A 69763-nucleotide genomic window follows, 5' to 3' on the forward strand; every position below is an offset into this window, starting at 1 on the left:
ATGCAACCATTCCATCGCATTGCAGACAGTCAATCTCCTGTATCGTCTTTCAATATTGATTTGATACATTAATGAAAAAGCAATAGTCTACATTTGACCAGTGATCTGTTTGTCATTTTCAGTTATTTATCAGTGGGCTGGAAGATGTACATAATTCAGCTCTGCAATTCTTCACAGGTTCACAGTGAGACCAGAATGTATGAGTACACAGATAACAGCTCATCCACTGATTTTTTTTTCAGCTTATTGAAAAAGAATTTTTATTTATTTTCTGTTCCATCGAATGTTGCATAGGTAATGACGTCTTTTCTGTTGCACTAAGTGATAATTATGTCTTCAAAGGTTAAAGTAGCCCTCTGGGTTGTGAGGTCACACTATCCTTGGTGTATCCATTTAAAATTAACACGGAGTGTGTGTGTGTGTGTGTGTGTGTGTGTGTGTGTGTGTGTGTGTGCGTGCGTGCGTGTGTGTGTGTGTGCATGTGTGACTGTTTTATTTTCATTATTTCATTGTCAACCCTGTGAACATACTGCATTAACATAATGAACCCAAACAAATGCCCGGTTAGAGTCCATTTCAGCCTGACCTCAGACCTGAGAGGCTCAAAGGCATTTTTATTTCACAAAACAATACCTGGAATGACACTGTAGTGCTGTAAATGGCCAATCAGCTAGTCAGCTTTTCACACATGAGCAGCAGGCGTAACGAAAAAACATTGTTTGGGAAATAGAATAATCAAATTCGAAATTTATTTGCTTTCACTTTGCTGCAGTTTATATAGTAGTCTCAAACTTTAGCATGTTAGATGTTTGTACCTGAGAAGAAAATGCTCTCTTACTGTGACTAACTCACATACCGCTGCAAATTGCTTCTGAGCAAATCAACAAACATGGTCCACTGAAGCCAGAAGGACAATGTCTTGTTGCACTTCAATGCCTTTATGCTCAACACGGACTGACAGGCTGTTGGCAGCACGTGCAGTAATATCACCGACATGAACAGGATTGTGACACAACCTGGCTAGAGTTGTATATCTATATAGTCAATGTATTTCATTAAATGCTAACAAGGCTAATTCAGCTGTCTTAATGCCTGTAGCAGGTCGATCAGGAAAGAACACACAGTCATAAAACTAACATATAGGATTTTCAAAATCCAGTGCAAGTCCAATTAACTGCTAAATTATTTGTCCTGATTATGAGCACTAAAACATGAGCATCTGTCATTTTTAATCCGTTCCTTCAGTGAAACCTACTCTTATTTCAGAACCTCCAGCATATTTCTATTATCATGACTGAGACCCTGTCTACAAAACCAAGAATTCAATGTTCACAATAATTGAACAACAAGTCTTCCTGCTAGACCCCCTGCCTAATAAAACTTCCCTCTCACTCTCCTTTACCAGATGATGAATAGTAATAGACACCATCTAGACCAGCTCAGACGGTTTTGTACTCTACCTTATCCATGCCAGCTGGTACTTACACAATTATGTTCTATATGTATATATAATTTTGCTTTCTTCCATGGTTTGGATAACATGGCATGTGGAATGGTTCTTTTCTGGTATATCTTGACCTTTTGCAGAGCTGGAAATGGTTGAATTCACACACACACACACAGACACACACACACACACACACACACACACACACACACACACACACACACACACACACACACACACACACACACACACACACACACACACACACACACACACACATACACACACACACACACACATACACACACACACACACACACACACACACACACACACACAAGTCATTCTATGTACAGCACTCATATTGTTTATGGTCATATAAAGCATTCCTGGAGACGTTTTCATTATCCCAGTGCCTATGAGCTCCATCGCTGTCCTTTTTTTCTGCAGCACATGTGAGATATCTGCCTTCTTTTTTGTTTTATTTCAGTTGTATCCAGCTGAGTTATCAAAGTTGACTAGTCCAAATCTCTATCCCTTAGTAATACAGTTGTCCCTTGTGTTAACTGCATTAAGAACAGGCCTCATCATAAACCATTAAAAAGATCATTAAAAAACAACAGCAGCAACGACAATTCAGCAGCTTTATGTGCTGATACATAAACTACTCTGAGTCCAGCTGTGAATGGATAAACACGGACAAAGAGCAGTGAGTGCTTCCGAACGTGTCGGCATCTGACAGAGTGTTTGTGTGTGTTTGTGCGTGTGAATGTGTTGCCTTGGGGATACCACTGGTGGTAGACATGCCGGACTACGTGTGTGGGAGTATTTGTGTATGTGTGAGTGACATGCTGAGGGAGGGAGGGAGGAGAGGGGTGTTACCAGGTCACCAAACAGCTGTCTGGGAGGCAGAATGTCTGGCAGGGTAGTGGAACACACACACACACACACACACACACACACACACAGATGCACAAACGCACACACGTACGCACAGGGAGAGATGCTTGGAAAGTCAACCAGAAATATGAAACAGACAAACAGGGAAACAGATGCTGCAGCGTCAAGCATCCCAATCAGAAGCACTCACACACACCATTACAATAGAACACACAGAGATCAATTAGTTTCTTTTATAGTTCCTCATCTTTTTTATTGGAAGCATAATTCAGCGCTTCCTGCGGATTTTAGATGCATGAGTCTAAGAGCAATTCCTCATTGCTTTCTCAATCTTTCATATGCTCTCATATCACATGACCAAGAGATGGAACTAAGTGAGCAAACACCATATTAAAGGATATCCACTGTTACAAGAGGGAGTGAAAGAGTATGGAACAGAAATTGTTAAGTAACATTTGAAAACTTGAAATTCTTAATAATACAAACATGGTTAGAACACCTTTTTAATTAACTTAGTGTTCCAGAATGTTCACATCAACTACTTTAGAAATGATCTCCTCAAATGGACTCCAAATATAATCAGGTTTGGCTGCTCATTAGGAATCTCACAATGATGAGGTAAGACAACTTCTTATTGTTTCCTGCATTCAGAACAAAGATGTCAGTTATTTAACTTTCAGTCTAAGTACCAATAAGCCTCATTAGGTACCAGTGGAATAATATGATTGGATCAGAAATAATTCCATTCATGACTTTATCCTTCACTGTTGCCATGCCACTGGTTGTATCACAGAATGGCATACAATGTCATCTTTTATTTTTTTGCTTCTCAGCAAAGTCTAATTCATCTGAACACCGTTGGTCACCACACCATTGGTCATTGTGGTGAAGCCTCTCCATTACCATGACCAAGGCTTTGTTATTCTCTGAGAATTAAAATGTTTTTACCTACTGTGGTTTTATTGTGATTTATGCATCATCTGAAGAAAAATCTGCCATGTTATTTAAAAACCTCTCCTTAATCAGTGTAATACTTTATATAATAGTTTGTTTATGTGTTCGAGGGCAAATGTTTTGTTTCAAGAATGGGGATCAAATTAATTTCCTACATTCTGGTAAATTATTATGTAGCAACTTACTCCTTTTCTGCACGACTGCCCGCTGTAAATATTTGTATCTATGGATTGGAAACACAAAGTGCAAACACTAGGATGCCATTCAGAATATAATTAAGTAATGCAATGCTTTCAGCCAAGCTTTTTTCTCTTCATTTTCTTAGCATTCTGATAAGAGGTACATTACATTACAGCCATCGTGTCTACAGGACCTGTGTGTGTGTGTGTGTGTGTGTGTGTGTGTGTGTGTGTGTGTGTGTGTGTGTGTGTGTGTGTGTGTGTGTGTGTGTGTGTGTGTGTGTGTGTGTGTGTGGGCAGGCAGGGTAAACTTGTAGCAACTGTAGTGTCTCCGCCTTGCAGGAGGTGCAGAGTCCGCTATGATGTCATCGTTGGCTTCAAATCTGAAAATCTTCAAACCCTGAACAGAATTCCAGCTGCTTCAGATTCAGTCTTCAAAGAATCTAAATGGAGCTTCATAGGAAGTATATTCTGATAGGTGGAACAAGAAAAAGAGAGTCAGGATATTTTGTCTTTCATGGCTGGGGCATCTGTACCCAGGCCAGGGACAGGTATTTTTGGTTAAATAACCATGAAAAAGTGTATTTTGCATTTGTTAATTTTAACAAGTGGACAGCAAGGTAGAGCAGTTGGTTCAATTCCTGGGGTCCTTTTGTAAGGACTTAGCATGTTCTTCTCGTGTCTGTATGGGTTCAACAGAAACTTGATTGATCTGCAAAGAACCTTGACTTCACCAACATCAAACACTTTTGATATGGATTGGAACAGAGACTGTGAGCCAGCCGTTCTTGCCCATCGTCATTGTCTGGCCTAATCAATGTTATTCTGGACACTGTACTTTAGTAGTGATGTCATAGACACATAACCACTGTCATTCTATTTTATATGGCCACCACAAGTAACATCTCAGCATCACCAGCTAACTAATCTAGCAGTTAAACAGTCCAGACAGGTGTGTTCTTCTCTTAGAATGAACAAAGTCTGGAGGACAATGGCAATATCTCCAACTAAGTCTATAAAAACTATCACTAGTCAGCATACTGTACTCATTGGTGTTCTCTGCAATATATGAAATCTTTTCGTTCACAAGTGAGGTGAACGGTGCATCCGCAAGATGTATCTTTCACCTCACACTTCGCCCTATTTTTCATATACCACAGAGAACACAAATGGGTACAGTCACTGTTATGTGTAATGGCACCACGCTACTCTAATGTAAGGATTCATGATTAAATTGAAATAATTGCAGACACCACAAATCTGATATCATGAGGTAAAGTATCCATCTGAACAGGTCAGTGTCCGCTCATTTTTTTCTACATATTATGCGTCTGAAACCAACTATAGTTCTTTGGGCTGAAGAAGGACAAGGGCAATAAGTGATCACCTTGAATCATACCCCCAGTTAAATGTTTCATCCTATTGTTTCAGCATAATTGACTTCTGGATGCAGATTGTAGACATACAACAAGTCTGCACTGGAAAAGCACCCTTGTCTTGTCAGAAAGCATTACATTGTGATGCTTATTGTGCTGTTTGTAAAAAATCGTCACATTGAATGTTAATGAGATTTAATTTAAAGCATTACTTTGCCAGAGGGGAGATGAGCCCGGCTTCAGCACATAACTATTCAGATGAAGTATCCTCTGAGCGCTCAGGTATTCAAAGTCAAAAGTCCAAAAGCTGTGGTGCTCAAATCCAACCTCAGCTTTAACTAAATACATGGTGGTGTTCAAAAATTATTTGAAATAGTCAGCATGAGAAATTTAAAATAATTGTTTTTTGCACGGCTGTAAATTTCCAGTTTTCCAGATGTAGTCGTAGTAACCTCCAGAGAATTGCAGCTTGTCATCAATTGTTTTCTTTTCGCTTACCAGGTAAAGAAATTGATCCAAGGTCACTTGCACAGCACCACCCAATGAGGCCACTGGGGATTGAACTACTTTCTCAAGGACACTTCAGCAGAAAAGTTGCTCACTAAAACAAAGATCAACACCCTGGTTATCCAGCAGAGTCTCTAGCTCCTATTCTCAGAGTCAGGTTTCTTTTGCACTTTCTATCACCTGTCCCTACAGACAAAGCTGTCATATCACCACCTGACAAACCTGCTTCACACTCAGCCTAAGCAGGTGCTGAAGAAGGAAATATTTTAAAGAGCAGCATGGCTGATCTTGTGGTGCATTTTGCTGAACAGCCAAATGTGGATATCCAATTAAAAGCTGAAAGTGGACGTAAAGATGGAGAGTCTGGCTGGGCTGACAGCAGACTGTTAGCAGGTGAGTGACTTGTATGAAGAGAAGATAAGTAAAGGGACATATGGAGATGGGTGGGAGGCTGTCTTTTTAAACCACGCTTCAGAGAGAGTATTAGCCAAAAAGGGAGATGTGCCTTTAATGGTTGCTGGCAGAGTCAGGCTTTAAATGCAGGTTTGAGCAGTTAATTCCAACTGAGGAGGTGCAAACCTGCATCCCAACCGGGAGCATCTCTGTCAGCACAGCAAAAGGCCATATTGTCTGACATAAACAGAAATACTAATTTTACAGAACATAAAATGAATATTTAAAAAGAATACAGTTGAATATGTGGATATAAATCAATGAAATAAAGGATTTAATGTAGATCATAATATAAAATAAAATCTATGAGCTAGCCGTGGAATCTATAAGGTGGTCTTGTGGCTCGTGACAGAGGAGGGATGTCCTGTTATCTTTTCAATGAATCTGTCATCTTGACCTTTACTTCTCACGGGAACATATTATATCTGACATTGTTTCACTAATAAACACATGTGCTCCTAAAACATGCACACTCCAGTTTGTGCACACACAAACACACACCCAGAGCACATCGGCATTAAAGGTTACAGTCACGTTCTTATCTACTGTGGAGAGGATGTCGAGTAGCGCCATCTAGTGTTACATTAAATACTCACAGTCCTCAGGAGAAGTGGTGCAGCAAAATATTTGCACAAAATTGCTAAATTGTAGAGTTGTTCTGGTTTCTCCTCTCTGTCCAGCCCTTTCTGGACCACACACAATAAGGTTTCCTATTTTCATTCTATTCTGAAACAGCTGTTTGTTTTATTGACTGGAGAAAATGTGAAAGTGTTCAAAATTGTTTGATAAACTTTAGTGTGTTTTAAATGTAAATAACAAATATAAATAATATAAATAAAATAGGAAATGTATCTTGATTTCAACTGTTCTTTCCAGTGGATTGATTTAAACAGCTTTGGATTGCCATGACCTGGACAACTGAGAACCTTCATCCTAACTGGTCTTCTTCAATCAACTAAAGTTAACCAGATTTAATTTCATGTTAAACTTACATTCATATACAAATTCCTTACTACATTGAGTCTGTGTGTGCAAGACTTTAACCTTTGTGCTGTTTAGTCATTATGTATACTTACTGTAAGGATTAAAAATATGAAGAAAGATTTTTTTTTTTCTTTTGCTAGTGAGATTTTGTATGTTCTTTTGACAGTCAGAAATCTAAAATAGTCCCATATTTATAACGATTTCCCCTACCTGCAGTGTATGTAAACAAGAAGTTAAGGATGAAAAAAAGATAAACTAAAAATCATGAAGAGTGACTTAAACTACCAACGAACAACTAATGAACAGAGCCATTTGCTCGTCCACCATTTCTTCCTTGAGGCTCAGGATTGTCGAGGAATGGCAGACACTCCAACTACTTCAGCACCTGTATTTTGATGAGCGGGTACAGTATTTAAGTCCATTAATACAAACGAGAACACGGACATTAAAAAAATAGTTCAGGCCTCCAATCCTGATCAAATAGCATTTAATAGAAAAACAAAAGACTTCTTTAAAATAATATGGTGCTGCAGCACAGTCTGGGTTTGAGCAGAATGATCAGTGAAGTTTTAGACTGTTCAGTCACATGGTATTAACCCAAAAGAGAATATATGGACAAATATCAAGTAGAAAAGTTGGAGGCACTGAGCAGCTGTTGGATGTTAAATGGATGATACAACAATAAAGCAGGGAACTGTAAAAGGCTATCAGACAAGAAACAGCTGCTTTCTGAGCAGAAAAGTTAAAAATCTGCCTTGCACATGAACAGTTCTACAGCATTTGTAAAAAAAATGTTGCTTTTTTTAATATAAATTTGTAAAGCTCTCAAAGAAAGGTCATCAAAATTAAAGCTGTGGGGGATTTTATGTATTTCTTTTTGTGATTGTTGAAACACATCTTGTGTAACACAATTAGAAGGGAAAGGGAAAGAGAAAGAATAAATCTGATTAAGCCAAATTAATTAAGATAAAAAATTAACAAAAGTCTTGAAGTAGACGTAAAATGTATCAAACCACTTTTAATACAAAATATTCATCACGAGAGTTTTTGTGTGCGTGTTGATCGTTTGTTCTCTCCACGCGGGCCTTTCACGTAACTCTGAACTCTCTCTAGCGCTCAAACATCGCCTCCTGGTGGTTGTGATACTTACCTACAACAGCAACAAACACGAGAAGGTCAAAGGAATACCTGTATTAGATTAAAAGACTAGAGCAGGAGTGTCCAAATCATTTTCACCCAGGGTCACATCAGAATAATGGCTATCCTCAAAGGGTCAGATGTAACTCATATATGATGTAACTTCTAAATAATGTAAAATAAATGTAACTATTCCTTAATGTTAAATAACTCCGAGTTTACTTATTCAAGTTACAAACATTAGTACACGGAAAAAATGTGTTTGGTTGTTGCTCTTTTATAACATAAATCATTTTAATTTGTCAGGTTATGAAACCCATAAAACTCCATCAATGAACTATCAAGTGAATAAAGTCTTATAACATCAAACACAAACACATTAGCTTTATGCAAAACATTTTTAGTTATAGTTAAAATGGGCTTGATTACTGCACTGTGGAAAATTTAGTTTTTGGTCAAATAAAACTTTTGACCTATTCATTTTTGGACACTGACCTTTAATGCTCTCACAGGCTACATTAAATGATGTGGCGGGCCTTGAGTTTGACACATGCGGACTAGAGTGAGATACCATGAATGAAAAACAAACTGAAAAAGAATTTGACAGAATTCAACAGTACTATAAAAATGAAATGATTGCAGTGGCTCCAAATAAATCAATAGCAGAATTGAACTCTTCGACACACTAAGGCAGTGTAAAGACTTGGAGTGAGAAGATCTTCTCTCCTTCTTCCCACTCTAATGAAATGTTAATGTAAAAGATAGGTTCCCATTTTGACTGTCCTCCTGTGTTATTCTCTGTCTCTCACTTTGTAAATTCACCAGGTTTTTTGATCATGCAAAGAGAAAAGCACCTTCACAGTTACATGTTGGAGAGAAAATGTGTGAATAAGTGTTTTTCCTGTACAAATGCCAACCAAACTACAAACAGTGTTAACTTGGCACAAAGATAACCATAGACAACACACTGAAAGTTGTTCTTGCTTTTACCTGACGTTACTGATACTTCTTGTCAATGTGTGAATCCAAGTGGAAGCATCTAAGATTTTGCCTGGAGTTTAAGGACGTCAATGAGGACTACTCTATGGGAAAAAAAAAAAGATTAGTTCTATTTTTTAATACAACCCCTTTTCGGCTCAGCTGTAATATCAATGTTTATTTATGATAATTAAAGATAAATAAATAAAAAATAAAATTAAGAAAATACACTTGTCTGAGCTCTCTGGTCAATGTGACTGTTGCAGTATCTAAGCAGTAAACAGTGAACAGATCAAAACAATCAACATGAAGAAATGAAGCAGGCAGCAGGTGTCAGGAATTTAAAAAATCTTGTATTGTTTTAATTGAAAGGGAACATCCTTCAGGACAACGTTTGGTCATCACACAATATTCAGCAACGATACAAGGTAGAGAATCAGACTGTGTGTCGAGCCTAAAGACACCTTCCCTCTCCCCTCCCTCCCCCTTTTCTTACAAGGAATAATTGAGGGCTTATTATTGCAGACAAGTTGGCTCTCCTCTGACAGACAGAACACACCTCCTCCCCTCCTTGTAAGGCTTTGGGGGTCTGGGGGTGGGGTTGCCTGGATCAATCAATAAAGGGTTGAAAAACAGAAAAAAAAGGGAGAGAGAGAGAGAGTGTGTGACAGAGAAGAAAGAATGGAAAAAAGACATGTCTTCTGATTCATCAAAGTTCTATCACAGTTTGAACCTTCTGGAGTCAAGTGCAAGTGATGACACTTGCATCAGGAGCGTGATTGGCCTCAGTAGTGCGAGGCCAGACCAGCTCTGCATCACACCAGAAACACTCAACTTATTACTTTCTTATTCTGTCTTCAACAGAGCATTAGGGCTAATTCTACGTAAAATATACATCATTAATTAATTTCACCAATACCAGAGTTCTACTATGTTTAGATTATCTGGAGATAAAGTGAAAAAGGTTCATCTCCACATTAAATAATGCCAGTTCTGAAGAAAACAGAACTGGAAATGGGCTTCCATTTCTCTCTATAAAACTGTATAGTGAGAAGCTTGTTCCTCATACAGTGAATATAACCACCTGGAATTGCACTGGACAATAAAGAGTAGGATCATTTAATCAGTATTTTATCAGGTTACCAAATCAGTGTCCAGTGCTATAAGGTAGTCAATCTACAAATGAAACATCTGAAAATGTAAATATAAAAATCTCTAAAACATCCAGATGATTCTTTCTCAAAGGATTACTTTCTTAAATCAGAACATGCAATAATCAAAATCGCTTCCTCAAAAACAGGATTTTAAATACTGAGACCCAAAGATCTGTAAATTTTAAGAACAATTATGCAGTCACTCTAACAAACTGTGTCGATTAATATGGCAAAATGCAGTAGATCAGGGTCGTCTGCACTGATTCAAATCAGAGCGAGACAGAAAAGAGGCTTCATACTTAAAAGGTCCCATTGCTGACAATCTGTGCAGGACATGAAACAGGACAAAGCAGTTTGCACAAAAGTTTTCAAGCACATTCTGTATAAAAATGAATTCAAACCAGGGCTTGTCCATCTTTTCCATGTACAGACAGGAGACATCAGTGTGTCCAACATCAGATGTGCTTTTGTGTGTCTGGAAGAAGAGTGCTTCCAGCATTTTCATTCTGGATTTTAAGATGAATTTTTACGCTCTGTTTTTTTCTGCTTGGGAGTCATTAAAACAGTTTGGGAGAAATGATAATCTGATAATAATCTAGTATAATTTATTTATGGCTGCTCTTTAGTTTACAAGGCTTTTTTTTAAGGTATCTGTACTCTATGTCAGCCTCTCACTGCTAGTCTTAGTGGGATTTAAGGCCAGTTTTCTACCTTAAATTAACATTTGCATTAAACTTATCATTTTTAATACCTACATTTAATAGAATTCAAGGCTTTATTATTTTTAACATCTTTAATACTCTGGTAGTTCAGCTCATAAAACAATAATATATATATTCATATTATTTGGTTTACAGTAGCTATCAGATGGATACAATAATTTGGTATCAGAAATCTTGGGCCTGTGGTGTTTATTGTATTGCATCACTCTGGCTCTCAGTCACGGTACATGGGATTTGTTTTTGTTACATGCTGATCAGCAGGAAAAAAGATGCCATCCAACCCAACTGCCTCGAAAAAGGGAATCAGGAGTATTTTACAAGCATGCTTCCCGGTTTACCTGCACCGTAACAGACTGTGCACTAAATAGAATAAACACAGAATAGAGATATGGCCTCTCAGTCTGAAGGGTTGCATGAGGCTAACCGTCAGGCTCGCTTCACATAACTGATACGTTGCATGTCATCTCATGCTGATCTAACACAGTGGCTTATAAATAATGTTGTAGGGAGATAAAAAGGTCCAAAGCAGAAATGCGTGTCACCCATCTTCCTGCAGTAACACCATCAGCGGGTGGTCCTGACCTATTGGAGAAATTTACACCACCTGACACTCCTCCCAGCCACCACCACGCCCCTGCAGCCACGCACAGGGCAAGTACCTTTAGTAGCATGGACACTAGTGATAGAGATAATCTCGATCGTCTTATAAAATATCATATATAGTTCTACAGTATGTACGAACACAAGAATGTTTAATGTATGGTGGATGTAACTATATTTTTCACAAGTACATATTATTATTGCACTCTGGCTACACATATTTAGCAAGTTAATTAGTTTGGTTGTCTTTAGATGTACAGAACACTAAGTGGTGTCAACGCTGATCGAGCTTGACAACAGCTTTAGAAGCAGGGCTCAGTGACGGCTCATCATGTGACTTTTCATCAGGCCAGTTATTGTTCAGGTGTTTTTGTTTTTTGGGATTTTTTTGCCAAGCAACCTATGCCAACATTTATCTGTATAAATAAGTCATTTATATTTTATTCATTCATTTCCTACACTCGCTTCATCCGCTGTTGTGAGGTGCTGGAGCCTATCCCAGCCGACTGGGGTGTGAGGCAGGGGACACTGCGGGTGCGACACCAGTGCACCACAGAGCCATATACAGCAAACAACCACGCACGCACACACTCACACCTACGGGCAATTAGAAGCTAGCCAATTCGTCTGAAGTGCATGTTTTTGGAGGTGGGAGAAAGCCGGAAAACCCAGAGAGAACCCACACAGACACAGGGAGAACATGCAAACTCCACATAGAGCGGGACTCGAACCGCTGTGCAGCGACAGCGCTACCTACTGCACCACTGTGCCGCCCATTTATATTTCAATTTATTCAATTGTCACATTGTTTCCATGTAACGCATTTATAATTATTCATCTCAATAAAATAATAAAAGTCACACAAGAGCCATACTTGCCCTTGTGACAGGATACAGTTTATCCAAAAGTCTCAAAATCTGTATCAAAAATCAGCAAGGATATTGGCTTTCCCCACTGAGCCCATTTCTTAAGACTGTTATATAGCCATCAAACACATAAATCTGAGACAAAGCTACAGAAAACACATCGCGTCTTGTTTACGTCTTTTCCTTTTTCAAAATAGAAAAATAAAATCCCGTTTAACCTCAGGTAACCCATCAAGAGGAGGGTTGATTCCCGCTGCTCCTTCTCCGTTTTGAAAAGAAACATACATTCACGAGAGGACAACAGAGGAAAAACAAGCAACTTGAAATTCAAATCTGTGTGCAAAAAACATTGTAGATCTCTATAAAAATATGTGCATAAGGATAGAGCTATTTTTAATCTCAACAAATACAGTATTTTCCTTTATTTACACTGCACAGATACACAGATAAACGTACACTACAGCTCTGCCCTGCTACCCCTCTCGGTCATGTACAGGCGTAAGAATAACATCGCCAACTTTAAAAACAACAGATTTGACAATACTCACAAATAGGAAAACGCAGACTCACACACTCACACGCACACTTCTGCTTTGACCAATGTGATCGAGGAGCAGAGGAGGGGCAAGCAGAACTTCTGTAGAAAACCTGAAGTTGCATATCCCACGATTCCCCCCCACGCTCGCATTTCACAAACCACCTCCCATAAAGGTTAGAGGTTATCAGCCAGACGCTGCTTCCTGATTGGCTCACGTGGGTGGGGACAGTGTGTCAAAAAAACTTTGGCTACGGAGTTAGGCTTTTGTCCAGATACAGTTGATACTGTTTGGTACAGCCTCAGCGGATATGCCGCTCTTCAAGGTTAAGGAGAATGGATCCAATGTTCTAGGATGGGACCATACCAGCGTCTCTCTGGAGAGAATAATTCATGTCTTTTCAGCATTGATCCTCACAAAAATCAATTCTTTCCCTCAACAATAATCTGTGCTGAGGTCGGCTGGGGCCGCTCTACAACTTCAGAAACTTTGGACCAATTAATTCACTCCCAGAAGGCAATGCTGAGTGTTCATTGGGCGGTCCTCCGATTCTTTGCACTGAAGCTGGCACCGCTTCCCAGTCTGCTGTCTAACGTGGAAGAGCAGGTGGCTGAGTCAGCATCTGATAGGCCAGGTGACAAGCCACTCATGTATCTGGACTGTGGTTGGTCGAAGGTGAATTGAGGGAGGGGCGTGCAGTCCCCGGAGAGAGAGGCGTGCCTTGCAGGGGGATAGAGGGAGTGTGGTTGTGAGAAAGGCATTGTGTTTGGGAAAAGAGGAGCATGAGGTTGGATGAAGATGTTTGGGCTGATTGGAATATGTGGGTGTGTAGGTGTGGATGGCAGTGGTGGAGTGTATGTCGGAGTGGGTGTCGGATTGGATCCCCGCGAGGGTGTCAGGGTGTGTGTTGGTGAGTTTGCTTGCGGTGGTCCGTGGACGGGTGTGAGCGAGTTGTGCATCGGGGAGTGTGTCTGTGGGCGTATTTGGGTATCTGCAGAGACGTCTTGCATGTTAGGCAGAGTGTGCAAGGTCAAGTCATATGACGGCGTCCTGCGTCTCAGCATCATGCTGCAATCAGCCAGTTTTGGAGGCGAGGTGATTGGAGGGTGTTCCCTCTCTGAGGGTGGGTGGATGGATATACAAGGTGGACTCAGCTTCTTTTTCCTATGGCCGCCCCCAACTGACTGCACCCTCACAGGAAATGCTGGGCCGCTCTTTCCAGAATGATGGGCCTCACGCCTCAAATCATCACTGGTAATGCCATCTGGTGGGAGGCAGACCTCGATAGAGTGGCGCCGCTGGTCGTCAGGGAAACCAGCAGACAAAGTCATTGATTTGTCTAGGAAGCCCTGGTTTTCAGCGCTGAAACCTTTCCTTAAGTCACGATCCTTCAGTCCTGCCCCGAGCAAACTGAGCGCACTCCTGGAGGACGAGGGAGGCAGTGGGGGGAGAGGTGAGGAGGTGGTGGAGTGAGACCCCAAAGAGTGTGGAGTGGCATAGGGGGACAGGGAGTGGCTGCGTCCAGCCTTTCCTCTGCTGTCTTGTCCTCCTTCCTCCTCATCTCTCCACCGGTGGTGTGCTGAGCTGGTGATGTGGTACACCTCCTCATCTGCAGGGTCACGGAAGGAGGCAGCTGAGGATGGTCTAGGCCTCAGAAGACTGGAATGACGTAGAGGGAGTCGAGGGGAAGGAGGTGGAGGGAGAAGAAGCGAGGGCGAAGATGGGAAGGGAGAAGATGAAGGGTGTATTGGGGGCAGAGGAGAGGGAGGAGGGAGTGTGAATGCAGAAGGGGAGCAGGGTGGGAGTGAGGGCCCTGATGGAGAGGTGGGAGGAGGAGGAAGAGGAGATAGGGAGGAGGTATGGGAAGAAAGGGAAGAAGGGGAGAGGGGAGGCAGATGGATAGGGTTGGGGCTCTGCTGTTGCTCACAAGCCTGGGACTCTACAGAATCCACTTTAACCGCCACCTGCAACACAACCACAGCGGAATACTTTCCATCAACATTTACAAACAAACAATAACATCATTATAAAAAAAAAAGTATGTCTATGTAAACATGTAAGCTGCTGATCTCTCTCACCTGTCTGTGCAGGGCCCTTGGGGAGGGCATGGATGTGGGCAAGGTGATACGAGGCAAGGTGAGAGTGAGAGGCGACTGTGGGTGAATGGGAGAAGCATTCGGTACTTGCAACAGAGTCCGACTGTCACATGGCTGGGAGTGGATAGACGTCACGGACCCTGAAGATGCAAAGAGGTTTAATGTCATAATACAATCGGTGAATTAAAACATATGGATTCCTGCACATGCATGACTGGGCGGACAAACAAATACTAAAATATTTTTTTCTCTCCACTCTGAGAATGAAAATAATTTTTCGAGCATGTGACAAACACTGTATTTTGATATTAAAAAGAAAATGGGAATTAATTTGTAATTCTTTTCGATTTGCTATCAAAATAGAGTGTTAGTATTGGATAATACTCATTCAATTCGCTCATCAAAAAATAACTCTACTCAGTAGAAGAGCAGCACTGAGCTGATTGTCTTAAAAAGCCAGTTCAGTGGATGATATTCTGCATTAGATCCTGGTTACACTGACAGTTTTGATGACTGTGCTTAAACTTAATTCCAGAAAGGCTCTGCTAACATATAGCACCGTAATAATCAGGTCCAAAGTAGACAACTACATAGGCATGATTTATAAGAAGGAGGCAACTCTATCATAACCTCAAACTGTTAACTAATCTCACTGTGTGTAACCAAGCTCTCAAGCATTCTGCACTGACAGATGTAGAACACCTGTGAGTTCAGACGTAACCAGAGAAGAAAACATTGTAACGTCAGAGTTCAGAGCATTTCTATTGGTATTTTCAGGCCAGGCTGTAAAGCCACATGGTATTAAAATATTAAACATTAGTCAAAGCATCACAGCTGTGATGGGTCCATTTCCAAACATAGATCTTTTCTGACTTTGCAGCCTGGCATCTGGAGTACCAGTCATTCCATAGCTGAGCAGATGAGCCTGTGTGAAGAGATCAGAGCTTCACAGGACCCGGCTCATCCACTACAGAGAGTACCTTGGGACAGAGCAGCGCCTGTCCACATCTTGGCCACAACATGGCATTAGAGTCTGACTGCAGATAAAACAGCGCTTGTCAGAATCCAAAACAAAATTTGGTATACTGTATTGTTCAGTAAAGTTTTAAAAACCCTGTCATGTATCAAGATGAAAATAGTACCTTTAATGTGAGCATTCAACAAGCATAGGTCTCATGCAGCTTAAACCTGTGAACTAGTTGAATGCTAGTATGCAGCACATCAACCTCTGAATAACAAGCTAAGCATCTTGAAGAGGAATCAGTGAACTTACACAGGAATAATTTTATTTGTGTCTTGTGCCATTGGCTGGCAAGTTAGAAGTTACAGTATGTGCATAATTAACAGGTGGTATCCATGTCCAGTGGGAACAGAAAATGATTCAAGCATGATGATAAAGAAAATTAAACTTCTGGCATGAATCCTATCCAATTTTGGCAGAGCTGTAAAAAAGATTTTTTACAATACAGTGCACCCTCGTTCTTTGCAGTTAAAGCGTTCAAGGAACAACACACGATTAACGAATTCCGTGAGTGAATGACAAACTGTTTTTCTTACTATATACGGTAATTTAAACATTTATAATCCTCCCCATACTGATAACAAACCACATTCCATCTGTTTTACCTTTTCCCACACTCTTATCGACTGTTTAAAGCACTTTTGTGTCTGAAGTAAGTCCAAGACTCACGAAACCAAGCACACCTCCGGATGCCGTCAGCCAATAGAATGTGCGTACGGTATCACGTGACTGCCTACCAAAAATCTGCGATGAGGTGAATTTGCGAGCGTTGATGCACGAATGCGAGAAGACACACTGCATATAGCTTGTGCCATTTCCAAATTTGCATACTGAGCTATGGACAACGGCGGCTATAAACACTAATTTTGATCCATATACACTTAATGAAGGAGATTATAAATTTTGTCTGTCATTTCATTGTACGGGGCGGCAGTGGCTCAGTGGTAAAGCGGGCGGTAGAGCAGGTCGTCCTATGATTCAAGATCGGCGGTTCGATTCCCGCTCCCGCCCCCCCCAAAATATACCCGGAGGTGAGCTGACAGTGGGAGGTGTCAGCTCATCTCCGGAGCACTGCCGAGGCACCCTTGAGCAAGGTGCCGTCCCCTTTACAAAAAAATTGCTCATTTGAGGCGCACCAAGAAGGAGCTGCCTGCCACTCTACCTCCCCTGCATGCCTACAGGCCCCCTTGTGTGTGTGTGTGTGTGTGTGATACAGGGGCCTGTACTCACATGTATGCATGCGTTTGTAATCAGTAGCTAGAGTGTGCTGTCTTAATTTCCCTTCGGGGATCAAACCAGTATATAAAATTTAAAAAAAAAAAAAAAAAAAAATTATTAGTCTGTTTCATACAATAAAAGTCCAGAACAGATTCGTTACCTGAATGCTGGTTCTGGGGACTGAGCTCTACCTCCTCCAAGGGATCGGGGGCGCTCGCGGGCCGCACAGGTCGGAACATGTAGCTGTCATTTGGCAAAGAGTGCATCCTAGATACAGACATCTTCCTTGGAGACAACAGGTTCTGGTCACTGTACTGCCCCTCTTTCTCCTTCAGGGGGAGACAGACCACAAGGCTTGATTTAGCATTACCAATTTTTGCTACATGGATTGCTACATGATTGTTTTATTTAGTGTAAATAAAAAAGAAAAACATGCATGTAAACATACACCACTTCCAACCTTTTATTACTGTTGTACATCTAATTACACTTACAATGTAAGGGATTGTCAAGCTTCCTGGTTACATGATGTAATATGTAAGGTTTTCCTCACCTGACCAGGGGAATGTGGACATGGTCCAACATAAGTCCCTCCTATCGAACTGCTGTTGGAGGTTGTGCTTGGTCTGCGTTCCCTCTCCATCGCCATTTCCAGGGCAATCTCTGCATCCATTTCTGCATCCTCTTTAGCCTCCTGCAAAAGAAAAAAGTTTATCTTTATGGTTAAATTTTTAAGCAAATCAAAAGGCTAATGTGACCATCTCTCTGCATTTCTTAACTTGTAGCCTCTTTAGTTACCGTACCTTGTTGCTTTCTTCTAGATGCTTCATCAGAACAGCCACCACCACGTTTACCAGCACAAACTGGGCCATGAGCACAAAGGTGACAAAGTAAATCGGCGAAACCAGTGGCAGGTAGGAGAGGCAGTGGCGCTCCTCTGGATGACACTCTCTTAATGTGTCCTTAAAAGATGCAGAGAAAGAGGCCATATTAGAAAATTTGGAGGAATTTGTGGGTAAACAAAAATAGTCAAAGTGATGAAGGGCAGAAGAGTGTGTATTTAGGGTGACGCTGGTAGAACCTTTGAATTCAAAGAGAGCAGATTGTCCTGTGTCAAACTGATCAATCAATAACGATCAGCAGTACAGAAGTACAGGTACAGCTTGTTTAGCATGAGTTTGCAATGACGACGCAGTCTCTTTCAGGAGGTGGCTGCAGCTGATCATTAACAAGAAAGATATAAAAAGAAAAATTTGGACATTGAATGCAAAAGTTCTAAAATTGCAAGTCAATTGAGAAAGGCTATGTGGTGGAAGCAGAGATATGAAACAGTAACACATCATTTATATTGATAATAACACCACAGAGTTCTGGATGAAAAAGTTATCTGTTTAATTTTATTCTCTGTAATATTTGGACTAGAGATGAAGTGCTTCACATCTACTATTTATAAACTACTATGTTGTTAATGTGGAACCAATAAACTGTAGTGAAGCCTAAAATGTGTTCAGTTCCCTGACATTAATGACCAACTGCTCAAACTGGACAAAAAGACACAAAGATTTAATAATTATACAATGATTTAGAAAAAGTGAAAAGCAGTGTGTGTGTGTGTGTGTGTGTGTGGGTGTGTGTGTGTGTGTGTGTGTGTGTATGTGTGTGTGTGTGTGTGTGTGTGTGTGTGTGTGGGTGTGGGTGTGGGTGTGTGTTCGTACCTTCATTATCCCATTCCAGTTGTCTCCGGTGGACACTCGAAACAGCGTGAGAAAGGCCATCCCAAAATTCTCAAAAGTTGCGTGACGACTCAGACCTTCACACGGGTTGTTTTCATTGCACTCTGATCAACACAAACACACATTTATTACACTTCACTATAGCTATGGTGTTTAAAAACTACCACGGTGATAAATGTGACTGAATGGGTGCCCTTCTCCAGTTCCAGGAGCAAAAGCAGAGAGCAGTAAACACATAAACAGATGCAAAGCAGTGTGTCCCTGTGGACCTGACATTAGAGAGGAGACAGCCTCCTCTGGAGGACAGGGAGAGTCTCTATCAGGCTCAGGGTCAATGACAGAGAGCTCTCAGGAGGCTGAAAACAGAATCATAATAGCTACCAGATGATAGCTTCACTCGTTTTCAAAGTAGTTAGCAGCATGCTGGAGGGATGAGTCGCTCTGTGGAGAATCCTGAACCAAGTTTCGGACAACCAGGAATAAAAAAGAGAGGATTTCACAACCGTTGCATCCCTCTGACGAACCAAATAAAGTCATTTAACTGTAATAATAACAGTTGCCGTATCATGAAGACACAAATTGCTACTACAACATGTTTGCTCAGGCTGTATATTCTGGGACACAAGTGATAAAAGCTTTGTAGGAATTCTGCACAAAAAAAGTTTTCATAGTTTCATATCCCCCTTGCTTAGGACCAGATATAATCTTTTCAGCCTTATGCAGATGCCGCAGAGTTCTTCCTCAGATTTTGTTAGTTGTAGGTCTTTGAGTTCACATTTTACCAATTCTTCTTTTCTTTTTTGACAGCATAAAGGCTTCACTACCCGATTCAACAGATTTTGGAGGCCAGCCATTTCAGAACACCTGCAAAGAACCTCAAACATTTCAAAGGAGGGGAGTCCTTGTTTTCTGTCTGCTGACATTAATCGTAGACATCCTTTAAACTCCAGTGAAAACAGGTTCAACAGTCTATTTAACGGTGATGTTTTCAGTGCTCACTAAGCTGCACTACAATAATCTCCACCACACTTTTATACGACCTACACTAAAAAAATAAATCACTTTTCCATGTCCGCATTTGCACTTGCTCCTTCTCTTGTTAAATTTCTTTTTTTCCCCTACCTGCCATGCTTCACATTTGGGTCCTACAGTAAACTATGACATTCCAGCTTTGCATGTTCTAAAATTAGCATTGAAAGTGAGGCAGCCACAGGGAGAAGAAAGCATGAGGCACGTCCAATGAGCACGTCCAATGAGAGATTTTTTTTTTCTTTACACAGCCAGATAACAGATGTTGATCCATGCTGCAAATGTGTCGAGGAGAAGGGTAATAACATTTCACTGGCAACAACCCTTCATCACTAAGTTATTTTCATTTTGTCCTGCCAGGTGCTTTTTGTGGCTAATCCTCTTCCCTCCCTGGGCTTTCAGAGAAAATGTCTTGGTCCATTGAGGAATCGATTTGGAAATAAAAATAATCATGCAAATATAATCTTTCTTGTTAGAAACTGACCTCTGACATCGCAGTGGTGAAGAGACAGACAGAGAGAGAGAGAGAGAGAGAGAGAGAGAGAGAGAGAGAGAGAGAGAGAGAGAGAGAGAGAGAGAGAGAGAGAGAGAGAGAGAGAGAGAGAGAGAGAGAGAGAGAGAGAGAGAGAGAGAGAGAGAGAGAGAGAGAGAGAGAGAGAGAGAGAGAGAGAGAGAGAGAGAGAGAGAGAGAGAGAGAGAGAGAGAGAGAGAGAGAGAGAGAGAGAGAGAGAGAGAGAGAGAGAGAGAGAAGAGAGTGGGAGGAAGCACTAAAGGTCAGAGATGGCTTGTCATAGAAAAAGGAGGACTGGAAAACCTTTCCTCCTGAAGCTTGTTGACAGTAGTCTGTGTGAGTATGTGTGTGTGTGTATGTGTGTGTGTGTGTGTGTGTGTGTGTGTGTGTGTGTGTGTGTGTGTGTGTGTGTGTGTGTGTGTGTGTGTGTGTGTGTGTGTGTTTATTGCCAGTAGTGTGACTGACCCAGTTTGCCAAAGAGCTCCACTCCCAGTGCAGCATAGATGAAGAATAACAGCATGAAGAGGAGACCAAGATTTCCCACCTGGAAGTGACACACATATAAAGATCCATCCCTGCACAAATGCTGCAATGTAAATGAATTTACACAAGGGTATAAATACAGTAATTACATCTATGTAAATATTGGAGAAAAAAAGAAAACAATTATTACTTGTTTAAAGCTTTGATGAAAAAAATAAATTATAATTATGTAATTTATTAATTTGAAACTAACTTTGTGTACTGAAAATGTTTTTTTTAAACTTTGCATTAAAGTGAACTCATTGCATTGATGTATGCTCTGTACAGTCTGACACATTCAAAAAGAAGATGCAGCTTAATTTGTCATTATACAAATTGTACAGTGAAATGAGGGGAGAGTGGAGAGTTAGTCTTCAGCCAATGGGACCTGAGACTTAATATTCCTAAAATGTTTTATTTATTTTTTGATGGTGGGGGAAACTGGAGACCAGGGGGTGATTAGGTCGGCAGCAAGGAGATGAATGGAGAGGAGGAGATGCTTGTGCTGCACTGTGGTGGCAGCAGGCTGTTGTAATTGGGATGATGACAATGTAATTGGAATGAAAGAGGGATGTGCCTTTGCCACAGTGTTGGCCCCTGCTATCTGGACTTTTCTAATCCTGTACTTTCACTTGTTATGTTTGAATTTTTCTTTCGGTTGTCTTGTTGTGTAGTATATCTCCTGTAGTGTTGATGCTTTTCCTCTTTATGTGTTTATCTAGTATGTATGAGCATTCATGTCTTCTGAGCTGTCTGTGGAACTCCAGAAGTGTGTGTGAATGTATATCAGCAGCGGGAAATGACATTTCCTCAGGGATTCCAGGGGTCAAACCTGGGCCACCATTGATGAAAACCAGGAATCCTCACCGCTAGACCACATGGGACCATAAGTGAGCCTAATACAAGCTACATTAGGTTACACATGGATGTAGCCTCCTATTAAAAAAGGATGTGAGTTGTTGAGCTTGTGTTTGCTAATTTACATTATCATTTACTGACTAACATAAATGGAAAGCAATCCATGGGCCATTTCAGACAACATACGTATATGTATGCATCTGCAGGTGGAGCCTATTGGCTTTAGTATAAATATAGTCATCACAAAGGACTTCCTTATACACCTCGTGAACCTTTTCCACTTCCAGAGACTGACTCCACTCCCAGCATGCTATCCTTAGTCTAGTTCCTTTAAAACTGTTGTGCTCTCTGTGTCTTGTTTTGTATCGGTGAACTTAACATTTTGGAAGCAGAAGACCCGTGGTGTCTGTCACCACATGTGCATCATAATCTGTAGTCCAGCTGCTCTTTGCCTCTAAGAGCTGTAGCAGCTATCAGGAGCGAGACCTGTGATGCTCAATGTGTCCGTGGGAAGATTTTAAATGGCGTGTGTGTCTGGACTGTACAGAAAATAAAAAACATGAGGGAGGAAGATGGACCCTTATCGTCGAATCTACACAAAAACTGACTTCTTTGTGGCCTCAGCTGTGTCATTGTCTTACCAAGACATGAAATTAATTTGCAAAGATGTTTGCTTCCTTTGAGTTTTTTATGGATTTAACAGACATAAAAATGAATGTAGTATGTCCTTTATTATCATGTGCATGTGATCAAAGAAAGGAAAGAAAAGGGAAACACAAAATGGGACATTTTAGGGTCGCAATAGAGCTACCAATTGTAAGGAAAGCATTATTACTTTACTCTCAGTGCATTAAAATAATCATACATAAAACAATATTCCAAATGTTCAAGGCTGCATGTGGTCTGTGTTCACCTGTGGAAGTGCTTGCATGACCGTATCCAGCAGAGCTCTCATCCCCGTGGCCATCTTCAGCAGCTTCAGCACTACAGAAGGACAGAGGCGCGGTTCAACAGATAGTTGTTTCGTTTGGCTCTTAATTGATAATGGCCCGATGACAGCATCGCATCAAGGCTCTCGCACACAGATTTACTTATTACTACAGCCAGACGGCCTCTGAGTTCATTAATATAAAAGGTCTAAGAACGGATCATGTGTGTTTCTACCTCGAGCTATTCTGAGCACTCTCATGATTCTGATGATGGTGGGATTTATCGGCAGCGCCGCACTCATTTTCAGCTCCTCCAGGGTGATGCCCATGATGGACAAAGCCACTATAGCGATATCCAACTGGTTCCATCTGGAATACATGTAAAAATAAAACGATTTTAGATACCTGTAGTGAAAGTTTGCTGCTCCTTTGTTTGTTCATTTCAGTTTGACATCAAGCCTCTAAAATCTTCACCAGACAGTAGTAGTTCATGCTTCACACCACATATTTTATAGCGCACCTTGAAAATAATGGGGAATAATGACTTTCAGTTGTTATAATGCTTTTATGCCTCACCTGTCTTTGAAGAACCTCTGGATGCCAAATGCTACAAGTTTGAGCAGGGCCTCAATGATGAAGATGAAGGTAAACACGTAGTTACAATACTTCAGAACCTCCTCTAAATACTGAACACACAGACAGAGGATTATTTCTTATGGACACCTATATATTGAAGTTTTAGAGTAAATAAATTTTCATAAATTCAGGATTTAACAGAAGAAAACCTTTAGACTCTTGTAAGTCTAAAAAGGTTAGCAGCACTTTAACATCTGAATTGCAAATAAGTGTGTTTCAGAAGAATATTTTGAGACTGCAGTAGTCATTAAATGTAGCATTTTGTACTGAACATGGAATACAAACGTGTTACAGTGCATCATTTAAACTGTTCATGTGTGATTTTGTTATTGTAAACTGCTGCTGAATATTGAATGTTGCCAATGAACCTAATATTTGTATCTTTATAACCAAGGAAAGAATATGTGTGTACATAGTAAATTACCTGTGGCTGATTGTAGTGTTCTATACTCATGGTGAAGACATTGATACAGATGATGAAAGTGATGAAGAGGTCCAGGTAGTGGCTGGTGCACAGAGTGTGGATGGACAGACGCAGGGGAGAGTAGTCTGCATAGTAAGGCCTCTGCTTGGCCTCTGGAGTCCACAAGCACACACATGCACGCACGCACGCACACACAAACACACACAAAAGATAACATAAGAAAAAAGAAATGTCAAACAGAGACAAAGAGATCACCACTGTGAGTTACTGTAACCCTGATCCATTTGAATCTAACACCTGTCCAGTGGTGCGCACACAAAGGTGCAGAGGTCAAGGAAGTGTGACCTCCATGGCTCTATTTCTCAGATAGTTCCCTTTCCAATTGTTTATTTCAGCCATCCAAAGATTAGATTTCACAATATTTGCCTTCTCAAGTCAATTCCCATATGTAGAAATTCTGTGCACACCACTGCCTGTATGAAATGTTCAAGTAAGTGAGGACATGAGAGTCACAGGTTGGCTGTGTAATTCACTTCATTTAATTTGTAATTACTGCTTTTGTTGATCGTGTGACTGCCGTGCAGTTTCTATTTTTACATGCAAGTATCTCTGCAGTCTAAGCCATTTACAGCTGACGAAAAGCTTGTTTTAGATGCTTCATAAAACTCTACTGTCTCATTATCTTTTTATTCGTCATGTGCTAAAAGAGGAAGAAGCCAGGTGTAACAAAGAAGGTTGTTATAATAGTACTTAAGATAGTTTGCATGCAATGCAACATTTTCCTAAAGAAACTCATGTTTTTATGTTTCGAGAAATTAGGAATGAGTCTCAATGATCTTTCTCGCACATTGCACCATCGAATGTTGTCTTACATCAGCTAATGCCGGTTCTGCAGGCCTTTAGGAAACAGACCTCCATGCTGGACTAAAGTAAGTCAAAAATGTGTATTCCAGAAAAAAATTGTGTTCCTTTAGTTGGAGCATTTCTTCAAGATTCATTGCTTTCATGATCCTTTTGTTCTTGCCCGAGTAAAAAGGTGTCTGTGATTTATAAACGGGAGGCTCAAAGTCTATAATATAACCCAAACTACAGTGTTCTTTTTGACAAGAGTGCTGCTCCTTAGAAGCACAGCATGCAATGGATTTACTGCTTTTGATAAAACAAAGCTTTTAATGTAGCAATTAAAGCTCAGTAATGTCTGGAATCATTAACATATGTGACCACAGTATGTTCTGACAGACTGTGCACTCACATGTCCATATCTGTTGATTATATGCATTTATGCATGCATGTTCATGTCATTGTCCCAAGTACATCATGCTTACATGCCTTTGATGTAAAACAATAATGTCTGACTGAGACGGGCCGTGCATGGTGTGTTCAACAACACAATACCATTAATACACAAATTATTTACTTGAGGAGAAATCTGTCCATCAACAATGCTTCACTGCTCTTGTTCATCATTCATTTCAAATTCTCACGATGTGAAAGTGATGTTGAACACATCCAGGAGCTACACTTCTATTCAATGATGTCAATGTACTGTAGTTATTTCTAACTCATTAGAAAAATCTCAGTAATCTAAAACTTTTCATTTTGAATTTGATTGTACATTAGATTATCAATGTCCAAAGATCTCTTCTGTGCAACTACAGTCTGGATCTTTAGTAGTTTTAGACCAGTGGGACTAAAGGATGAAAATAGTGACACTCTGCTCACATCATATACTGCCTTCTAGTGCTGTTTTAAATAATTGTGGTGTCATTCCATGATTTTCACACCAATAAAAGCACATTTTCATTTGTCAATTTACTTTAATTTTTAGTGTGAGACATTAAACACAATAAAGAACAAGTCCTCACAAATTTCTGGTTTGTGTTGCAAGCATTTGGACTTGTCTCTGTGGTGTTCATGACATCTCACATGCTTGTACTAGCTGTATTAAACACTGCGCCAAATGCTGAAGCTATTCGCAGGAATAGCAGCCGTAACATCTGCTATGTTTCTGAGTCTGCCAGTCAAAGCTTGCTTATATGAAATATCTCGCTTCCATCTGCTTCATATCGAACGCTTGAGAGTTGCACATGCATTCAGAGGAAAAGAAGGAGCCAATGGCATCATTTCACTAATCAAAGTTAGCTAGCAAAATCCAAGACACATGGGGGAACGTGTCAGCCTTGATCAGTATCACCTGATCTACAGGTGCTGCAAAAGTCTTCAACATTAATTTAAAAACAACTTATTTCTATTCTCATTGTCTGTTTTGAGTTTCTGGTCTTTAAGAATAAAATCCAAGCCATGAAGTGATTACTGGATGCTTTGTTGTGATTTTTGACACCTTGGTAGTGGCAGTTCTATTATTTAAAAAGTGAGCATCTAATCTACAGCTTCAGCTGGTTGGTTGGTTGGTCAGGTTAGCCCAGTATAAAAAAAATTACATGCAGTGTTGGGTTAGGGTTGGTGGAGGGCTGCAGTCATGCAGTTACATGCAATAGACTGGCATAGCCTACGCCTTCTCTCAGTGGTCACTGTTTGTGTGAGCTAGCCAGCCTTTTGAACATCTTTGTAATGTTCTGATCTCAATATATTTCCCAGATATCATTCTCTTTGTTTCTTTTCACAGGCTCTGAAAGCAGGCAGTGCTCAGAAAAATAGACTACCGACCAGCCCCTCCATTCTCCTTACTCCTGCGTTTTTTGTCTATCATTTTGAGCCTCTTCTCCTCCCGTAAACGGGCCTCCTCCTCCTCTTGGTCCTGCCGACACTTGTGAAAGTTCTCAACGACGACCCCGACAAACATGTTGAGGACAAAGAAGCTGACAATCAGCAGGAAGGAGATGAAGTAAAGCAGCATCCACGGGTTGTGATTCCTCACAGGCTGCGCAGAGAGTGGAATAGACATGATGAGCCACGAACAAATGCTTCGGACTAGTTCTGGGATGTGCCTCAGTCTGCTCCTTATAATGTTACCTGTTGGTCTACCCCAACTGCATCCAGACCATCATACATGATGTTGACCCAGCCATCCTTACAGGACAGCACAAATAAGGACATCAGAGCCTGGACAGGAAATAAAGTTAAGTAAATAAAAGGCTTGAAAAATATAGACTTTTTATTGTGCAAACCTTGCACTGATATTGGTTTGGGTATTTAAATGACAAATTTAAAGTTTTTTCAGAGGTTGTGTGCCAACTTCAACAGAAGTTTTCATCCCTACATCCTTTTTTTTCTCCCCTTTTTCCCCATGAGTCCATTTATACCTGAATCAGGTTGTCAAAGTTGTACTTCCTTCGTATCCAGCGGTAGTTGGCCTGTAGACAGTCAGACTTGTTGGTGACGTTCTTTGTGTCCAAGCCTTCGCAGTGGTAAAACTTTCCTTTAAACAGCTTAGGAATGAAAGAATGAGACAGTGATCAAAGCCTGTGGGGCTATTTGGCTGACACATTTCCACATTATCTTTATTGTACCAGAGCTGTGGCGGTTTAAACAAACCTTCAAACAAACCTGGTGGGAATAAAAGGAAGTATGATGGAGCACATTGTAGTCGTCTTCCTGAGTGCTCAGCTAAAAGCTAACCTGGAGGTTATGTTGCCCCCCTTTCACATTTATCCTAAATGGCATTGTTTCAAAACATTGAAGTTTGTGTGTGTGTGTGTGTGTGTGTGTGTGTGTGTGTGTGTGGGAGGGGGGTGTTTAGTTTGATATTCAAAACTCTTCCAGCCCCCCCCTCTAAAGGAAAAAAAACAATCACACATGCTGCTGCTCACAAAGTCTGACATTTAAGCTTAAAAGATTTCAGGCTTTGTCCTTGAGCTCAGAAAAAAAAAAAACCACAGCTGAGTAATGAACAGTGTTTGCATTATATCTCCAGCTAATTTCTTTAGGCCCACAGTGTAAAATTATGAAATTACTGGTTTGTGTGAGTTTGTGCAAGAGATTGCAAGCTACCTGAACTCCCAAGATGCCAAACACGATGAAGAATGCACAGCAAATGAGAACAATATTTCCAATGGGTCTCAGAGAGGTGATGAGTGTCTCCACAACCAGCTTCAACCCTGGGGCCCGGCTGATCACTCTGAAAAGGACAAATAATACATAGAGACTTTAGCTTTGATTATGGCACACGTTTGCAGTGGCATTGTTTCAATAAACTTATGTAATGGTTTAAGAATTATTTCTATCCGGTGTTCTTGCATTGATGGCAGTAGAGTCTGACTGCTATACAAAGCCTTTCTCCAGCACATCCCAAAGATTCTCACTGGGGGTTAAGGTCTGGACTTGCTGGAGACCAATCCATGTGTGAAATGTTGTTTCATGCTCCCCGAACCACTTTCACAATTTGAGCCCGATGAATCCTGGCATTGTCATCTTGGAATATGCCAGTTCCATTGGGAAGGGGAAAAATCCTTTGATGGAATAACCTGTTCATTTAGTATATTCAGGTAGTCAGCGGACCTCATTCTTTGAGCACATGCTGATGCTGAACATGGACCTGACCAGCTGCAACAACCTCAGATCACAACAATGCCCCCCCAGGCTTGTACAGTACGTACTAGGCACGATAGGTGTATCACTTCAACTGCCTGTCTTATTACCCTGATGCGCCCATCACTCTGGAACAAGGTAAATCTGGACTCCTCAGATCACATGACCTTCCTCCATTGCTCCAGAGTCCAATCTTTATGGTCCCTAGAAAATTTTAACCATTTTTCCCAGTTAGCCTCACTGATAAGTGGTTTTATCAAGACTACTCAGCTGTTAAGTCCCAATCCCTTGAGTTTCCTATTTGTATGTATTTTACTTTCACTATTGAACATAGCCCTGAGTTCTACTGCACTAGTTGGGGTTATGTGACTTGTTGCCAGCTGAAAGATAATTGCCCATGCAGTAATTATCCAAAAGGAGGCTTGAACCTATTTGCTTAGTTAAATCCAGACAGCATCTATTTTTGGCCAGGTAGTGTACATATTCACCCATAAAAACACATGTTCAGTACCTCAGTGGACGTAATGTTCGCAACAGACGAAGGACTCTGAGGATGCCCAGGATCCTGTTTCCACCAGTGTAGGCCAGAGAGACCAGGATGTCCACCAGAGACACAAACACCAACAGACCATCAAGAATATTCCAGCTGGACTGGAGGTAAGTCTGCTTCCCAAAGCAGAAACCCAGAGCTACAACCTGGGGAAATCATTATGGCCAAATTAAAATGTAAATTCAGTTAGAACCAAAAAATGTTGGAAAAAAAGTTAAAAGACACCTTTTTATAATACCAGAGAAAAGAATACTTACCTTTATGGCCATCTCTGCCAGGAAGATCAAAGTGAAAACATAGTTCGAGACACTCAGAAACACTCGCTCCTAAAGAGGAGTGACATTCATTAAAGAGTTTTCAAAAATGAAGACATCCATCTTTTATTCACAGTAGCATGGACATTTGTACGACTAGAAGGGCATTGAGTAAGGCACATACCTCAACTGAAGCCAAACACACCCTTTTAATTTAATTTTATATACTGTATTCATAATTTAATGTAAAGTCTCATTAAATTTAACTATGAACTCAATTGACTGGATAATTTTATATCCCACTATGTTAAAGGAAGTGAAAAAAAACCCACAACTGACAAACCAACAGATGCCAATGTGACCTCTGTGATGGATGTAATGAATTGCAGATAACCTTTAGCCTTGATGTAGCTAGACTAGTGAGCTGTATCATTCTCAACACATTAGCAGCATGCAACCGTGATAACATTTTCCTTATATCTCTACATATCTACAAGTAGCCAAAACATCCAGTTGTACATATGATTAAAAAAAACCCATACTAAAACGCATTATTCTGAGCAGCAGTTGAAAGTGAACAAATATTTAGGAGCATGAATTATTTAATATTTGCTCTCTCATACTCTCACGCTTCTCTGTTAATTAATGAATTTTAAACATTTGAAACAGTCTGAAACAGCGTGTGTGTGTATGTGTGTGTGTGTGTGTGTGTGTGTGTGTGTGTGTGTGTGTGTGTGTGTGTGTGTGTGTGTGTGTGTGTGTGTGTGTGTGTGTGTGTCTTACTGTGCTGTGAGGTTGTATATCAGGTCTTTCCAGAGCAATGGTGATGCAGTTGAGGAAGATGAAAACCAGAACCACATGGTCGAACAATTTGTGAGAGATCACACTTTGGCACCACATACGGAATCTAAACACACAGATTGCACAGAGTCAGCTATAAAACATTTATGGTTGTTTAAATCTATCAACCTAACATTTAGCAACGAGAATGCAGAGGGAAGAGCAATGAGATAGGGCAACCTCAATAATTACATAAGGAAGAGGAAAGAGAGTGAGGGAGCCAAATGAGACTCGACCCATTCAGATTGATGTTGCCCTTCTTTCTGTGACTTACCGGTTCTCTGGAGAAAACAGGTACAGCGTCCATTCCTCGTGCTCTTTGCACCAGCCAGGCTTCAAGTTATGGATCTCTTTTTTAGCCCAGTAGCAAAAAGAATTCTGTGAAGCAAATACACAGTTGTTCTGACTTTCACACTTTTCAGACGATTGCACTTCCAATACATGTCTATTAAGTAGAATAACAAGCTTGTTATTGGTTTAGTAGCAGTGTCATCAAAGGGAAATAGCGCCATAATCTAATGTTTTTTTTTCAAAAATTCCACATTCCTTTACAGCTGTAAAAGTAGCTCTAGATAATAATGGTGGGGATTGTGTTTAACAGCATTAATAACATTTCTGTTGCCCATTACACCCAAAAAAGAAGACAATATTCAGTTTCATCTGAGTGCTCCAAGTGCTGCTACTGTGTGTGTCTTGTGTGTGCGTGTGTGTGTGTGTGAGTGTGTGCGTGTGTGTGTGTGTGTAAAGTGTATGGAATAAAACCTCTGCTCAGATATCGTTGGAGATGAAAACAATGTAAACATATTGATTTGACTTGGAATGTTTTATGTATCAGTTGAGAAACCTTTCAGAGCTCAATGTGGAGCTGAGAAAACCCTCAAGATCACAACAAAGATCATCCAGAGTAAAATATAACAATATATAACATCTCAAAGTAAGACAGAGACAACATTGGTGACAAAGACAAAAAAAAATGATGGACAGCTAGGGAAAGAGAGAAAGAATAAACCTGAGGGTAGGCCTGTAAAAAAAGTTTCTTACATCATCATCCATGTCATCCTCAGGTGAGGAATCATCCTTGGGGTCTGAAACTATGTTGGGGTCGTAGGTCACGGTTCTGCCATTACAGTCACCATACTCAGTTATTATGGCAGGGCAGACAGTAGACGCCTGGAGCAGCTCCAAGGTGTCCGGCCGTAGGCGATTGCTCCCAGCATCCCCTCCGTCCTCACCACCATCTTCTTCTTCTCCTCCTTCACCAGATAGTAGGCTTTCCCTCTCACCACTGGTGTCCCGCCTTTTGAGGCTCGGCGCCCTTCCCAGGCTGTTCCAGCTGGAGCGACGACTTCCCCACGAGCGGGGAGGAAGAGGTGAGCGCCGGCCCGGACTTGAGAGGCTCTGGAGAGGCATGACATTGTTGGTACGCCACGTGCATGTGGTCATGAAAATTCATGTGGAACCATCATTATCATAAGTTATTGATGACTCTTGTTCATTTTGGGATTGAACTTGAGCATGATAACAACTAATGTATATGCTTGCTCTTGAGTGTCTACATCTTTTTCTTTTCTTAAGAAACATTTTCAAAAAACAATTTTCTTTGATGAGTGAAAATTAAAAAGGTAGAAAAAATATGAGCAAGAAATTATGTGATGTATTTTTACTTACAGTATTTTACCATAAATATTGTTCATATGCTAGTTGCATGCTGGATCAAATTTTAACTGTTATACGACAGGTAAATATACTTTCCTGTCACCATATGCTTCCTGATGTTGCTTCAAGCTTCCATGTTTTTTAGGGCATTACAACCATCTCTACATTGTCAGGAATAATGGACCGTTACATAAACAGGAGGTATAACAGTGTTATGGTGATGCTGCAACCTAGACTTTTTTTTTTTTAAATCTAGTCCCCCTTTTCCGTCTGTAGCCTTTATGGGTTTCCAGTTTGGACTGCTGTATCAGCTCATTTGTCTTACATGTCCACTATATATCTTGGCTTCTGCTTGGTTGCTGGGTTATATTCAGTAATCCAGTCTGAGGTAATTTAATGTTTTGTTTAGGTTAGGTGGTAGTTTTGTGGTGTTAATATATGCAACATTCATTCATGGGTGACACCTGTAACTATTTTAGGAAAAGTGCTGGAACTGGCTTGATAAACAATTCTTAGGTTCACTTATTCCATAGCCTGTTTGATGCAACTCACCAAAGAGCACTGGTCATAGGCTGAAGGGTCCACTGAGGCGGAGCTCCCACGGCGAGACTCTGTGGGCCGGATTCCAGCCTCAGGGAAGCTCAGTCCAACCTCACCAGACACCCCTTCTCTACAAATGAAATCATCTCCAAGGATAGAATCGGGTCCCAGGGAGCTCTTCGGAGTGGGCATGGGTGTGGCGGCTGTACGCATGATTATTGGAGGAGCGATTGAGCTACGAGGATCCACATGGCCATTGGCTGTCATCATCAGAGAGTACATTTTCAGCTCTGTGGAGAAAGAATATCTTCTTCATATCATTACAATCATTACCATTATGTTAAGAAATGATTAGACCAGGAGGAAAAACAGCACCAAAAAAAAACAAAAAACAGCTAAACCATCACTTCACCTACCGGTATCCCGGAGTTGTTCTACTTTCTCGTCCTCGTCAAAGTTATCCGATTTCTTCTCATCATCTGACTCCGACCGATTAGCATCACCCTATGACACAGGCATGGTAAATTGATATATTTTTCCAGCATTTCTTTCCAATTATCATCTACATGGAAAAAAATTGCAGGAGCCCATTTCTAATCAAGGAATAGATTGCAGAGCATTCTGTGCTCGTAGGGTATTTTTGTGGCTAATGGCTCTCCATAATCCTGGGGGCCCACATGATAAAAGGATTTGATGAGGAAGAATTGATGATCTGAAATAATCAGTAGGCGTGTTAGGGGATGGTCATAATCTTCATTAAAGGCTGTGGTGCCTTGCATGATGTGACAGTTTGGCAATTTAAAGTTCAGACCTCCGGCCCTCAGATGGCTCCATGGGAGTTAATTTATGCAGCATTCACACAGCTGTAGATTAGAGGTGCTGTTAAGAATCAGACATTAATCTTAACAGTGTTCTCCTGACAATTGTGCTGTAATTAAACTGAATGTAATGAGAAAGAATAACTGAAGGGACTTAGTGAGTTTTGTTTATCAATATTTAAGACAAACCAAAAAATGAAACATCTAAGACTAGAATAATAAAACCAATATTCACACTCACCTCAGCCTGGAAGCCCTCAACCAAAATGGCGACAAGTAAATTAAAGAGGACATAGTTGCCAAATGTCATGAGGGCAACAAAGTAGAGAGCTGCCCATGGAGAGGCAGAGGCCATCCCATTATACAGCACAACATTCCAGTCCTCCTGGGTAAGAATCTATAGTCCAATGAAACACAGAGAGGTTTGCACATAAATAAAGCAGTGGAGCAAAAGAGATGGATGGAAAAGATCTCATATGTGAACAAATAAAGGAAATGAAAAAAACGGTCCCATCGTTAAAAGAAAAGAAAGCACCAATATAGAAAGAGACACAGAAAGGCAGGAAATAGAGGTTTAGTACATATTTATACTGTTCCTGTGGGTTCTATTTGCTTTATAAAACACAGCGTTAAGCTACTTTTATTGCGTTCTTGGCACAATACTTCATCCTCATACACACTGGAGCATTATAGTTAACATGTAAGTGTGTTTGAGTGCATGTGTCCATGTGACTGCATATACCTAAATCAACATGAGCGATGAAAGCTGTTAAAATAAGATGCTGTTCATGATGCAGCATGAATGCTCGACCCTGCCTCTGCCCACACATAAAGCGCTGTGGCAGGAAGGCAATTCACTGCACTGTCTGTGACTACTACGCATGTACACAAGTATGCAGAGACTTGCGTGTACTGCAGCTACTCTCCAGAACTATACTGATTATAGTATAGTGACAGTTATTGCAGGACGAAATGCTTTTTCAGCATTTTACTCTGACAGGCCAGTCCCTTCTGTGTTCTACCTTTGTGCTGATGCAATCAGTATAGAAAAGAGGACAACCTATGTGGAGTAACTGAGTAATTTCTCCAGAAAAAGAAGGGCAATAAATAAAAGTAACAGTGAGAGGTTGTGCTTAGGCCAAATTTCCAATTTCATAGCATTTGACAGATGAGAAGATCCTGGCACCATCACCTACATTCATGTGAACACATTCCAGTAAGTTTGACATTTCCTTTTACAATGTATACGTATGTTGGTGTAAAAAACAAAAAAGTAGTCACAGCAACACGTTGCCCAGTTTATCTTTTAAAAGTAGACGGTGTGAAGGATGTGATGCTACTGCTAACATTTTCCCTATCATGATCCATTTCCACAGACTCTGTTGGAACATGAGACAGTGAGGAGTTAGTCTGAGGTGTGTGTTTGAAAGGAAGCCAGCGACATATCTATCTGGATTCAGAGATGCTTTTCAGCTGGTGCATGACTGACAGTTTAATACTTGTTAGGGTGTATATACTGCAAGTGAACTGGAACACATCAGTGGAAATCCTGCAGGAGAATTATTCAAAATCAGCACCTGTCAGTCGGGATATTTTTATTATCATCTGTAACAAGTGAAAAACTTTTCTTGCGTTTCAAGTCACAAACTTCCAGAATGTTTTTTGAATGACGCGTTCCTAGTGATCATTAAAAAATTGCGAAGTGTTTGAATTGCCAATGGAAAGACTATTTACGGAATATTTTATATATATACAGTATACATTTACTGTATATATACATACACACACACACACACACACATATATACTGTATATATGTATATAAATGCATTTGTGTCTGTGTGTATGTGTTAATATCTTAGCCTTAATATATTAAAAAAACATTTATTCAAGAAAGAAAAGCAGATCTATATATGAATTAGCAAGCAAAGCCCCCTATCGGCATCATTATGAGCTGAGAACCAACCTGGAATACAGTGACAATGGCCCAGAGTAAAGTGTCAAAGTTTTTACGGTCGGGGATGGTGTCTCCGTTCTCCGTCTGAAGACTGAATTTACAACCAAACAGATGCATACCCAGTATACTGTAAAAAACAAGACAGCAATCAGTTCAGTCTTTATGCATCAATTTTGATGGATTTGAGAGAGTGTGTGTGCTGTGAGTGTGAAACCTGAATGTGAAGATGAAAAGCATCAGCAACATGCAGAAAGTAGCCACATTGTCCATGGTCTTCATCAGCACCACTAGCTGTCTCCTCAAGGCGGGAAGGAAGCGAACTAGTTTCAGAACCCGAAGCAGACGAAACGTTCGCAGGACTGACAGCCCACCGTCTGCTTGACCAATGATCTCCCACACACTGAGAATGAAAAAACAATCATCTTTAGTAAATCTGGGCTACTTATGAAGGTTTCTAATAGTTTTCCCTATCAGAAAGACATGCAACCAAATAGATGAAATGCTTTTGATCCAATATGAGCTCTAGCAAAGAACAGGATGGTCATTTTGACAGGATTAAGAACATGTCAGAGTTGCTGTGAGTAAAGTCATTTCTTTGCGATCCATTATGAGCATACAATCTATTGCAAAGATGATGATGCAGCAGCAAACCTGACATGCATGACCCAATGACTGACGAGCTGGACAAATGACAACAGGGGGGAGCCTCCAGGCATAGGCTTATCAGCTACATAATTTGTGATATCTATACTGATTGTGGAATTTTCTATTTGTTCACTGAATTGGAAACAATTAACATTATCCTGGTTTACCTGATGATGACGATGATGCTATCGAATATGTTGTACGGGTTCCTGATGTATCCAAACAGGCCAAAGGCCAGCAGCATAAAACCCATCTCCAGGACAAACATACTGGTGAACACAATGTTACTGATTTCCAGGACATCAGTCAGCTCCTCAGGCTGGGTGGAGGAAGAAGGAAAGAAGGAACAAAGAAAAGTAAGAAAGAAGGAAAGGTGGAAAGAAAGACTATTCAAGACTAGTAAAACTCCTCACCCTTCTTATTGCTCTCTGCACAGCACAGACATTATCAATCAAGTTCAGAGCTTTGGTCAGGCCCAATCAATTAAATGAGACCAACAGCAGCGATTGATCAGCGCTGATCTACTGTACTCACTCGACATTACAGTCACTGAGCCAGCAAGATGTACCTGAGGCCGTCTCATAAAGCATCCAATCGAGTCTTTTATGGAAAACACAGCAGTCGTGTGCCAGTAAACGCATCACGTGGCCACATCCTCAACAGTTCTTCAAAGAAATGACTCACTACTATCTGCATCAGTGATCTAAGGCTGATGATTCAGACCAAAATTCATGACATGGTTATACATAATAGGTTTTTATACAGAGCAGTGCTACTTTCAGAGTCACACTGTGTCACATCTGAACAAATACGGAGTGTCTCTCAACTGGTAGAGTAAATCAGAGCATTATACAGCCCATTAAGTGGCAACAAATTCAATTTAATACCTGCCGACAAGGTTGAAAACTTTTCATTCATGATCTCTTGTAATACACAGTAACAATAAACTCACTGGTAGTCTTTACTGTTTTCAAACTTGTATCATCATCACATTTTCATAAGCTTTGTGTATTCACAAATAATTAATTATGATCCCTGGATGACTGAATACATCCACATACATTCTGATATATTATTGAGCCTTGCAATTGGGGGAAAATACTTTTATTCTCATGCCGTGAATATCTAGTTAAGACTAATTGTGATTCTATTCACGAGGGGAATCAACAAATCAAAGCCTGTTTTATGTCTTGGTGCATGGTGTATGAAACAAACCCAGAGACAATACCAGCATTCAGAAATCCAATAGCTGTGATAGAACATATAGAGAGGGGTTGACCTTCAGCCTATGAACATCTTGTAGAATTTTATTCATGCATTTTACACCTAAAAGTTTTTGAAAAAGGCAGTAATATATAATAATACATATTTATGATTTTCAATCAGTGTAAGTATGATGGTGATAATGTGCATGATCACTTAGAATATTAACCAGAGGACTATTCATCACTTTTGCAATAACAATCATTTTTCAGTACTATGGGAACAATTAAGAATCACAGTTATATATGGGGGACAGCATTCTGCAGAGTGACTCCCTACTCCATCCAAATACATGGAGTCACACAAAATCCTAAGGAACAATACACTTCATGTAATAATATTTAAACAAGCTGTAAAATGTTGCTGGCAGAATCTTTACCTGCAACACGACTTTATTTTTGTAGTGTCTGGTGCTGCTTTTTTTACTTGAGGTTCATGCCAGGGAAAGGATTGACTGATACAGCCGGTATATTTGTGGCCTCAAAGATAGAGCTGTATCTTTTTACCAGTACCCAGACCTGACTCTGACTTTAATAAAACATCTGGAAAGCTAGGAGTAGGATGACCACTTATCATCTTGTTCAGTACAATCATGACAGTTGGATGTCAACTTAATTCAGTAAATGCTCAAATTATGACAAGATAGAATGCCCAATTATTAATAACTTCTCCAGTCTACTGTGCAACGTGCAACCTCCAGCAGCCTCTCTGCTTCACCTTTAGCTTTGCTAATCAGAAACTGTTGTCTTTGCGATAGTGTTGCTTTATTCTTAAAAGCTGTTGTGTGTTGGTCAATTGTAGTTCCACTGATCCCCCAGTGTTGATGTAGAAAGTACATACAGTATTACACTTAGGAGGAGGATGCGGCAGTGGTTCAGCGGTAGAGCAAATGTCTCATAGACCAATCACCCCAGCCATCAGTGGATCAAATCCCACTCCCACCATGATGTCACCTCCCAGCCACTGCTGAGGTGCCCTGGAACAAGGCGCCGTCCCCCCTACAAGCTGCTCAATTGGGGCGCGTTCCAGAAGCCGCTGCCCGTCACTCTGCCTCCCAATGTGTGTAGTTTGATGTGTATTAACTGCATGCTTACAGGCCCCCTTGTGTGCTGTGTTCAGGGGGCCTGTATACTGTTGAAAAAAAAATTATAACCTGAGTGACCATGTAATTTCCCCTCGCGGGATAAATAAAGTATACTACTTCCCTAATTTAGTTTGTGAATCAAAGTATGATCATGACCTTCTGCCTGTAATGAAGATTCGTTAGAATGGAGCTTCTTATTCAAGCTGCACACTCAGTGGCTGTTTAAATAGATGACTACTTTTTTCATTCAACGTCACTTTAGCTAACATTTGGAAAACATGTTTTCCTAATACGTCTGATGCGTTAGTCCTTCATGATCAGCTTTGTTTTAATAGGCCTCCAGGCCAGAAACCCAGCTCTAAAAATGAAGTGAGTTTCTCTATGTTGACAACAGAGTACATCTTAAAGCGAACAGAGTGCAACTTAAAGCGCACAGAGTCTCTGTTCTTCTATTATTTTTGGCTGATGGTCTGTTGAGTTAAATGGGACATTCCTGAAGCTTGATAAATGAAGCAGGAACACCTGTGCAAGAAATGAAGTAACTCTTTAGTATCAAGGGACAAGAATGCAGCTCTGATGTGCTTTACTGAGAGGACAACAAAACCTTTTATTTGAGCTGAATGGAAAAAGGAGAGAACACAGCTTTAGCTTTGCTGCTGGATTGTCTTTAACTGTCCACCCATCAAGAGAAGCACCTGCACAATCTTTGGAGCTCTCTGCCAGCTGTTATAGCTTAAGCCACCACAATGCAGTGCAGATCCATCCATTATTATTTAATGGTGGTCTGGTGACATCTTCATTTCCTTCTGGTCCACTGTCTTAACACCCGCCATTCTTTCTATAAAGTGCTGTATGGTAGATTTCAGGTTTAATGGGTTATGAAAGGTGTCTTACTTAATACTTTATAAAAAGATTAGTGGCAAAATAATACAGGAAGCCTATACAATAATACACCCCACCGTCATGTAAAGACCAAGACATAATATAACCACATACAAAAACAGACACCATTTTCAGGAGAGAGCAGAAGTGATGATTTTTAGTTACTCTACATTAAATTATCATTCAAAGTTGGAAACAGTAGCTGTGATTTGTCTTGCTTCCAATTTGTCCAGCGACCTATGCTGCTGTAAGAAAAAAATTAAAACCCTTGACATAGGCATCAGGTGAATAAATCTCATTGGACCGAAGAGGTGCCATCAGTAACTTGTTCTATGTATCTATGATTGTTGGCCAACTTGTGACTCAGTGAATTTACTAAATTCACTTATTTGCAATGTTAGATGAGCTAAGCTGTGTTATTTGGGAAAACAAGTTCCTTCATCATGCTATGGAAACTCTTTGTATTGTTACCTGTGCTATGTGCAGTGAGTCTGATCTAGGTGTGTTTTTCTCAATCTTTCCCACAAACGCTTTCAAACACCTCATAGATGAGCTAAAGAATTTATTGAGCTTGCATAAGCATAACACAATGTCTGCGCTGGCTTTATGATCTGATGTGTCACATAAAAGGAAATTCAGCTGCCACAAAACAACGGTGCCAAGGTGGTGGAAGGAAGGAAAGATTGAAGAGGTTGTAAAGTTTAAGCATTGGAGATAAAAATATCGATGGAGAAAATTAGAGGAAACCCTTTTCCCCCGATTAATAAATCAGACAAAGGTGCCCTTAGGTGTCACCTGTGTCCGGTGATGTATATTTTAGGAGCCGTTATAAATTGCCATTGTCATTTAAGTTGTTTCAAAGTGACTAGAAGCTCCAACAGTGTCCTAAATGAGCTTCTGAGCAGTTGCCTTCCACCACTATCATTATGTTTAACAGAAAAGGTGATCAATATGATTGAAGCAGTGTGTACGTGAGGAACAATCGTTGTATTTCAAAGCATCTCAATAAACTTTGGTTCAGCTTCTGTGGTTGATCATGGTACAGAAGCAGCCTTGATAAGTAGCCAAAACATTACTCAGCCATAGCCCCGTGCCTTAGTGTTACATATAGGGGGGAGCATGAGCCCTGCAAGGGGCAGGAACTCTTATATAAATCTCCTGCATGTGTGTGTATTTATGTTTGTGTGTAATTGACCCAGTAATGCCCTGGTTTTTCTAAGTTGTTCCTTCCGTCTACACACACGCACGCACACGCACACGCACACGCACACGCACACACACACATACATACACACACACACACACACACACATACTTATATCCCCTGAAGAGGGAGTTAGAGATGGAGAGCTGAGGAGAAGGAGGGAACAGGTTGTGTGCATGTACAAGAGTAATTCTCTCAGTTTTTCATCCATTTGCAGCATTGGTGAGGAAATGAAAAGGTTGTGTTCGTGTGGATGCATATAAAACAAACCCACTTGGGTGAAAAAACTCTTTTGAATAATGTGTCTGAGCATACCCAAATTGTGTGACAGTAGAGACAAAAGTGTGTGTATGTCTGTGTGTGTGTCTGACTCCTCCTTTCACTGCCCTCTCATTTCCTGTCTTTTAGATTCCCAGACAACCAAATTAAATCTTCATGTTTTATCAGACTGGCTCTCGTGACCATTTCATCTGAACCACTCATTCTCTGTACGTGTCGCCATTCTTACCTGCTCGTGGTATTCTATGCCCATACTGAGAGTATTGACGAGTATAGCGATCATGATCCCTCGGTTAAAATATTTACTCTCAACAATCCTCTTCAGTTTGTCCCTGAAGCTCATCCAGCCTCGACACACTCTGTTCTTGTATTCGATGACCCCACGCTGCCGGATGCGACCTCGCCCACTCCTCAGATCTCCACCCTAGAGAAAACATGGAGGCGGATATGAAAGAATCAGTAAAAAAAAAAAATCTAAATGATATCAATTCAAGGATACTGAATGCAGTCCTTTCAGATTTATGTACTCCCATGGTTTTTTGAAAAGAGATAAGAGTTTTTATTTGACCACCATCACCCTTCCCACATCATTCATCCTGAGTCTTCTGTTTTCCATTAGCATCAGTAGACCAGCCCATGCTGTCTGACCTGGGGGAAGTCATGCAGTCCGTCAGCCTCAATCCTGCCTCCCTCCAGGTCTCCCAGCTCCAGCTCCAAGGTCTCCAGGCTGCGAGCGCATAGAGGGCAGCTGAGCAGTTCCAGGAGCAAAGGGCTGGGCATCACACCTGCCAGCTGGTACAAAAGCCTCTGGCGTCCTGTGGGTGGAGACAGTCAGATTTTAGAAAGTCTCATGTACTGCTGTTCTCCTTAACTTTAGTTTGAGTAGGACTGATGACTGAACCATTTTATTATTGTTGTATTCTAGGCAATGGCCGCATACGAGCCCAACCCCAGACCTGTCTCCAGGATGGAGCCCCGGTTGCGCCATACCGGGCGACATCACAGTCCTCGAAATTTTAGTTATCATAGGGGTTTTGTTACTGCTCTTAGTCTGACCCGTCACCCAGACCCTGATTACCAAGGGAAACCGTAGCAGGAGCATAAAGCCCCTGACAACATAGCTCCTGCGATCATTCTGGCACTCAAACTCCCCCACCACAATAAGGTGACAGTCCTCGGGAGACATCCACAGTATTCCAGTACATAATTGAATGCCACATTTCATTTCCTTGAAGCTGGTTAAAATTCTTGGTTTTAAAATTTACCATGGATCACAGCTAGCTGCTGTCTTCAGTCTTCCTTTGTGAGCTCTTAGAATACTGCACATTACACGTCAGGTATGAAAAATACTGCAAGAACACTGGAATATCCCCAATACATCCTGGTACTTTACAGGTGAACTGTGTGGTGCTCAGTAGAAAAGGTGGAATAGTTCCATCACTGTCTGAAGGAATCACACTGAGTGTGAGCAGATTAGAGGTTTATTGACGGAGTGTTTCAAGGGTTTTTCTTTCTCGTCCTCACTGCTGACTTTTTTGTAATTATCTTACACAGCAACTCTTCACTCCAACCAGGAGCTAATTTATGTGTATAACTGGCAGATATTAAGGATTTAAGAGTGCATGCCTGTGTGTGTGTGTGTGTGTGTGTGTGTGTGTGTGTGTGTGTGTGTGTGTGTGTGTGTGTGTGTGTGTGTGTGTGTGTGTGTGTGTGTGTGTGTGTGTGTTGCAGATTCACTCCAATAGGAGGGATCCTGTATTCTATTACTGCCTTTTCTTTTTCCTTCACAACAGAAACCTTCTTTTTCTCCTCTCCTTTCTATCTTTTCTTTCTATGGAAATACTTCATTTTTCTTTCCCTCTCTCTAAACCTTTCTCCCTTCCAGGTCTGAATATTTAATATTTCATGCCTCTTCTGAGCTCAGGCGTGGTTTGTCTGCTTTCTCTTTTATCTCATACTTTTTTCAAAACTACTTTCTATACCTTTATTGTTGTTTGTGTTGACATTGGTCCCTCTTTTCCCTCACCATTCCCTCAATCCTCCCTGTTATCCATTTCTTTGCACCAGTGACTGTAACACTTAAGACATAGATTTTCTGTCGCGAGTCACTTGGTGCTGCTTTAGACACACACACATGTTGTTTGCATGTTGTCAGAACAATTATTTTGTTGTTGTTTGTTTTGATTTTTAGGGGACTGATTGCATTGTATCATTAGCAAGGCATCATTTCCTTGTTAGCTACTAATATTTTTTTAATGAACAATACTGATTAGCGTGAATATTTCAACCCCGACTTTTCAAATCACAGGTCATTTGATTTGATCGAGCATTAGCTCGCATTTTTTCTGCCTAGCTGATAGCATACGCGCTTTAAACTTAGCCTGTCCATTTGTGACATGAATATGTACTCACATTCTAAATTAATTCAGCGTCACATTTGAAAGGGTTACTGCCTACTCAGATTTCACCTAACATGACTGCAGACAGAAAATGAAGGCAGGTGTGTGTAAAACATGGAAGCAAGAACAAAAGAGATGAAAAAAGAAATAACTTAAAGGCAGAGATCAAGAGCAGACGATGAAGAGGAGTTAAGTCACAGAAAAATGAAGATAAAGAGACAGGGGAAAAAATGGTGGTACAAAAAAAGATGATTAGCTTTAGCAGTATCCTCTTACTGTGTTGCCCCATGAGCTGGTAGAGTTTATTGAGCGTCTCTGCGTGCTCAGATGCCAGGTGGTTGAAGGGGGGCTGCTCCTGACTGGACCCACACTGCTGGGAGTGGGGCGGAGGCGTCTTGCTGCTGTAGCTGCTAACAAACGAAGGCAGGATGGTTGGATAGTTCATCCCCCCATTCAGTCGTCCGAGCAGCACCCCCACACCCTGAGTGACGATGGATGTGCTGCCGCCGCAGGTGCTTCCGTTTGTGCTTCCTCTCCGGACAGGAAGCGACTTCATCTCCAGCTCTTCATCGACTACCACCACCCTTCCTTCTCTATCGGTCTGCTCTGTGGTGTGCTGCCCTCCGTTGCTGATGCGACAGTGCTGGTGCTGATGGTGCTGCAAGAGGTTATGTATGGGTCTCAGCCACAAGGCGTTACCAGGGCCTAAACCTCCACCGCCTCTACTGGAACCATGACCGTGTCCATTACCGCCACCATTACTGCCTCCGCCGCTGCCGTTTGGATTCACCTTTTTACGCCTTTTACTGTTTGGAGGATAGAAAAGGTGTTATTGTGATGTTGGAATGGATTCTTCCTGTGTGGTGTTTATGCTGGTGTTTGGATGTTTGTTTCCTCCCTTGTGGCTGTCTGAAATTTCGACAGCTGTGCAGAATGTGAAAGAAGTCAAATTAATCAAGCATATTGATACAGTTATTAAGTACTCATTACTAAACATCATTTAGTTAACCCCAAGCACTCATAAAATTTTGTAAATGGACACAGGAGGACAAGCAAATGTCTGTTGAGAAGACCCTGAATTAATTTAATCAGGAGAAAATGAGTTATCATTATTTAAAGAGGGAGTTTTTTTAATTTATTTTGACCATCATCTTTAATATATTACTGAGTTTTAAAGTAGCTGTCCAGAGCATGCCCTGATTGCCTGATGTCACAGGAACGGGTTTTATTGTGTAGGCTTTGGTGAAGTAATGTGACTGTGTTTCCAACAGTTAAAAATTGTGCAACTCTTCTGTCTGTTTTCTCTTTGGTACCCTTGATAAGAAAAAAATGTTGACTTAATTTTGTTATTTATATTTGACATCCCATATCTGACCTGTGCCATCCAGAATATATCCTTTGTAGTCTGCGTGTAAATTTGCGATAAAGATGACTGATATAGCGTAGCATCTCCTCATAGCATGAGCCTGGTTCGCTGTAACTGGCGAGCGTGGAATCATTGGACATGTAGCGAGCACGCTGCTCCCGCATCAGGGCGTTCTCCCTTTGCTTTGTCTCTGAAAACTGGGTGGCGATGACCACGAGGCACAGGTTTATCATGAAGAAAGAGCCAACCTGGTTGCAGAAGTGAAGAAGAACAAGGGTTAAAGGACCTCTGAAAAAGCACTTTTACAAGCAAATTGATGTTTTTTGATATTCTCAGTTATGTTATCTTTCTGTCTCACTCTATTTCTATATGATGCATTTTGTTTTTTCTCCAGCTCCTCTCTTTCACTCCATCCATCCCCCGTAATGGGTTATAAGGCTTTCAAATCAAGTAACAGAGAAGGAGCTCAATCAGCATTTTAAAATACAGTATAGCCAAAACGGGCGTTGCACTGGGTAGCGCTGTCGCGGGTTCGCTTCCCACTCTGTGCGGAGTTTGCATGTTCTCCCCTTGTCTGCGTTGGCTTCCTCCCACCTCCAAAGACATGCGCTTCACTTTAATTGTCTCTTCCAAATTTCCTGTTTTGTGTGTGTGTCTGTGTGCGTGTTTTTCTGTCTCTGTGGCTCCGCAGCGCACTGGTATCGCGCCTGGAGTTTGCCCCGCCTCACGACCTAAGCCTGCTGGGATAGGCTCCAATTTCCCGTGACCCGCTACGGCAGATAAAGGGGTTAGGAAGATGAATTAGTTATAATTAGTTTAACTACCTAAGTTAGTTAAAAGTGAAGCATTCATCCAGGGTTGCATTCATACAGGGTTGAATCAATATAAGTGAGCACAGACGCTCTGATTCTAAACTATTGTTGAAATTCAAATCAAAGCATGAAAGAAAAGTGATGGAAACTCTAAATATGCTTAAATAACTTTCGGAAATACTTCCCTGTTATAATTCATATGCAACACTAGATTCTTTAAATAACTGCTACTTCACTAAAAAATGGTATTTTAGTTTTTGAGTACGGGCTCATTAAATGCTGGAGCAAGTTCTTGGGTCAGGTTCAATGGAAATGTGATGGTCCTGATCCATTCCAGACAGCTTGGATCCAGTCAAAGGTGCATGCTTTTAGCATTTTAATTGATTTTGTTCCTATTTTGGAGCACAGAAACCATTTTTTTATATCAAGAAAGGGTAGTTTAATATGATTAAAATAGGCAGTTAGGTACTTACAATAATGAGCAGTATAAAATATATAAAATTGTAGAAGGAGTGAGCGTCCATGACATAGTACATGATATCTACCCATCCCTCCAGTGTGATGACCTGGAGAAAAAGAAAGGGAGAAAGAGGAAAACAATGTTCAGTGATGAACAGGGAGTCTTCATTTTCAGTTGACAGACAAACCCACACCCCCACAATCACGGATACACACACACACACACACACACACACACACACACACACACACACACACACACACACACACACACACACACACACACACACACACACACACACACACACACACACACCCCAACGCACAGTCAGATGGAGCCAATTCTGTTTCTATTGGCTTTTCCAGAAGAAACCTTGTAGTGTCCCTCCAGTTTCAGTGTGTGTGTGTGTGTGTGTGTGTGTGTGTGTGTGTGTGTGTGTGTGTGTGTGTGTGTGTGTGTGTGTGTGTGTGTGTGCCCCAGGGGACTGACGCAGCTCTTTCATGTGCCCGCTATGCTAATGAGCAGTGGAGCTACTGAGACGCTAACACCTCAGCATTTACACCTCAGCTGGCATGACACATTACGTCACATGCACACAAAAGGATGACACGAGCTAACATCCACTAAACAGTTTGTTATACAGGTATATGTGCCCAGGCATGTGCATTCATAAAGCATTATACACAGACTCACTATAAACAGACATCACAAATGAACATTGCCCATTGCGCGCGCGCACACACACACACACACACACACACGTACATTCACACACACACACGTACATTCACACACACATAGCCCCGATGAGACTAATCCAGTCTCTATTGGAAACCTGTCTTTGCAATACATTTTAAAAAGATTACAGACATTTGTAATTCAGTCTATTCTCTGACAATCTTTTCATTCAACAGAAGGAGTATAAAACCAGCTATGAAACCTGCTGCACTTCCAAATCAGTGCAGGAAGCAAACAAGCTGCGAAGCAAGTATCAAGCAAAGGACATGTAATCACACAGTGCATCCACAAGAACTGGAATTAGACCACAGATCATTCATAAAGGACAGAGAACTGAGCATGTGTTTCCGTAAATCAACCTGTGTTAAGCCATGCTGTAAAAGTCAGCCATGTGCACCACTGATGTTGGTTATATAAGAGCTGAGCCAAAGTTGACGACCCTAACAAATCATTCGCTGACCCTCAGGTGAAGCCCATCCACCACTACTGATACACCTTCAGTTTCAGACAAATCTAGCAAAGCATCGTACATGGTAAGTCATGATGATGGCAGACAGCTGCAGTAGAGAGCAGGCTGCTCTCAGCTGTCACCAATGAATAACCTGCACATTATTCTTGACCCCTCATGGACAGTGTCGCAGGTGTGTGTGCGTGTGTTCACACGATCAATGATCATTAACCTATAGGTGGGTGTCAGCACTAGCCTGATAACCCCGAGATTAATTCGATCCTCTAGCTGTTCTTCATCCTTTCATTCCATCTCTTTGCACTTTCACAAGTCATCTCATCTTTCTCACTTTTGTGCACACCTATCCTTCCTTCACTTCCACCTCTGCTTTTTTAGGTTTGCTCTTCTTGTAATGTTGGCAGTGAGTGTCAGTTGACTAGTTTTTAATCAATGGGTCAGCACTGCGTTTGAGTGATTTGACTTCATATAATTTGTTATTACATATTATTGGATTCTGGTATGAACCCTGAAAATCAATTAAAATGGGGCAACATACATAAATTAGAATTAAATGGTTTTAAAGAAACCTGAACTCTGTCTGCACGAGACAACATTTACAACTTTCATTTGTGGGGTCCACTCTGTCATGTTAACCCTGTGCTCACATGCATAAATCATCTTCTCTTTATTTGCAGGTTAGTCCTTTTCTCATCATATGTGAGTAGGCACTCGGGTTTTTCTTAATCAGCGTATGTTTGAAGTTTTCATGATTACATCGTCTTTATTAGATAAATAAAGCTTAAAGTGAGGAAGCATCTTTTCCTGGCGGCAGACGGACCAGTAAATGGGAAATAATACATTCAACCTTTCCAATCATCATCTTCATCAATCATTTTAACACCTATATCTGCAACGGATTGTCACAAGCATGCACCTGAATTTAGTTATTTCCTTAAACATCACAAAAGAAAATGAATGAGTAAAATTAAATCTTTAAAACCTGCTTAGAACACTGGCTTAGAACACACACACACACACACACACACACACACACACACACACACACACACACACACACACACACACACACACACACACACACACACACACACACACACACACACACACACACTAACACACACACACAGTGCTGTCCGGTCGGGGCTAGGCAGAGATTCACCAGACATGAAATAAAATCTTGACATCACTTGACTGCTGTATCTTTTTGTTTTTCATTTAAACACATTCCTTGGTCAAATTATAAATTCTATCATAGGGTTTTTTTCTGCTGGTCATAAGATGCCGGAATCACATACACTCCAGCGCAGTGGTTGTTTTAATATTATAGTGCAGCTGTTTTGTCACAGCATGCTCCTATGCTTTGCCAAAAAAAAAAAAAAACGCTCTTTTGGTTTTTTTGGGGGGCTGATTGCATGGCATCGTTGCAATCACCCACACATATGGTACTGTTTGATGTAATATGAAACTTGAACTCTCTTTGATGGTCATGTTGTACAAGTCAGTCTGCCAGGCCCTGAGTCCAGATATCGTAATGCTGGATCTATTAAAAGCCTGGAATTCATATCACAATAGCACAGACTGAGTACAAGGGCTGCGTGTTCAAATGAAATCTGTCCTTTCTCCTGGATGAGCTGGAACGAGCAAGAATGAAAAAGGAAAATACATTGTCATATTAACCAGTCACTACCTGACTTGCGGTTTCAAAATACAAATTTTTTTTAGATGGATTCTGTTAATACAAGAAAGAAACTCACATTTAAGAAAATATGCTCAAAATTGCTTAATTTTTAGGGTAACTTTTTTGCACAACTTTCTGTACAACTTTCAGCACAAAAACGTATCTCGTCAAAAAACAGAAAGGCTAGTGGATTAAAAATAGAACTTCTTGTCTGTTTTTGATTAGAAAAGAAGAAAAATAATATTTCTATACACATGGTGTGCAATTCAAAGAACGCATTATTGCAAACTATCTAAATGAAAGCAATTCTATATCTCTTCAGCCAGCAAGGAGTTAACTAACAAAAAGTTCAAGTTTATGAAGTTCCAAATAATGATAAAATGGGTTCATTAAATGGCAAAACTAAATTTGCTGGCATCCATTGATTGCACAGTGAAAAGTACGGGTGTCTTCCATCAACAAGATGCATCACTGTTGGCTGTGGTTACAGTAGCAAAAACATTCTTTGACTGCAACTCTTGTTATAATAAACCACTTTTTTTTTTCCACACAGACCTGATCATGGATCTTTTCCTACCTGGAATATGGCTATCCAGGCATAGCCGATGTTGTCAAAATTGACAGCTCCCTTGTGAGGGTTGTGGTCCCCGGGGCGACACACATTGTAGTACTGGTTCCAGTTAACACATCCGTTAACACTAGCTCCACCCACTGATCCAAGAGCTAAGCTTTGGTGTGAAGCAGTCAATGAGCACTCCACCCCACCCTCGGTGTGGGCTGGCACGTTGTAGCAACGCAGCATCCCATTTTCACGGGCAGCCGAGCAGATGAATGGACTGTCTTCACCTTCCTCAGACATGTAGTAAGCACTTATGGACAAATTGTACATTCTGGGTGGACAAAGAATAACACAACACAAAATCTTGTTATAGCAGACAATTCAATATGGATGTAGTAGTTTTAACACTTTCAAACCATTTGGGATTGCTGTATGCATGTTAGCTTTTGCTGCAGGTTCTATAGTTGGTTGTATTAGGAGGTTATATAGTTCTTTTCCAGAAATCAGAAATACATAAATCCTCAGTGGACCTTGACTACAATGGATAAAAATTCATTTGGCTTCCCTCAAGGAATTGCTTGCAAGATATTCTTTGTTCTTCTTACACTAACATTTTTTTACAGTCATTTGCTCTTTGTTTATAGCTTTTGCACAGCTTTCAGTGAAATTGTGTGGAAAGTTTGGCTGGGGGAAGAGAAACAAGTAGATTTTGAGGCAAAAGGACAGAAAATGGTATTTTTTCCTGCCCAACACTGCATGTGATTGACATGGTATGAAATGCTCATGAAGTTCGAATTCTTGTACTGGGGGATGGGAGAAACATCATTATGATGCCTCACCAAACTGAGTCGGAGTAGGGCAACTCATGGTATGACCAGAGCTGAACGCATAATTTCCCCTCAATCAAGATTACAGCCTCTAGTTGCCTCTATTTGGCATTAACCAATTTGAAAAGGCTGAATGTCATTCGAGGTTTAGATGTTAGTAAACAGTTCAATTATTTGGAGTGAAAAAGAATGAAACGGCATCCATCTGATCACAGTTGCATTTCTGAAGTTTCCACAAAATCAATGCTGAAAACAACACTTATCACCTTCCACAGCACCTTAATCACAGAGTGCACCTCTAATCATGCACCACCTAAACAACAGATGAGTAGGGTAGGTTGAAAGAAAAGCACCCCACCATGAAGACTGTTCTTCCACCATCAATTTGTTTGTTATAGATCAGAAAAGATTTTTATTGAACTTAATGTAAGATTGGATTTTTCATCAACACAGTTTGCTAAATTTTGGAGCTGATGTAGATACAGATGCAATTTCTATTTATTTTATACTGCAAGATATTCAATTTCAAATTGACATCATCATACAAAATAATAATATGCCACTCAAAATAAAATATCCTGCCATGGACAACATGCTGTTTCACTACCACATGTGACGATTCAGATCCACATAATGATCCGGGTATAGGAGACTAAAATAAATATGTGGAGGAGGGCAATATTGGTCACAGTACAATAACAGAGATGGGGTAAAAACAACACTGCTGTTAATATGTAGCTGAGACAAGGAGATTCAGAGTCATCCGACATGTTTTATCCTTGAAAAGTGACAGATCTGTGCCCTCCATCAAGGAAAATCTCATTTTGTCAGTATTTCATAAAAAAATAATGAGAAACAAAGGATTCCAGTTAATTGATGTTATTCAGCTTGTCATGAGACATTATAATGTTAATATGTAAAGTGTTTCACCTTGTGTTTATAATGTAAATACATATTCTTATTTCGTATAAAATTGTATGTTGTTTGTTTTCCATCGTTAGTGACATTCTTCCAATAAGCAACTAGTACAGGATTTTGTTTTGAAATTGAAAACTTATTCTCATATTGTTTAGGATTAGTGGAGCGCTGAACTCCTTGGAGCAAGGCACCATCCTCTTTAGTTATTCAGAAGAATTTTCAAAAGCTTCTTTGCTGCAAATAGGCAGAAAGACTTTGTAGAATAAGAAACTTAACATGACTTTTGACAGGCGGGCAAATAATAACATGAAGTCACTTTCATAGACGAGCAAACTGATCCCGTAACCTTCTGGTTGCCAAAAACTGCGATGCTTAGACTGATGAAGAAATAGATTTTGCAGCCTGTTAAATTTGCAGAAACAAATCCCTGATATATTTCTGTTAACTTTAACATTCTGTGCTTCAGTAAAAACTGTAATTAGGGAAGTTCACATTCAGGCTAAATTGTAAATGCAGGCTTTGCAGAAACAAGTGTCTTTCCAGAGAGTGTTGTTAAAGTGGACTACCAAAACAGCAAAAACATGTTTTTGTAAAACCATAAAATAAGGGGCAGAATATCTTTTTTTGTCCTATATGGTTCAGTTCATTCTACATTCATACTGCAGAATGAAGAATAATAAAAATAATTGAGTGTCTTGTTTGTCGGATGTACCCAGCCTTATAAAGAATGCTAGCTTCGTTTTGACTGAGTTCAACTGAGTGCACCTGCATATGCACAAACAAAATCATGTTTTTTTGAGAAAACAAAGCTGCATTGGCTATGAAATATTAAAGCGCTGTCCTCTTTCCCTCTATCCTGATTCTACCTGAAATTTGATAAACTCTGTACTATTAAATCAGAAACAAAATTATTTCGAGTTCTGTTGACTTTAATGTGATATTTCTGGCTTTTTGAGGTTGGTGATGAACGTATTTGCTTTTTGAAGTTTTAACTGATGCTAAATTCATTCTGTATTGGTGCATAAATGTTTGTTGATTTTCTCCTTTAACATGCATTTTACAGTATTTATCACAAGTTAAATCTGAACACCAGCTTTAATTAATATTTTCCTAATGTGTGTGTTGCTGCATTTTGTTTGTCCGCATCTGAAAAACCCTCTAATATCTTCATCTAAATTTCATCTTCACCTCAACACATAAGAAACTCATTATATGCAAAGATGAGGTTTTGTTTTTAATTCTTTGTGTTGAAGTTTAAACAAGGCGAATTGGATTTTTTTTGTTTTTTATACCTCAGTATAAGATGGCAACCCTATCTTACACTACATTATTTATCTTTTCTTTGTCTCTTCAGCTCTCTTTGTAGTGTGATACCATACACTTGTTCATGTCCTGAGGAGTCTACACAGTTGGTACACTTAAGCAGCAAGAATTTATTCTGCTGCAGGCAGCAGCTGAGTGTTACACCCTGTGACAGCTAAACATAAACTCAGAAGAGGAGGAAAAACATTTGATTTTGAATATCTCCTGTATGCACAGTGGAGTCACTGCTGATGTAGAAAACAGCATCTGCAGTGCTATCTGGAAGGTAGAAATGCTCTGTGTGGGAAAGGTTAAAGTTCATCAACATTTTTATATTTAATGCTTCTGTCAAGAAAATGGTTCTTATCACAAATCCCATATAGACAGAGCATCATATAAAAAAAAAGGTGTCCCTTGGAAATTTTTGGAATGGATAAGAATAAAGAGATAATGTGCAAATACTTAATCAGATGTAAAGTTTCCTTACGCTCTGATGTCCTCTCCCAGGAAGCAGCGGTTGCGCAGAAGCCCCGCCCACAGCTGGACTCCCACAATGCCAAAGATGAAAAACACAAAGAAGCAGAGAAGAAGGACATTTCCCAGCATTGGTAGGGTGTCCAGCAGCAGTGTCACCAAGATCCTCATACCTGCATAGATGGGACACGATAAGCAAAGTTTGCATTAGAAATGATTATAGTCTCTGAGGCCCCGCCCACAAACCTTGCGATTTACTAACAGTTGGCAAAAATAAATGGATGGATCAATATGCTGTGTCATACGCTCGGTATGTACATGTTTAAAGTTCACATACAGTACATGACTGACAGCTGAGTGTCAGCCGTCAGGTTATTGTACATTCTGATAAACTTGGCAAATCTTTAGTACGTTGACAGAACTTCATCCACAATGTCAATATAATTACACTTAACGACAATACTGAGAGTGACACTTTGACATTATTTTATCCTCTGGGATTTGAACTCATGGCTTCACCGTGGTTAGCGTTATGAAATCACATGGATTCAGCATCCATCTCCAGTTGTCAGATGTGATTAGAATCAGAAGAGTCAGGGAACTGGTCCCCTAGGTCCTCACAGTGAGTGTTATTCCTATTCACTTATATCACAACCTTGTCACGACCACACTCAAAGTATGACACTATTGTGTTAGACCTTCTTTCAGAGGCAATTACATTTCAGCTTAATCTCCTTGAGTCTTCAAAATTTAATATAAAAACAGTTGGTGCTGTGCCACTGAGGGAGAAACACCAGAATCATTTAATTATTGTAGAAAAAAACAACAACAAAACATGCTCTGTTTTGTGAGTTTTATAGTTATTGGACAGAACTTTAACTGCATTAAATTCACCCATTAATTATGTGCTTAAAATTTTATGTTGGAGGCTAATTATAAATTATAATTAAAAAAATATCTGCAGCATCAGACTATAATTAACCTGAAGCCATTGTTTTTTTTTTCTTCTAAAAATGTTTTATTTACTTTGTCCAATATAAATACATCAATTTACAAGATTTATACTTGAGTTTCCTGAGTTTCCAGTTTGCAACCTTTTATTCTGACATGAAGGTGAATGCTTTTAGGCTGCACATTACCACTTCTCGAACACTAATACACCCTATGTGAAAAGGTGAGGGGGTCAGCATTTACATTTATAAGGCCCTACCAGAAAAGGATATGCCTCATCTCTGGTTTAATTTAAAAGCTGTAGTTTAGAAAACTAGTCATACTTCCTGTTTGTATTAAATTTCGCAAAAGTAGGACAAAATACTGTGCTGCAAAAAATGGGAGGAGCTACAAAAATGTTATTGTTTACTTTCACTCATTGCATTAAATGTTTTAAAAGGCTAAACAAAATTTTGAAAAAGTAGTGGCAATGCTGCAGCATTATAGCTCAAAAAAATTGACACCTGAGTGCATCAACACAGTTTTGTCTTCAGTGTCATCACAGTTGAAAGTATTTTTTTTCTCAGAATAATAATAATAATGATAATAAAAAAAAATAAAAAAATAAAAAAAATAATAATAATAATAATAATAATAATAATAATAATAATGATGATAATGATAATAATACCAATAATAATAATAATTCACACTTTATTAATCCCTCAAACTTTTAGCAGTCTCATGAGTGATGTGTTCACACCTGTACTTTTTTGGTGATGCCTTGGAAAACATGCCAGCTTAGTCTACATGGAGATTTCTCAATTCATGGTCCATATAGTTGGAAAAGGATGATGCTATGATTTGAAAGAAATTTAATTGTGCTGTTAATTCATTATTCATGTCTTTCAGTGGGCTTTGAGGAAAAACTGTAAAGGTTCACAGGCTAAATGTTCCACCTCATATAACTAGCTGCTTGACACTTCATTTAATACTCACAAAACAAAAATAAAGCTTGATGTCACACAGTGTACATTTTTATATTCCAAGAATCAAACATGAACTGCACTGTTGACTTCTGCATAAACAACATAAGGCGTTGTTTAGCTGACCCATGTGATTCATGTGGTTAGAATGTAGAATCTTCCTGTCATTTGCTCTTGATTTAATGACACTAAACATGGTGGACAGGATAACATGTGCAATGACACTATGCTCTTGCAGCACAAATGCCATATGTCTGCAGGGATTTAATGTACTAAGAGGGGAGCTTTGCATATAATGTCAAGCAGCTGTGGCCAGCAGATACTGTAAGATTCTCTCATATTCATCATATAGGCAGAAATATATTCAAGCTTAAATCAAATTAAGATTAAACTATAGTAAAAGGTTTATTTATACTCTAAATTCCTTACATTTGTGCATTTGGATCTGCTCTCGGTTAATGCACTGCCAAGAAAATGGAACCCAAATCGGTGCTTACTGTATCTAGGCTACGGCACAAAAACACAGCTAACATCTGTGTAACACTGGATACTTCCCATCCACTTGGGCAGGGAAAAAAACAGTGAGACAAAGAGTGATATCAGAATAGCTAGCGACTAAAACAGACGTAGAATACAAGGTTACGCTGCCTGCACCTACAAGCACTTCATCTGAGATCACAAATCAGATGAAAAGAAAAGATGAAACACAGAGAAGAATAATGGAAGCAAGCTGGTGTTTAACATCCCTGGGGTGTGTCTGTGTACCTGTGAGTATATGATGAGTGTGTGGGCTTTGTTTTTATCTGTCTGTATCTAAAATGACCTTGAGTCTCCAGCCTCAAGTGTTACGTCTCATTGTCATTTTGTCTTCCCATGTTCCTTCATGTCAGACCCCCTAGGGAGCAACTGAAAACTTGTTACAGTAAAATAAGTTTTACCTCACCTTGTCCACGGCTATAAGGATTGCTTCTCAGGGCTACTGTTACTCCGTAATACGATTAATGTTACAAAACAAAACCATCTCTGCTTGTGAAACTGTATGTGACAATAGCTTGAGAGCATGGATGTCCCAGCGATCATAAGGGGATGAGACACACATTTTCAAAACTGATTCATTTCAAAAAACCATCACTTCTATCATCAATCTACCCTGTGCTCTTTTCAGAGTGATGCGTCAAGGTTTCATTACAAGATTAGCTACATGTGTTTTTGTGGAGAATTTAATTTCACATCATATTTTTATTGCTACCAACACACACAAACACACACACGCACGCACTCTCACACACACACAGCCAGCTGTTGAAACCCAGATACCACGTAGGTGAGTCACATGATGTCACAATACAAAGCCTTGAGCTAAGAGATTGAGAGACCACTCGGTAGGAGGAAGGGAAAGAGGAAAGAAAACACATAATAAAACACATAATCATAAATTATGTATTCCTGAATTTCCAGTAAATGTTTATCCCAGACAAGTCACCGCTTAATACTGTATCAGAGCTAAAAACACAGGTACACTTCCTAGCCTAAGGGTAATATAGAGTCAGCAATTCACCAATACCTATATGCACTTAAAGAGACCACATACAGACAGGTCCACATGCAAACACAGTAAACCAAAACAACAACAAAAAAGTAATGTCCATGGATGTATTCCGAGGAACTGTTCTTTCTTCCTGCAAATGTTTATCTCTAAACATTATATATATATATATATATATATATATATGGACAAAGCAGAAGAGAAGATTGAGAAGTATCAAGGGTTGAAAGAACAGCTGGAACACATGTGGAAGATCAAGGTTAATGTGGTCCCCGTGGTAGTAGGAGCACTTGAGGCAGTGACCCCCAAACTGGAAGAGCAGATTCCTGGAACAACATATGAAGCCTCAGTCCAAAAGAGCGCAGTCCTAGGAACAGCTAAGATACTGTGCAGAACCCTCAGACTCCCAGGCCTCTGGTAGAGGACCCGAGCTTGAGGATGACACAGATACCACCCAACAAGGATGAGAGAGACTTTTTTTTTTATTTAATTTTTTTTTATATATATATATATCATGGTAGTTGTAGTCTGCAATCTCACACAAAGGCATCTGGCATGTTTTGTAGCTCTGTATGTCTCTGAGACCCCATTGCCTAGCAACACAGCTTAACATCTGAATCACACACTGTGATTTGCCAATAATTTCTGAGCCAAGAGGAGTGCCCAATTGCATCAATAACAAACTTGGCACCTGACAACTGATAGATAGATAGATAGATAGATAGATAGATAGATAGATAGATAGATAGATAGATAGATAGATAGATAGATAGATAGATAGATAGATAGATAGATAGATAGATAGATAGATAGATAGATAGATAGATAGATAGATAGATAGATAGATAGATAGATAGATAGATAGGTAGGTAGGTAGGTAGGTAGGTAGGTAGGTAGGTAGGTAGGTAGGTAGAGAGGTAGGTAGATAGACTTTATTTATCCCAAACTGGGAAATTTAGGATGGATGTACAAATAAATATATTACATAATACAAAGAGCAAAAGTTAAGAGGATGCACTCTTTTACACCATTTAACATCACATTTGTTCAAGGAAGTAAATGGCTTACAGATACGAGCAGAAGGCTAGTTAGAAACTACTAAATCTGTAGTTCATGATGAAAATAGCAGATCATAACATTATGGAGCTATTAACTCTAATGATATTTTAATACTTTAGGGGGGTTATTAAGTAACTTTACTGAAAGAAAGAATGAAAGAATGTAAGTAAGAATGAAAGAATAAATTTAAAGTCTAAATATTTTCAAGTGAGTTTAATTTGACAAAATTACTGCCTGAACCTGTAAAACATCTTGGCGGCTTGCCTAATGTATGCTGGTTAATGCTGTTGTACATTGTTATGACACCATTGTCTTCTATTCCTCTTTGGCTGTGGATTCATGGCCACCTTTGTCACAGAGCTTTTAGCAGAATGACAAACCATGTGCAAGATCTCCCTCTCACTTGAAGTACGATTTAAACAAACATTGAGTCCTGGATCACCTGTCAGTTTACGTTAAGTAGATTGAATATAGACAACATCTTATTATGCTAACAGGTGGCTAACATGACAGAGCACAATATCACAGTAATCTCACATGAAATAAATACAGTGTACCTCAAAGTTTTTTCATTTTTTAAAAAATATAAATGTAATATTGCATAAAAATTATAATGAATGGACAATGAAACATATTACTAAAATATCTGTCCTTTCCGATACTTGCCATGAAAGTTGGAGTGCTCTACTACATTAGGCAAATGTAGGGTAAGAAAACCATCAGGCAAAGTATCCCTTCAAACATTTAGACATTGACTTACTTGGTACTCTGTTGATGGCCCTCAGCGGCCTAAGTACTCGCACAGTACGGATAGCTGATAGGCTAGCATTATGACCGTCCAGAGAATACTCCATCACCCTGTAGAGTCAAGAAAGACAGGAAAGGAGAGTCTTTACTTAAAAAAAACATTAAGCATAAAAATCAACTACATGAAAGGTAACACCACCACAAATTAAATGATGCTTATTATAGGTAGCTGCCAGCATAATTGCTGTACATGTGACTTTTAATTAAGTAGAGTCAGGAGCCTTGCTCTGCATAATCAAGAGCAGCACTCCAACATCATAATGGTGACAGGGAGGCAAATGAAGATGGTTATGGTGTGTGACTGCTGGCTGCAGGAGGAGTGTGTGGTCATACTGGCTCAGCCGCCGGAGGGAAGGGGTATCTAAAGGAATGTCTACAGCTGACTGGGTCCTGCTCTCGCCTTAACCTACAGCACAGAGTGGCCTCAGCATTTACTACAGCTGACAACTAGATCTATGCACATTCCTGCATTACATGAGTGTTCTTTATATATCTTTTCTTCTGTGTATCTTTCTCCTGTCAGTTTATTTGAAATAAATATAGTTTCCATTTCCAAACTGGAGGCTTTTGTTTGTCATCACATATCACCCTGTAGGCAAAGGCTATCTGCAGGGTGGTCCTGTGGTTTATATAAAACACAACAGACAAACTATTTGATTGCCTATGTGGAATTCTTATTTGTTTAATCTCTTACATTAGTTGTTATTTTATTATGAGCAGATTGCTAATGTCAAGCAACAGACAACAGAAAGAAAAACTGAGTAATTTGCTGTGATGAGCAAAAAGTGCTGTGTAATACTGACCCTGCCATGACGATGACAAAGTCAAGCTGGTTCCATTTGTCACCAAGGTAACAATTAGGGCCAAAGATTCCCAGGGCCACCATCTTGACAACCATTTCCACAGCAAAGAAAGCGAAAATACAGTCATCCAATACCTGAGGAATCATGAAAAAATGAAATAAAAAAAATAACACAAGGAAATTTACACATCAACAGCAAGAGAACATGTTCTTGTTAGGCATTCTCGTCAATAAGAAGACATTGTGAAAGATGCTGTGGAAGCCAGAGGAAGATGCCAGAAAAGAATTGCTTATATCTATAACTTTTATCCTAGCAGGGAATAACTCTGGCTTTCATTTGTTTTGTCTGTTTGTCACAGTTAATTAGACATCAACCACAGCAAAACCCATGTCTGTACTTCAGAATAACAATATCTTCTTTTGAAGAATCAACACTGAATTGTTAGTAAAGTGTCCATTATGCATGAGGAAGTAGACACAAATAGCCATTTAATATAGTATACCAAAGGCACAACTCTGCGACTGACCTGTAGGATGCGACACCACTCTGACTGGCAGGTGACGTCTTCACAGGGCTGGAACATCCCCAGAGTCACACAGTTGAGCAGGATGACCAGCATGGATACATGCTCGAACCATGTGCACAAATAGGTTAAGGCAAAACACATTTGATGTCATTCATTGTAACAAAAAGGTGTAGAATTACTCCTGTAATATTGGCAAACTCGAACAGACATGGTTCACCTTCACCACTGATTTCAATCCAGTAATCACTGCTGCAGTAGAAGAAACCTTCACCAATATTACCAGACCTTTTAAAATTACTAACTGGTACTTTAATTAATGATTAACTAGTGACAAAAATATAAACACATTTTCTTTTTACATGATGCTCTATGATATCTAGGATGCAGATGTTGCATAGTTCAAGCAGTTTTGTTATGTAATAGTACTGGTCACAGGTGCTTTCAGGGTAGGCGGGACGAACCCACAGTCAGGAACAAAATGATCTAAATGAAATGTTGGACCTTTTGCCAAGTGAGAAATGTAGGACTGTCACGATCATGAATTTCAGCCGAAATAGTTGGGAGTCATTATTTAATTTTCTTCTGTTAATTTTGTACTGCAATTATACCACAACTATAACCACTGGATGCTGATCCAAATATTTCATTTACTGGGGCTGGATTTAATCTTAGCCGATGTCTTGACTAAGTTACCTGTCTTATATCCTCAGGATCCTTTAGTTGGGTGGTGGATCTATTGAAGTTTATTTCTATTTAGATAATGGAAAATGTGTTTTGCTTCTGACTTCTTGCTGGAAAGTTAACAAATTGCTAGCTCAAAATTACTCAGGCATGGATCCGTTTTGATTCCTAAATTGCTGTTCTGCCTGCACCCTCTGAAAGGAAGAAAGGATGAAGAATATACGCGAATCAGGAGACCTGGCAGGTGATTACACAATTTTCGTCACACTTTCTTATTCAATGAATGAGAGCATGTCAGTGTTCAATGTACTAATGTACTAACTCAATACAATAATACTATAATATTCATAATGTAGTTCTGGATTTTGGATTTGTTTTGGGTTTTGACACAAGACGGATGCACACTTACAAGGACACATAGATATCCAGTGTGACCTTTGACCTGACTAAAATAGCTTAGTAATCTGTGGTTGATTTCCATTGCTTGTTATCTTTTCTTTATTTTTTTAGAATATCAGTGAGCTTATCCGTTAAGGACACAGCAGTGCAGAGGCCACAGTGAATTTTTGTTTTGTTCCTTTTCTGTATATTAGTTTTTACTCCACTGATATTATAGCAGCTCTAAATATATCTATATTCAGTATACTGTAAGTAATGGAGTCTTGGAGTTTTTGGATGTCTCCCTGGGGAGAGTTCAGTCTTTTTAGGTCCGTTTCAGAACTCCACTGACTTTGGTTGAGTGTAGCAAAGATCACAAATGAAAGATCAGAAATCTAATTCGGTTACAAAATCCTGTCAAATATATCGTAAATGCTACGTTCAGCCATTTTCGAATAAGATATTTCAAGAGAGCAAACATGAGCAGATGTTTTGATTGCTTGATCAGTGTAGTAGTATCCCTATTGTTAACACACTCAAATCCATCATGGCAGCTCTCACCACATCCTTCAGCACTGATGGCTTCCATTAATCAAATCAGCTTATGAAAACGGCTATGAAAAGTTCTCTTATGAAAAGCACGCTGTATGCACAGTATATCATGGTATTTCAGCAAGCACAATTAAGTTAAGACGTGCCTCCATCATAATGAAGCACATAATGGACACAGACAACAAAAGCCTGTGGCTGAGACAGAGAGAGACAAAGGGGAGGAGAATGAACACAGCCGTAAATCATGTCTCCTAAAATGCAGAAAAAAGGCACTAACTTTGCTGTTTCTACTATAGTTTTAATTTTGGCATTTGTCCCAGAAACACACACACACACACACACACACACACACACACACACACACACACACACACACACACACACACACACACACACACACACACACACACACACACACACAGTGATCTGGTATGTGGAGAATTGCAATATTGCAGTATTCCCAGGGTACAGAGTAAGTACTGTTATAATTAGACAGAAAGTGAAAGTACAAAAAAAATGAAACAGTAACCAATGGTTCTACATTAAACACACACATAAAATAACACAAAAAATTGCAAGACTAGGTAGATCACAAATTTACGTTGAGTGCACAAATACACACACACACACGCACACAAACACACACACACACAGACAAACAGACACGACGCACACACACACACGCACGCACGCACACACACACACACACACATTCAGGATGAGGACGAACTGTACTCACTGCTGTCATCAGTCGGCAAGACAAAAGATTGTATCAGGAAGTAACTTCTCCTCTGGTACAGTAGTTGTTCTTAAAGACATTAATTTATTCCACACATCTCCAGGGTCCATATAGTTTACTCTGGTGTCTCATGACTCAACTCAGTTGCAGAAACTTTGTTTCAAAATCTGGATCTCAAGTGGATTTGATTGTATTTTGCACACCACTGAACATGCTAGCAAGAAATTGTATGCCCATGTTAATGTTAGTAAAAAGTAAAATCAAATAAATAAATAAATAAATAATAGGGCATCAGTGGCTCAGTGGTACAGTGGGCGGTTGAGCGGGTCGTCCAATGTTCCCAGATCAGCGGTTCAATGCCCGCTCCCGCACCAAAAAACCTGGAGTGTGAAATGACAGGAGGAGGTGTCAGCTCACCTCCAGAGCACTGCCGAGGTGCCCTTGAGCAAGGCGTCGTCCCCCTCACAAGCTGCTCATTTGGGCACTCCACAAAGGGGCTGCCCGCACTCTACCTCCCATTGCATGCTTACAGGCACCCTTGTGTGTGGTCGTGTGTATTACAGGGGCATGTACACACTAATATGCATGCGTGTGATTGATTTACTAACATACTAGAGTGTGCATTCTTAATTTCCTTTTGGGGATTATAACAGTATATAAAATAAAATACAAATTATTATTATTATTATTATTATTATTATTATTATTATTATTATTATTATTATTATTATTATTATTATTTGCACATCGGATGGAGGATTTTCTGACTCGGCCATGTGTTTGTCACTTGTCTTTATTCTCCATGCAGAGAAAGGATTATGTCTGTGTGAAACACCAAAGATCTCTGAAATATGACAATGATAGTAATTAGATCTTTAGTGTAATGGGGTTTTTAATTTTTTGTCTGTGTATTGATGGTTGCAATGTCCAATCGACCATTAAGATCCTATAATCCTTCAAAGGTACTAATACATACAGTACGAGTTTAATGGTGCCCATTCAAGTGACTGGGAAGATCTGTTCATATCTGTATCTCCTGTTCGTATAAACTGAGGGGGAAAACTCTCCACTGTATTTATGGAAAATAATGTTGGCCATTAAGCTCCTATTGCTAATCTACAGCATTTGGATAGTCAAACAGAAGCAGATCTACTGTAGGGGGTAGGAAGAGCACAAACTTTTATATTTATCCTTCGTGCATCTCAGATGTTAACATTTTAGAGGGTATAGTTGGCAGATGTACGAGAGGTATGGTTATGATCAAGTTCTTATGCAGAGGCAATTGTGACACATTATCTTGGCTGTTGGCTTCTGTGAATGCACCCACTGCTTGTGAGTTAAATATATATTTAGCTATTAAGCCAGTGTTAAACATGCATTAAAGAACCCCCAGGGGAACATTGTTGATGACATTGTGTTTAGTTAGAATGTGTTGTGAGTATAAACACAAAAAGAGAAAACACATTTTTAATCACATAAAAAAGCCCTGAGCCAGTCTCTACATGTTTCAAACACACACACACACACACACACACACACACACACACACACACACACACACACACACACACACACACACACACACACACACACACACACACACACACACACACACACACACACACACACACACACACACACTACATCAAACAACCTAAGGTCGATCGTTCCTCCAGAAATGAAAGAATCAGTAATCTGCAGCAGAATTAAAATGAGAGATTTGAATATTCAAAGAATCTCTCTCGCTCTCTCTCTCTCTCTCTCTCTCTCTCTCTCTCTCTCTCTCTCTCTCTCTCTCTCTCTCTCTCTCTCTCTCTCTCTCTCTCTCTCTCTCTCTCTCTCTCTCTCTCTCTCTCTCTCTCTCTCTCTCTCTCTCTCTCTCTCTCTCTCTCTCTCTCTCTCTCTCTCTCTCTCTCTCTCTCTCTCTCTCTCTCACTCTCTCACATTGCTTTGTGCCTCCCTTTGCAGTGCTCCCTGTAATTCCTTTTTACCGTAATCTTCGTAGTCAACACCTCCTGAGCCCCCTTCTGTCCTCAGCACTCCCACACACACACGCACACACACAGATGCAGACACATACACACAGACGTGTCTTCACATAGTCATAAACGAGTACACACACATCCATGCATACTTACAAACACAAGCACTACGTAATGCGCAACTACTCAATGTCAAGTCAGGCTTCTGCTGCAATGACAATGTAGGATATTGTTGATTGGCAGTACAACCACAACAACAGCAACAACAAAATCAACAGAGATCCTTGTGGTTTTTTGTAAAACACGCAAGCTTATACACTATATGATTATGATTTAGTATACTGTACATGTATTGGGTACATTGGTTGGTTTTCCTTCTGTGATGGAGATGAATCTGCCTGCGACACACGCTACTTCTGGTCACTTTAGTCCTTAGGACCGTGTGAAGAAAACAGGTGTGTCTTGCCTCGCACACAATGCTATAGGGATTGTGGATATTTAGACTAACACTGGTACAGCAGTTTCTTATTTCATCATAATTTTTCACCTGTGTGAGACACATGGATAAATATCACTCCAAAAAAAATCGCTAACTTGAAGTGGGTTCATGCGCACAATTCTATGGTTATTGTGAATGTATGGTGTGTCATATGTTTCTATTTACTACCTGTTACTGTATAATGAGTTCTTTATCAGTCAGAGTGAGAGCCTAAGTTTGTCACACTCATAGCAAAGTCTTACACCTACAGCAACTGTGATAGCACTTACACACTCATTAAGTGAAGACACACACACACACACACACACACACACACAGAGAGAGAGAGAGACACACACACACATAGACACAAGCCTAGAAGACAGCAATACCCCCAACACAATGTCTTAGCCATACATGGATGCACAAAACCATGAATACACCAGAGAGGTCTAACAGCGCTCACACTGTGTGAAGCCCACTCCACAATTTGTACAAAGTGTCAAGCCCACTCCAGCTGAGCTGTCAGGTCAGAGGCAGTGCATGCAGAGAGAGGAAAGAGGGAGGAATGTGTGCCCTGTAAACAAAAGTGGAACACTGAAGTCCTGTAAAGATATGCCCAGTTGTCTCCCATCACCGTGGTTAGTTTTCATTACAGTAAGTGAAGTGTATACTATCAGATGGTGAAGATCTTTGCCTCTTGCCATCTCCTCCTCCTGATTTTTTTTGGGGGGGAGATGAGTTGGGGGATCAGAGACTTTGGGGATCGGATCGTCGCCAGTTCATGACCCGAATGACCACAGAATGGAGTCTGAACTGAACTTGTATCTGAAGAGCTGCCAGTTCACCTCCTGAACAATGAGCAAGGCACCACACCTCCTGCTTCCAGGGTCCTCATCCAGAATGTGTGTGTGTGTGTGTGTGCGTGCGTGCGTGTGTGTGTGTGTGTGTGTGTGTGTGTGTTGTGCTTTAGCCCATAGCTGTGTGTGAAAAACGAATTTTCCCTGAGGGATTAATAAAAGTGTGTCTTCCTCTTCTTCCTATCATCCATTGTCATTCGGGGTTCTCTAAAAAGGAGCTACATTTGCAGCTCTCAAGAAATCTGCTCAGCGGCTTTACAGTCTTTGTTCTGAGATGAACCACAATGTCCGTCTGCCCTGTTGGTTCATGGCTCTCAATCCTCCTTTTGCTTCAGTGTGAAGAAAGGGGTTTCTGTCCAAAAATATAGCCAGAAACTGGTACACATTTTCAGATGAATGAAGTGAGCCGAGGATATACAAAATTCAATCATGGCAGCAACATCTACTGCTAATTGCTCTGAAAGAATCATCAATATCATCCACCATCACTGGCACATTGGACAAACATAGAAAAATCAGACAAGCCATTATCGAATAACCTGGCAACTGCATGCACCATGTGTATGTTCCTTCTTTTAAAATCTACTTTGTAGTTTGTATGAGTAGGTTGTTATGGCAGCATGGGAAACCATGCCATGTGCTCAACAGAGGAGATGACGACCTTTGTCTGAATGGTGGCACAGTGCCTGTTTGTCACATCGGAAATACTGTCATGGTTTGTTTGTATGTTGTCATCATGGCGACCACGTAGAATGAAAAGATTATGCAACTGCAAGGTAAATAAACCATGCAAGGTGAGAAGAGGCACGTAGAGACGGGTGGAGTTGAACAGCAGCAAAGCGAGCTGATGCCGTTGGTGTAAAAGAGACATGATGCTACAAGTGAGCATGTTTACCATCCATACAACTATGATATTTTCCCAATACAGTAATCCTTTGTGTATTCTGACTTCGAGACGCCCGGTTTCACTACATCGCAGATTTTTAGTGGGAAGCCCCGTGATACCATACGCACATGCTATTGGCTGACAGCATCCGGAAGTGCGCTGTGTTCCGAGACTCACTGAAGGCAGCAAACCTCTGTGTATTAAAGAAACACTTAAAAGTGCTTTAAATGACCTATAAGAGTGTGGGAAAAGGTAATGCAGATAAAAGGTGGTTTAATATTAGTATGGGGAGGGTTCATAAACATTTAAATTACCGTAAATAATAAAATAAAGAATTTGTCACTATATTGCGGAATTCTGTTTTTTTGCATGTGGTCCTAGAATGCATTAACTGCAAGTAACAAGGGATTACTGTATAATAACTTTTGGATAAGCTAAACTGTGTCCTTGTTTTGGTCTCCATGTAGATTAGTTTTACACATTCTCATACTGTCTGTAACAATTCATTCAAGTCAACATGTCAGACAATGAAAAACATTCACTGCCTCCATGGCTAAGGGGACATCTGCTACGTTCAGTTACTATGGTTTATTTAATTTTCAAGTATTCAGTTCAGTTAGCATGAATCTTAATGTCAGCATGCTGTGATCACAGTAAGAATCTTGCTGGAATGAAGGTCAATGTCCCCTCTCTCGTCCTCTTTCCTTGGCTCCACCTTCATCCCACCTTGTATCTCACTTTTGCTCTGCTGACACCTTCATTTCTCTCCATTTTCAACCCTCTTAGCCTTTCACCTCCCTCTTTCCATCTCAGTCTCACCCTTCATGTGTATTTCTCTCCATCCTCTTTTCCAATCCATTTCTTTGACACCCCCACCCCAAATCCCGTTCATCATACTCTAGTCCATCCCCCTTTCATTAGATGAGAGCAACTCAATCCCATGAGATGTAATAACCTAATAACATTTCCTACTCAGGTCGATCAGCAGGGCCACAGCGTGTATTTGAGTGTGTGTATGTGTGTGTGTTTGTGTGTGCACCTGTGTCGCATACTTTATGTTGGCTGCTTTAAGAAGCATATCAATGAAGGTTACAGTGTTGTATGTCCTTTTCATATCTGCTTCATACCTTGTACTTTTTTGAGTTCTGTTGAGTTCTGTTGTTAAAGGTCAAAATACTGAACAAAATTGTGGTTCAATGGATGCTTCTGTGTTCAAATATTAGGAGAACTTTGACAGAGCTTGTGGTTCATCCCATGGATGTAAGGTGTAGTTGAGATTAAGTGAGGGAATACATAAACCAGGACTGACTTGCTCAATACCAATCCAAAACTTTTCCATACCTTGACTATGGGGTAGCTGCCCAGAGCATATGGGCAGCTACCCCATGTATCATGCATTGATTAATGTGGGCAGATAGAAAGCACTGTTCTCTGCAGCTTTTGCAGCTTCTCTGCAAGTTTTTGGAGTTGGCAATGAACACTGCTGACCAGTTATGTATGTATATGAATTTCTTTTTTTTCAGACGAGAAGGCTGTGATGGCCCAAAGCAGTTAGAAAAAAAATCTTTTTAATACTATTGGTCAGTTTTCTACTTAGTAGTTCGTTCATGTACCAGTGATGCATCCTGTGGAGCAGCTCGGTCTTCCATGGTACCTCATCACCCTCCATCACCTGCTGTCTGAGGAGAAATGCTTTTAGATGGTTCATCCCTAGGAGCCATCTTCCTTACTTATTCTCATATTATGTCGGACACCCGCCCCTGCGCACACACACACACTCACACACACACACACCCTCCTATGTTGCTGGCTACAGGACTGTTGTGGAACCCTCTGCGGTCTGAGTATGATTCCTGGACCGTTGACATCAGTGGCATTTATCTCCGACTGAGCCCAGATATTAGTCAAGCTGGTTATCGATGATGTATGACTAGTGTGTTAAACTTTCTGATGGCTCTTTTTGTTTTCTACTATGAAGGTGACTCTTGTCCTTTCCAGACAATCCCCTTGCTTTACAACTAACTTTATTACTAATTATTGCTCAGAGTGAATCTGATTTTGGAACTGGAAGTGCACCCTGGATGGACGATGGCCATCTCTAAATAGCCTATTTTTTCTCTTAAACTCGGCTTCTATCTTGTGCACAGTATTTGCTTTCCATCTAGGGTCTGTCCATCATGATGACCCTCTGCTCTTCTGTTTGGCAACTGACATCCTTTTTCTTTTTCTTATTTGATCTCGGCTTCCAACATTCTTTTCAAATGTGGGCTGCATCATATCGAGTATATCCAGCCACATTTATATGAATTGCAATATACACACCATATGTGTAAATAATTTGTGAAATCAATTACAGTACAATTTTTTTTATTTCATAATGTGTTACTTTTATGTCCTGTAATTGTTTACGGTGAATCTTAGTACGGTCGGAATAATACGGTTGTATTTAGAGGATTAAAGGCTTCAAATGACCTCAACTGGCAAATACACATTGAAATTTAATAAATAATGACTTAAAAATAATTCACCTTACAAACAACCTCTCCAAACCAATTGTGTTCAGAGGTTGAGGACTACCTGTATGTGCATTTACACCGATACTTGGAGAATAAATCTCAGAAGAGCTCATTTCTGTTTCAAGCAAAAGGCAGCTATGAAAGGTTTGGAATTCCTTCTCCAGCTGCTAGCCTTGCCCTCCAGATCATCAGAGGATATTTATCCTTCTTTCTTCACTCCATTCACTGTTAATGAGATCTGCTCCCCCTCTGCTGTCCTTTATTCTGTTTTATCCTCTATGGCTCATCTTGATACTGTTGCTAATCTTCGTTCCAACCAAAATCTGTCCCTCTCTCCCCATCACATTAGTCTTTTCATGCCTTTTGTCTCATCTGTCCATTCTCTCTATCTCTGATGATCCGTTCTTCTATGTGGCAGTGGTGTGCCTCCAAAGTGGTTTCAAGCCACTTTTGATTGGCATAATTGTTCATTTATTTTGCCATCTGCTGCAGAGAGCAGAGGCAGACAAAGGCATACATACCCAAAGCCTCTGATAAATCTATAATCTAAAAAACTGCTCCCACCTGCTGTAACTTTACGGTTTTGCTACCAAAATAAATAAGTGCTGAATTGCATGTGTCTCGTGTGTATGCTGTGCGAGTGAGTGCATTTGTGTGTCTGTATGTGTGAGCTCCAGATCTGCTCATCATGGTTAGGTCCCTAAAGACGTCACAATTCAGAAACAGAAACTCATAAATCAGCCTGGCCCTGAATGTTCTCTCTCTTTCTCCTCTTCTCTCTCATCTCTCCATCCCGGCATCTCTCCATTCCTCCTCATCCATCGCCCCCGAGAAAAGGCTGAGGTATTAGTGACGCAGTTGCATGAGGATTCCCTCCATCCTTTGGTTTTCATCTCTACTACTCAATTTTTCATCTCACACATTCGCCCACTGTTTTTTAATCTCATATTCTGATGGATTTTTTTTTCACGGTGAAATGATTTCTGAGCTACTTTCAATGTTGACTATATTAAATTATTTTTCTGTCTGACATCTATTTAAGAAGACAAATCTACAGAATAAGAGGGCATAATCTTTTGCAGCCTGGAGTTTTATAATAACAGAAACACTGTAATGTTTAACTGAGGGACCGGACTGAAACGTTCATGAAACAAAACACACCTCAACAAAAGGCAACTCTTCCGATGGAATCTGTTCAATCAGGTGCATGTACTGTACATTGTATGTGTGTGTGTGTGTGTGTGTTTGTGTGTGCGTGCGTGCGTGCGTGCGTGTGTGTGTGTTAAGGGAAGTGGGAAGATCAGATTAGTGAGAGCAATGAAGTGAACCCTAAATAGAGCAGATATATCTTGAGGGGCCTGGCCTTAAACCCTGAATCTTGCACTGCCACTCTCAGTCTCAGACTCACACACACACACTTTCATTAGCAACATCCCTGAAATCGTCAAACCTCACCTCTACACACAGTATAAGAGCAGGACTGCGCACACTGCCAAGAATATATTGTTCTCAAGAGAAAAATGGTGGTGATTTCTGAAATGTTTTCATATAAAATAGTTAAATAAAAAATATAAAAAGAAATATAACACTACTATTTATTTGACTTGGTGAAGATGGATGGATGGGTCTCTGCAACACATAGCTGCATTTTGTTTTCTTCCAAAAACAAAACACACTTCACTGAGCCACCTTTGCAGTGGGTGACATGTACATTCATCACAACAGGCACTGAAGTCAGTGGAAGCAGTCTCCAACAAATGTACTGTTAACTCAATTTTCAGGAAATGTAAAGAACCAGATGT

The 69763-nt window shown here is 40.2% G+C and overlaps 1 protein-coding gene across 1 annotated transcript; it reads right to left on the reverse strand.

Moving 5' to 3' along the window:
• Nucleotides 1-9256: 9256 nt before the first annotated feature.
• cacna1ha (calcium channel, voltage-dependent, T type, alpha 1H subunit a) lies at nucleotides 9257-58994 on the reverse strand. The gene is made up of 36 exons (XM_068337901.1): nucleotides 58890-58994; nucleotides 58364-58497; nucleotides 57514-57611; nucleotides 52246-52405; nucleotides 48730-49042; nucleotides 45281-45373; nucleotides 44005-44243; nucleotides 42906-43435; nucleotides 40879-41045; nucleotides 40460-40654; nucleotides 35686-35837; nucleotides 35088-35273; nucleotides 34883-35000; nucleotides 33158-33313; nucleotides 32515-32602; nucleotides 32111-32388; nucleotides 30944-31300; nucleotides 30177-30280; nucleotides 29846-29969; nucleotides 29066-29134; nucleotides 28770-28954; nucleotides 27722-27848; nucleotides 27034-27159; nucleotides 26744-26833; nucleotides 26459-26651; nucleotides 23771-23922; nucleotides 23287-23396; nucleotides 22946-23079; nucleotides 22695-22765; nucleotides 20867-20945; nucleotides 18844-18965; nucleotides 17932-18090; nucleotides 17682-17822; nucleotides 17289-17457; nucleotides 14872-15029; nucleotides 9257-14757 (listed from the first exon to the last, which is right to left on the reverse strand). The coding sequence occupies exons 1-36, from the start codon at nucleotides 58980-58982 to the stop codon at nucleotides 13324-13326; spliced, it is 7104 nt and encodes a 2367-aa protein (XP_068194002.1). The 5' UTR covers nucleotides 58983-58994; the 3' UTR covers nucleotides 9257-13323.
• Between the last annotated feature and the right edge of the window lie 10769 nt (nucleotides 58995-69763).

This window comes from Antennarius striatus, chromosome 16 (genome assembly GCF_040054535.1).
Source record: "Antennarius striatus isolate MH-2024 chromosome 16, ASM4005453v1, whole genome shotgun sequence".
Lineage (NCBI taxonomy): Eukaryota > Metazoa > Chordata > Actinopteri > Lophiiformes > Antennariidae > Antennarius > Antennarius striatus.

Bases quoted from the DNA above. Each gene is read 5' to 3' on its own strand.
- cacna1ha (XM_068337901.1), bottom strand. From the start codon at position 58,982: ATGCTGGTCATCCTGCTCAACTGTGTGACTCTGGGGATGTTCCAGCCC. The intron at 57,612-58,363 runs GTCAGTATTACA...TTGACTCTACAG, and splicing joins TTTGTCATCGTCATGGCAGG to GGTGATGGAGTATTCTCTGG. The intron at 33,314-34,882 runs GTTGGTTCTCAG...ATTGGACTATAG, and splicing joins CCATTGTCACTGTATTCCAG to ATTCTTACCCAGGAGGACTG.